At 43.8% G+C, this 72,089-nt stretch overlaps 2 protein-coding genes, 1 non-coding gene and 1 pseudogene across 3 annotated transcripts; 3 read left to right on the top strand and 1 right to left on the bottom strand.

Moving 5' to 3' along the window:
* The first annotated feature begins 11,540 nt into the window (after positions 1-11,540).
* LOC123092552 (uncharacterized) lies at positions 11,541-18,555 on the top strand. Its single transcript, XM_044514353.1, has 5 exons — positions 11,541-11,921; positions 13,949-14,004; positions 15,029-17,005; positions 17,237-17,501; positions 17,585-18,555. The coding sequence occupies exons 1-5, from the start codon at positions 11,819-11,821 to the stop codon at positions 18,217-18,219; spliced, it is 3,036 nt and encodes a 1,011-aa protein (XP_044370288.1). The 5' UTR covers positions 11,541-11,818; the 3' UTR covers positions 18,220-18,555.
* Positions 18,556-18,675: 120 nt separating this feature from the next.
* Positions 18,676-20,154, top strand: LOC123092555 (dirigent protein 9-like; annotated as a pseudogene).
* A 109-nt stretch (positions 20,155-20,263) lies between these two features.
* LOC123092554 (UDP-glucuronic acid decarboxylase 1) lies at positions 20,264-23,326 on the bottom strand. The gene is made up of 7 exons (XM_044514354.1): positions 22,649-23,326; positions 22,285-22,432; positions 22,065-22,144; positions 21,292-21,375; positions 21,130-21,204; positions 20,911-21,003; positions 20,264-20,795 (listed from the first exon to the last, which is right to left on the bottom strand). Exons 1-7 carry the CDS (start codon positions 23,216-23,218, stop codon positions 20,604-20,606), a joined length of 1,242 nt encoding a protein of 413 aa, XP_044370289.1. The 5' UTR covers positions 23,219-23,326; the 3' UTR covers positions 20,264-20,603.
* A 136-nt stretch (positions 23,327-23,462) lies between these two features.
* On the top strand, positions 23,463-23,536 carry TRNAR-UCG (transfer RNA arginine (anticodon UCG)). The gene has a single exon. It is a non-coding gene; the product is annotated as a tRNA-Arg (tRNA).
* The last annotated feature ends 48,553 nt before the right edge of the window (positions 23,537-72,089 follow it).

Genomic DNA, 72,089 nt, shown 5'->3' with positions numbered 1-72,089 from the left:
TTAATTAATTAATCACATATGTAAGCAAGCAAGCAATCAACATTGTACTCTTTCGTAGGAGTAATTCTTATTCTACTGTACACTAACAGCAGGAGCAGTACAAGTATGAAGCAACAAAATAGTATTATATGGACAAAAAATACTAAACTAATCCAACCACTAAAGCAAATTAATTTTTATTTCGGTTGAGAATCGGGCACCTTCTAGGTCAAGAAAATTGGGCATGACCTTTGCTAATTTTCTTGACCTTGGAGTGCCCCATTTCTCAACCGAAACGGAAATTAATCAACGTTTCAGGAGAAAGGGGTCATTTTAGAAGATCACAAGTAGCAGCAGCATCACTTGACAAAATCACAACTAGCAGCAGCTCGCAGATAGCAGCAGCAGCATCACTTGACAAGTAGTACAGCAGCAGCAGCAGCATGCATGCACTGGTCCATGGCACAAAGTCCATGACCCAGAACAGAGCACTTTACTAAAAATGAAGAAGAAAAAAGGCATGCATGCACTGGTTGTAGCAAATCATCATTTCTGAATCAAAACAACAATTAGGACAGGGAAATTATGACACACTTCTGAAGAAAAAATGATTTGTGTAATCTGGTTGGTACTCTTACAGTTGCATAAATGATTTTTGCATGCCTACACATCATGGTGCATGGTCTAGCACTGCAAACTCAGTCCTCAGGATTACTGCCTTTGTAAACATGATGTTTTGCTCTTGCCCTAGCTTTGTTATGTCTAGTGGAATGGAGATGAAAATGATGAAATGTGACAGGTACTTATGATGAGGCTTTTACATGGGTACTCATGGTGCAGCTTTGTTTAGTTGTGCCGAGAAGCTGGTCTAGGCCTCTGTGAATATTACATATACTTTGTTCTGATTCACTCCATTCTGTTCAAACAAGTAGAGATCATGGCTAGTGTCTTGTGAAATAACTATTGAGCTTCATTGTTTATTTCTGTTTCTTTAAGATCTATGCATAGCATCTTGTCAGTTCCCTTTTGGTGGTTTCTGTTAATTTTGCCTTGCTTTTGGTTTGATTTGGGAGTTTGGGACCATGAAGATAAATACATCCGATCCCTTGGTTGACAGATGTTGCCTGGTCTTCCACCATGGCAGCTCTGTCAAGATTATCTCCCCAGGAATATGATATGTACCTTACTCATCTGAGTTGTCCCTTAGCCTACAATGAAGCAGATTTTTGACCTAGGTCTGGCATGTCTGGGCCCAGTGCACGCAGGAACGAAATTTTGTACTAATCAAAATATAGCTCCATAATTTTGTTAAGATGGATTGATTTTTTTTCTTTTATTTGTATTGTTCTGTGTGTGAAGATGACCGAGTCGCATTTTCAAATTTCACATGAAGCAATATAAGGTGAACGGTAAATAAAATATCTTACTCCCTTAAACATAAATAAGTAAATGAAGATCGTACAACATACAAGAAAATAGGCAATTTGCGTAGGCATAATTTGTGGAATATTATGATGTGAGGACTGAACCAAATAGTTCCTTTGAAATGAAATATGAAAACATATGTGATCTCTACTTACAAAGTACCAAACAGAATGGCAGAAATACTGCACTTTCTTTTGCAAGGCAGGGAGTTCCTTTCATTTTTAGACAGATACATCATATATGTTTGATATTTGCTGGAACATGATATATCATATATCTATGATATTTGCTGGAATTTTGTATGCACACACTATACTAAATAACACTTATGAAGTAGCCTAAAGCCCTAAACAGCATTCCATCAAGCCCTAAGCTAACTCTTGTCTGCAGAAGTAATAAGTTGTTTGCTTGGTATTTCATGTAATTTACTTCTTCAGAGAGAATCAAACAGTAGCATTTTACTTAAGCCTTAGGCTAGTTCAGCTATAAATTGGTAGAAACCGATCAAATCTAACAGCAGAATATTCTAACTCCCCTTAACTTCTCTAATGCAGAACAGTAGCTTACCTTGGAGGAGCGGGCCGGGGTGGAGGAGGCGGTCGGAGAGGATAAGGATGCTCCGGCGACGGGTGGTGGTGGTGGTGCTCCGGCGACGGTGGTGTGGACGGGGCGGCGTCCGAGCGGCGGGGTCGCGTTGAGGCGGCGGGGCAGCGTCGAGGTGGCGGGGCAGCGGCGTCGGGGCGGGGTCGAGGCGGCGTCGGGGTGGCGTCGGGGCGGCGGGGCAGCGTCGAGGCGGCGTGGCCGCGGCGTCGGGAGAGGAGAGGGGAAGGGGATCTAGGGCGAGGGAGAGGGCGAGGGAGAGGGAAGGCGAGGAGAGGGCGAGGGAGGGAGAGGGCGAGGGCGAGGGCGAGGGGGAGGGTCAGGGCAGCAGCGGCGGCGTCGGTGGATCGAGAGGGAGAGGGAACTGGCGAGGGGGAGAGGTAAAGGGGGGATCGGGCGAAGGGGGAGAGGGAAGGGGGATCGGGCGAAGGGGCACAATACTAATGGCGCACCTCACCGTGGTGCGCCATTAGTATTTTTTTTTATTTCAACTCGAGCCAACAGGTTATGTACCACCAGAACTGATCCACATAAAGTCCCCTCTACTAGCTCGACTGGTCAGCAGCCAGTTCTCACACCAAGAGGTCCTGGGTTCGACTCCTAGGCTCCACAATTTTTTTTAGCATTTAAAAAGCTGTTTCATACTTATTTGTGTTTAAATATGTTCAAACTTGTTTAAATAATAACAGTAATATTTTTTTATAAGACAGTAGCATTTAAAAAGCTGTTTGATACTTATTTTTTTATAAGACGGTGCGCGGGGTGCGGGGGGTCGGCGGCGGCGGTTGAGTAGGGGAATCGAGGGTGCGGGGGGTCGGCGGCGGCGGCCGGTGGACGGGGGGGGTGCTCGGCGGCGAGGGGGACCGGATCTGGCGAGGTGGGATAGCGATCGAGATGGAGGGGGCCGGGATCGAGATCGAGTGTCCATGAAATTTAAAAATATTCATGATAGTTCAAAAAGTACCCATGAAATACAATAGAGAAATGAAGGCTACGATTTAAATACAATCGATCTTAGCTAGCTATCTGTTCACAATCTTCTTGCCCTTCTTTTTCGCATATGGAGTTCTTCTGTGGAACGGACGTCCTTTAGGTAGGGTGGTCCTGCTTCTTCTTGTGGTGTATGCTGCTACTTCATCATCGTCGTCATGTTCGATCCTCGGGTCGCCGTACTTGTCGAAGTCTTGCTCATTGGCTACTCCATCCATTCCAATGATCTTCCTTTTGCCTCTCCTCACGACAACACGACTGGGCTTTGGCGGGTCGGTAATGAAGAAGCATTGGTCCACTTGGGAAGCCAGTACCCATGGCTCATTTTTCGCGGTGACGTTTGCGCCCGCGGTCTTGGATTTGGCTTCGGGTATAACCATGGTGGTGAAATACCGGTCTTCTTTTATGACATTTTTGGCCCATCTAACACGGAACATCAGGACCTTCTCTCCAGCGTAGCTCAGCTCCCAGATCTCCTCGATCCTTCCGTAGTATCTGTCCTTGTCGTTACCGGTGTAGGATTCCATCGTTACCCCGGAGTTCTGATAACCATCGCTCTTCATGTCCTTGGCCTTGGTGTAGAATGTGTAGCCGTTGATATCGTACGCCTCATAGGTCATCAGGTTGTGCTCGGCGCCCTGTGACAAGGCGAATATGAGTTGTTCTTCCGCGGAAGAATCCTCATGTAAAGGGTACGACAGAAGCTTCTGCTTGAACCAACGCGTGAAACATGAGTTGTGCTCTTTGAGTATATCTCCGTCCGTCCTCTGTTGGCCTCGGTCATTGTACGTCTTCTTAATAAAGGTTTTGTGCTCTACCACCCAAGGATCGACCACGTCTATGTGTTGTAGCGCGACTAGGTTTGCTCTTTCAAAGTCGGTGAGTCGACCCTCGAAGTCGACATGCATTTCGCGGCGACCCTCACGGTGACCCCATCCAGCGAGCCTGCCGAGGTGCCTGTTGACAGGCAGACCAACGGGGTTCTCGATGCCTAGATAATTTGTGCAGTAGGAGATGCACTCTTCGGTCAGAAAGCCCCTGGCTATGCTTCCTTCTGGACGTGACATGTTGCGAACGTATCCTTTGATGACACCATTCATCCTTTCAAACGGCATCATGCTGTGCAGGAACGTCGGCCCGAGTTGGATGATATCCTCCACTATATGGACCAGCAGATGCACCATAACGTCGAAGAATGCAGGCGGGAAGTACATTTCAAGCTCGCATAGTATCACCACGATCTCTTCCTGTAGCCTTCTGAGTTGCCTCACGCCAATCGACTTCTGAGAGATGACGTCGAAGAAGTTGCATAGGCCAAATAGCGTTTCACGGACGTGCGCGTCCATGATCCCACGGATTGCAACTGGAAGTATCTGCGTCATCAGCACGTGACAGTCGTGAGACTTCATCCCGTTGAACTTCTGCTTCGCTGGGTCTAGGTATCTGCTTATCTTCCCCGCGTAACCGTAAGGAAGTTTTACTCCTAGGAGGCAGGTGAAAAACTGCTCGATCTCCTCCTGACTTAGAGTGAAGCACGCGGGAGGGTAGTCATTTCCGGTCTTCCTGGCCTTTTTGCCTTTGCGACGACTTTCTGTGTCCTGCTTCGCCTCATCAACATCATCATCATCATCATCATCATCATCATCATCATCATCATCATATATAGCGTGAAGCTCCTGCCTGATGCCCATTGATTTCAAGTCTGCCCTTGCTTTCGGCCCATCTTTGGTCCTCTCTGGCATGTTGAGCAGGGTACCAAGCAGACTCTCGCACACGTTCTTCGTGATATGCATGACATCAAGGCTGTGAGGCACACGGTGGATCTTCCAGTACGGCAAGTCCCAGAAAACAGACCTCGTTTTCCATACCTTCAGCAGCGGCTCTGGCGCCTTTCGCTTCTTTCCCGGCTCTGGCGCCTTTTGCTTCTTTCCCGGCAGTGGGCAGTCTTTCCAATTTTTCAACAGCTTGTCTATTTCCTCGCCGCTCCTCGTACACGGGCGTTTTCGGGGTTCGGTTTCACCATCGAACAGATCCTTGCGTTTCCTCCACGGGTCATCGTCGCGAAGCCACCTTCGATGTCCCATGAACACGGTTTTCGAAGACCCGGGATCTCTATCTAGCTGGCGATACGTTGTGTCATCCATGCACCTTACGCATCCAGAAAATCCGTGGACTACCTGCCCCGCAAGATATCCGTAACCGAGATAGTCGTGCACCGTCGTGAGCAGTGCGGCTCTCATAGGGAAATATTCTTTCTCTGCGGCGTCCCACGTATTGGCTGGCGTTTTCCACAGCGTGTCAAGCTCCTCTTTCAGCAGCCCCAGATACAGATTGATGTCGTTCCCTGGTTGTTTCGGCCCTTCAATTAGCATACTCATGTGAATGTACTTCCTCTTCATGCACAACCAGGGGGGAAGGTTGTACATCCACACAAACACAGGCCAGGTGCTATGTGTGCTTCTCTGGCTGCCAAACGGATTGACTCCATCGGTGCTCGCGCCCAGCACGATGTTCCTTGGATCGTTCCCAAATTCTGGGTATTCGAAGTTCAATGCTTGCCACTGGCTCGCATCCTTAGGGTGACTCAGCATCTTGTCTTTTTTATCTATCTCCGGATCATTTGCGTCATCTTCTCGCTTCTTCTCCTCCCTATCCGCGTGCCAACGCAGGAGCTTTGCTACCTTAGGATCCGCGAAATACCGCTGCAGACGAGGAGTGATCGGAAAGTACCACACCACTTTTCGAGGAGCTTTCTTCCTCTTCTTGTATCGAGTGACACCGCACACCGGACATATTGTAGACTCCGCGTGCTCGTCCCGATAAATGATGCAATTGTTCATGCACACATGGTATTTCACGTGCGGTAAATCCAGAGGACACACGATTTTCTTCGCCTCCTCCAAACTGGTCGGGCACTTGTTCCCCTTGGGAAGACGTTCGTGCCAGAATGACATGTTCTCGTCGAAGCATGCGTCGGTCATTTTGTGTTTTACCTTCATCTCCAGAGCCATGAGCGTTACTTTCAGGCGGGTATCCTCGGGCCTGCATCCTTCATACAACGGAGTAACCGCGTCTAACTCAAGTTGATCCATCTTGGCTTTCTCTCGGGCGGCAGCTCTTGCGTTATCCGTCTGCTTGAGAAGCAGCTCTTGAATATGAGGGTCCTGCACCCAGCCCATCGATGGTCCAACGTCGTCTGCTCCGCCGGCATCATCATCATGTCCTGCATCTTCTACATGATGACTGTGTACAGCATCACCGTCGTGATCATCTCCTGGGGATTCTTCGTCTTCTCGCCCCCCCGAGCCGCGGTGGTTGTCTTGCTGCCCTTCCTCATTTCTTGCCCGGCCCCCATGGACGACTTCGTAGTCATCTTCATCACCTTGCCACCGATAGCCATCCATGAAACCACGCAAGAGCAGGTGGTCCCGCACCTGCCCGGAATCCGGGTCCGCAATAAGGCTATTCAGCTTGCATCTTCGACACGGACATCTTATCTCCGTCTCGTTCTTTTGAAGCATCTCGGCCTTCGCGGACCTCAAAAACCTATTCACGATGCCTTCGGTCATCGTGCGGACCATGGTCGCCTGCGGGGTAGAGCAAAACGATATTTTAGAACCAAGAAAAAATTTGGCATGACTTTCCCTAAAAATAGGACCAAAAAGAATGCTTAATGCCAAAATTCTCGCCGAAACGGAAATGAATCAACATTCCGGCAAAATATTGGCAACTATCGCATTTCAAATACCGGTACACCTCCAAACACAAACACATATGCAACACCACAAACATATGCAACACCACGAACATACATAGATCTAGCTAGGCCATAAAAAGTGCATGTGCACATTGTTTGTAGGGAGAACAACATAAATATAGCTTCCCCCCTTACTTACCTAGCAAAACAAGGTAACTTAACCACTTAATTTGAATGAATCTATGGTGGAAATGAGGTGAAAAAGAGGAGGCACCCGAGACAAGGAGGAGGCGGTGGAGAGAATGAAGTGGGGAGAAAGTGAGTGTGGGAGGAGAGGCTGTCCAAAATATCTTGTTGCTGCCCACTTACTAATGGCGCACCAGCAACAAATGCGCCATTAGTAATCCAGGTTACTAATGGCGCACCCCCTGGCGGTGCGCCATTAGAACTTTTGCAAAAAAAGGAATAAAAGCAATAATAAAAAAAATAACATTAGTGGCGCACCTTCTGGATGGTGCGCCATTACTAGTTACAACTAGTAATGGCGCACCACCAGGGGATGCGCCATTAGTATGTTTGGACATGCGCACTAGTTAAAAAAAAATTGGTACTAATGGCGCACCGTGGTCAGGGTGCGCCATTAGTAGTTTCAACACTAATGGCGCATCAGAGGGTGGTGCGCCATTAGTATATACTAATGGCGCACCACTTGTCTGGTGCGCCATTAGTGTCATTTCCATCTATAGCCCTTTTCCTAGTAGTGCCACAATCTTGTCGGAGGCTCCAAAGTGACACCTAACCAATCTAGGAGACACCACTCTCCAAAAGGTAATAGATGGTGTGTTGATGATGAACTCCTTGCTCTTGTGCTTCAAATGATAGTCTCCCCAACACTCAATTCACTCTCATAGGATTGGATTTGGTGGAAAGATCATTTGAGTGGAAAGCAACTTGGGGAAGGCTAGAGATCAAGATTCATATGGTTGGATTGGAATGTCTTGGTCTGAACACATGTGTAGGTGGCTCTCTCTCAGAAAATGGGTAGTGGAAGTGTAGGCACGGTCTGATGGCTTTCCTCACGAATGAGGAGAGGGTGGAGGGGTATATATAGCCTCCACACAAAATCTAATCGTTACACACATTATACCAAACTCGGTGGGACCGAATCAGAAAACTCGGTCGGACCGCTTCAGTACATATGTGACCATTAGGCAATTTCGGTGGGACCGACATGTCATCTTGGTGGGACCGATATCATTAGGGTTAGGGCAGAACGTAATCTCGGTTGGACCGATTACTCAAACTCGGTTGGACCGACTTTGGTAATAAGCTAACAGAGAGTTGATCAGGCAAACTCGATGGGACCGATTCGCTCGTCTCAGTGGGATCGAAGCGTTATGAAAAGGAAGCGGGGAGTTTGCATTGCAGCCTCGGTGGGACCGATCGCTCATCTCAGTTTGACCGAAACGTTACGAAGGGAAACAGAGAGTTTGCAACCCCATCTCGGTGAGACCGAGATCCCTATCTGTGAGACCAAAAAGACTAGGGTTTCTGGCAGTGGCTATATCAAATGAACTCGGTGGCGCCGGATGGATCAAATCGATGGGGCCGAGTTTGACTTTTGGTTTGGGACAAATGTGGATATCAGAAAGTGGTTGAGGGCTTTGGAGAATATCACTAAGCACTTTGAGCAAGCAAGCCATTAAGCAACACCTCTTCCCCTTTTAATAGCATTGGCTTTCCTATAGACTCAATGTGATATTGGATCACTAAAATAGAAAATGTAGAGTCTTGGACTTTAAAGCTTGAGCCAATCTTTTGTCCTTAGCATTTTGAGGGGTCCACATTCCTTATCCATGCCATGCCAATCATTGAACTTTCTTGAAATATTTATCTTGTAATGGCATTAGTTCAATGAGCTATATGTTGTTAATCATTACCAAAACCACCCAGGGATAGCTGCACTTTCAATAAGGTACCATGTTGGATGGCAGAATGGGTTTAGACAACTCTGTAGGGACAAATGCAGGCGGTTTAAGGGTCAACGTATGCCCTTACACACATTTTTGTTTATATAATAGTGTATTATAAAAATTTAGAAAACCCAAAGATTACTCAAACTTCAAAATATTTTTTTCGCCTATCAACTTTTTTGTTTTCTTTCTCATTTGTCGTTTATGTACCGTTCTCTATAAAAGGAATGATGACATATCAGGTTATAACTCTATTGAAGCATTTTTAGTTAGTGATAATGTTACGTAGGCAGCGGCTTCCCGACATATTAAAGTACTTTGACGTCATTATTAGAAATCTAGAAAGAAACCCACGGATCATATGGAGTAACGGATCATATGGAGTAACAGTGAAACCCTATACGTGATATTAAATATTTTTTCAATTAAAGCAATTCGTTATCATGTCCTTTCTCGAGCGGCATTTTGGTGGAAATTCAAAGTGGAGTAATATAACATCGTAGGACTATCATCAAACACTCTCTAAGAATCTTAACAACTTCATTTATTGCGGAACTATGATTATGAATGTGCATGCACATACATGTCCCTCTGGGAGGACGTTCTCCCTACCAATGACTGACGCTGACACGATCTCGACGGTGGGAGAAGGGTATCTGGCTGCGGATGGATCCTGGATGGACGGCGATGTAGTCCAAGAAGGGAAGGCGCATTGTAGCGGTTACCGACGTCCTATGATGTCTGGGCGGCGGCCGAAGAGGTATAGCGGTGGACGATGAGGGTAGGAATGTAAAGTAAGGAGGGGAACGGAGGCGGAAGCGAAGAAAAATAGACTGGGTGGGGATTTGGGTGGGTCGGAGGTTTCAGAGTCCTACATGTCGGCGATCCGGACACCCGCGAAGCCTCCCCAATTTGCTTTCAATTTGTGGGAGAATGGACATCCGGACCGCTCCGCGGACTGATAGGGTACCGTGTTTGATGGCAAAATGGCTCTAAAACGGGTGCTTTACTCAGACATCAAAAACTCATCCTTTCGCCTAGCCATCTTTCTTGTATTTCTTTCACATTTGTTGTTTATACCATTTCTATAAAGAGAATGACGATGTATCATGTTATAAATCTACTGCAACATTTTACATTAGGGGTATATTACGTAGGCAATGACTTCCCGACAAATTAAAGTACTTTAACAACATTATTATAAGAAAGCTAGAAAGAAGCGCAAGGATTATATGGAGTAATGGTGAAACCCTATATGTGATATTAAATATTTAGTGATTAAAGCAAATCGTTATTATGTTGTTTCTCAAGCGACATTTTGGCAGCAATTCAAAGCTGAGTAATATAACATCGTATAACTATCTATCATCAACAACCGCTAATAATTTTAACAAAATCATTTATTGCGCAACTATGATTATGAATGTGCATGCACTTATTGGCCCTCGGGAGGCCATCCTCCCTGGCAGCGAGTGACCTTGATGCAGCCTCGGCCGGCCATAGGTTTGCTTGCATCGACTATGTGTGCGCCACCGCCACGAATACTTGGAAAAGTTGGAATGTCGAGGTTTTCACTAAAGACATGTTGTTGTGAACGCCTATCACCCTAATATCGATGTCGATGTTCTCCTCCGGCACATGTGTTCTCACACTCCTTTCGTAAGACAATCCTCGAGGTCTTCGTGCAATTTTTCGGCTTTGTCTAGGGTTACATCGCATGACGTTGGCCTTGTCACAGTTTTTCTGGTTTTACACCAACATCTCCTCGCATTTTCTGTCTGCCAAAGTCGTAAGCATATACCCCCTATAATATGATATGATACTATCGTACCACTTTGTTAAGGTGGGCTTTTTTCGCCATAGATCTTTAAAAAAAGATATGAATGCATATAGAGTCTTCTAATTATTTTCAAGAATGAAGTTCATCACATCCAGGTATCCAATGAAAATATGTAAATAGCAACAAACTTACATATCTATATACGATAAGATGATGGTGGAGAGGCGGGTAATTGAAGGTCGATCGCCGTCTAAGATGCAGCTATTCTGGTGTTCCCAGAGCCATCGGGTGATGAGGATGATGAGGGAGGCCAACCCTCTATGAGCGGGAGCGGGTGCTTGGTCACAGGACGTAGCCCACCAGGATTGGAAATCCATGCCGTCAATGGGTAGTTTGGCCATGAAGCGAACCCATCCTAGGATCTCGAGCCAAATTCTTGCAAGAAATAGTAGCCCACCAGCAAGTGTTGTATCGTTCCTTCTTCCTGATCACAAAACGTGCACATAGGCTCGGGGGAGGGGGGGGGGGAGGAGGGGGCGTGACGGGCTAGGCGATCAGCCATCTAGCATCAGTCTTGCATCGCTAGCCACATGAAGAACTTGATCCGTAGCGGCGCCCGAGGCGCGCCTTTGGGTTAGGGCGGGCACCACCGGGATCAAGAATATCATCCGAGAGAGTTAGCTAAAGTTAGTTGGGGATGAGAAACCCATTTGTTTGCTCCGCACTCTCTACCTTGCCTTAACGTGCACATGGTTAGCGAGTGTATGTAATCTCATGCTGTAAAAATCTCCTTTATATCAATGAAAAGATACACAATCTTTGCGTATACACGAAAAAAAAAATACAATAAGAAGGGTTCAACAGATAAAACCAAAGATACACAAATATCGCAAAAGGGGAAGATATACGATAATTAATACGGGGCAAATATTGTGTAAAGGGGAAGATATACGATAATTAATACGGGGCAAATATCTCAAAAGGGCGAAAATATGCAGAAATTAATTCTGGGAGATGGATAGAGATAGAACTGCCGTGACGAGAGAGAGAGAGAGAGAGAGAGGAGGCGGGTGAGAGCTGTAGCAGAAACTGAAACCGCAAGATACAAACAACAACCAGTGGAACAGGTCGCGTGGTTAGACTCCAGCTAGCGAGCAGCGGCGGCACAGAGCAAAAACAAAAACAGGGAAGCCCGTTGCGTTTCCCCCCACACCTCGCCCTCCCTCCCTCCCACGCGCACGAGCACGCAGATCGATTCGCCGGCGTGGCTCCGGCGCTCCGTGCCTCCGCGCCCCTCGCTGCGGTGGATGAGCGGCTGCCCCGTCGCCGACACCGCCGCACCGTCCGAGTCCGGGCTCCAGGGCCGCGCCGACCATGGCGAGCGTCGGGCGCAGCAGATCGAGGCGCAGAGGAGAGGTCGGCGGGCCGTTCGAGTGGGACGCGGCCCCTTCGGGGGACTACTCCGCCGATCACCATGGTCCGTGCTTGCCTGGTCCAGTCTCGTTCTGCACCAGTAGTAGTTTCTAGTAATCGTTCCTCCATTTTTCATTCTTTTTTTCTGGGTGCGTAATTCCTTGGCCCTTTCTTTTCGTTTGGAGGCCATACGATAGAGATCCCTTGCTTGATTTCGTTCAGGGCGTCCCTTGTTTGATCCTTGACGGTGAAGGTTTTTGAGGGGGTTTTGGTTCTCTCTCGTGTGTTATCGCGTCCAGAGATTGGGGATTGCTTTACTTCTTTCGTGCTTCCGTCCGCACCTTTGGGCTTGCTTGCACATTTAGCACCATCCTCCATTTCCTTTAGGTTTTGCTTATATTTCGGAAGTAAATTCCCTGTTTTTACCCACTTTTTTCTTGTTTTATTTAAAAGGATTCCACGGATTAATCATTACTGAAAATGACGTTTCTTTGGCTGCGCTCGCTGTCTAATCGGAAGAATTTATAATTAAGAGTAAGTTCCCATTAGAGAGATATTAAAGCAATCAGTAAAATAGTGTGCACTTTTCTTTTTTACATACATTCCTGTTGTTTTAAGCAAACGGACGGGGACATAATAACTTTCTCATGTACTTTAGGTCTTAGTCAAGCCTTTATCGGGAGAGAGAAGATTCTCGTTTCGAATTTCAAATGGCTGTAGCGGACAGATCTTTCCTTGCTTCCTTTCTTCTTCTTTAATTTGAAGTTACACTGAAGTTCCGTGGGAGTTCTAGGACAAAAGCTACCCCCTAAACCAGACGTGTGATAAATGCAGTTTCCCCCGTCCTTCACTGTTTTGGGATGAACTGTAGTAGACTGCGTGGGTCCTAAAGATCCTACACCCTAGCCTAGAGGCATGTAGAGGAAATGTGAGATTTTGTCAACTTGACAATTCCCACAAGATCACGCAAAGAAACCCCTCACTTGCCCGTAATTTGCTGGATATTTATTGTAAGCAAAAGCATTAAATTATGGTCTTTTGTGTCCCCATGTCAGCTGGACGGACGCCGTGCAGGTTCATGGCCAAGTGGCCTTCTTATTCTAACCACTGGCCTTCTTATTCTAATCACCAGGAGAATCTTTGTTTGAATTTGTCTGAGTCTGTACAAGAGCCGTAGCTTATTCTGTATTGGTTACCCGATGCTGAATGAATTGACCGTTTGTTCTAAAAAAAGTAGTAGTGGTACAAATTCAATCTGCTACTCTTGAATCAAAGTAATTATTGTGTGCTCCATACGATGAAACACTAATTTTTACTCCCTCCGTCCCATAATATAAGAGCGTCTTTTACACTAGTGTAGTGTCAAAAAACACTAGTGTAAATAACGCTCTTATATTATGGGACGGTGGGAGTACATTTTTAAGGCACTAATTGTTACACCTTCTGTTTCCTAATGTAAGACGTTTTGACAGTTCAATTACATTTAGAAACAGAGGTAGTACTTCATAGTACTAGCTATTCAGCACAGTTACACGGTATGTAACCCCCAGGTTTCACCAGTAGACACTGAATCCTACATAGTCCAAACACAATCATTTTATTTAATTTGAAGGTAATCAGAAAACTCCATGCTATGTTTCTTCATTGAGTCCTGATCGACTCCCATCACACATAGACATTTTTACTCAGGGTTCAACACTTACTACGATGATGTTTCTACACAAGCAGGTTCTTCTGATTTTTTATTTTCTTATACTTCAAAAAATTAAACTGCATGAAGCTATTCGAAGAAATGACATCATGGTGAAGCTCTTTGTACTTTTCTTTTAAGAGCTGTTGTTCTACCAGATATTTTCTTGTAATTTTGTGCTAGGTATATTTCCATCCTACTATGCCATCGTTTCCCGGATCTAGTAAAACAGTGAACTGGAGATGAAGACTCCTCTCTATGTGGCCTTTGTTTTTCCCTTTCCTCACAGAAAATTTAGTTTGGCATGAAGTTTCTTCTTCTTGCCATGATATCATATTGCTTCTTCTGCCAATTTTCGTTGCTATACAAATTGTTTACTGTCTCTTTTCTCTTTAAACCAGGGGCTGGGTCATCGAGGAAACAAGCAAGTAACTCTGGGATACTCTCCCACACTCTGGTGAGTGACCCGTGTTTAGCTAAAGAGCTATATCATATGATACGTATGTTCGCAACTTAACCTAGAAAGCTTAAAACATGCACACTTTTCTCTTCTGTGATACTAACTATAACCCGCTGATATGAAACTGGAGAGCTTAAATTGGTTTACGTGTGTTGCTCTAATATCAACAATTGATGTGCGCTCTGCAGTATCGAGTTTACTTCAAATGTGTGCATGTTATTCTGTTGGCCATAGCAGGATTATTCTGTTGTAGTAGTGACGGGCGCTATGGCTGCAAATGGACTCCTTATTTGCCTTAGCTTATAGCTAGCGATAGCTCTGCTATTCCATGTAGGTATACTTGTGACAAAATAGTATGGTAAGTTAGAAATTCAACTGTTCTAGAAAGCCAAGATGCACGATTTATAACGTTTAACTATGAGAAATCCCTACCAAGAGACTTAATCTTTCTCCTTTTTAATACCCCAACATTCATATTTCTCAAGGATTAAGTACTTGATTTTGTGAAAATTACTAAACCTATCATTTTATGATCCTTTCAACCTGTATTAGTATTTTTTTTGTCCAGAGAAAAATGCTTGTGCCTTGCAATGTAAGGGACTGATGGAGCAATCATTTAAACAACTGTTGCAATATAACAAAACATAACTTACAACCTCTACTTAATGGATGACAACTGTGATAATTTTCAAATGAATTAAGAGGTAATGCCAGTGAATGTGAATGGATCTCTACGAACTCAGATGTTTATAAGAGTAAAGATAAAGATAAATATGCTTACCTTATGTGACCTATCTTGGGTGCATATTTTGTTCCTTTTCTATTTTTACCATATGTGACTTATCTTGGAATAGCTTGGAGATAGCTAGCCGTAACTTTCTATAACTCTTATTTCGGATATCACTGCAAAAGAAGTGGCTTAACTCCTTAGAAATCCACTAAAATTTTGTAGTTATCCTCTGCTATCAAACTTTTTTGCCCCAGTTATTTGATTGTTGAACTAATGGATTGGTATTTTCAGTTTGACGAGGAAATCAGGAAAAGTAAACCAAGACAGTCCAGCTGTGTACCGATGAAAAAGCTAATAGATGAAGAGTTCTCGAAAGATGTCAATGCCAGGCATACTTCACCAGGTGCTGTAGGAAGACTAATGGGTCTTGATTCACTCCCTACCTCGTCTGGGACCCATAGCCAGCACAGAAGTAGCAGAAGTCATGCACACAAGACGCCATCTTTTATTTCTCATGATAGGTATGTTCCACAGAGGAGAAAGAATGATGAGATGCCAGAGGTCAAAGATGTTTTTGAGGTTATGGATGTGATGGGAGTAAAGGCACACCGAAGCCCAAGAGGTAGAAATGGAAATACAACTTCCAGATTTGATGCAGCTGAGAAGGCTAATCTAGATTTCATAAGGCACAAATTTATGGATGCAAAACGTCTTTCTACAGATGAATCCCTTCAGATGTCAGAAGAGTTGAATGAGACACTTGATGCATTGGTATCTAATAAGGATCTTCTTTTGGAATTTCTTGAAAAACGCGATCTGGGTTCTGCCTCCTCTAATGGAAACTGCATTACAATATTGAAGCCATCTAAAAGAAACCAATTTATTGATGCAGACAACATCTGTTCACATGATAATGATACAGAAAGCTTTTTCCGCAAGCAAAATGAAGTGAAATACCCCACGAGGAAACCACATACTAAGTTATCCAGTCAATCCCCAAGAGAAGACTCTGGTTCATCGAGGCAGAAACTATCAAGGTCAAGTCATCAGGAAACCAGTGATAAACGAGCTTGTCCCACACGGATTGTTGTCCTGAAGCCATGCTTTGAGAAAGCTCAGGACCTTGAAGGATCCTTCGGCCTACCACATGAAATCCCTCATTCTGATTACAGAAGGCACACAGCATGCCAGTGTGCTGGCATGTGGAGTCCATATACTGATGAGTCCATGTGTCAAGTATCCCCTGGCGATCCTGAAACGTCAGGCCATATAAAAAAGGGATCTAGAGAAATTGCTAGAGAGGTTGCAAAACAAATGAGAGCTGCTAGGGGCCGTGTTCTCCAACCAGACACCAGCACAATTTTGTCAGATGAAAGCTCACAGTTTGTGTCATCTCTTGCTAAGGTCAAGAATTCGGAGAGAGTCCATAGGTCTTCTGAATTATGTGACGGTTGGGCTTCTCCCACCTTCAACACTTCGCCAGCATATTCAAATGACACATCAGTCATAAATGAAGCAAAGAAACAGCTCTCTAGCAGATGGAAGATAGCGCATCAATTTCAGCATCAAGAACCTGAGAATAATGGCTTCGGCGTGCTTGGAGACATGTTTGTTCTCTCTGACGAGGAAACATCAGAAGTTGCTACCCAAACAATGTCATACCAGAAATGTCCAAAGGGAGAACTGCAGCGAAACAGAGTGCCAGTCTCGTGTAGCAATCCTCTTGGCATCAGCAGCAAGGATGGTTGGAGAGGTGTAGCTCCAAGCAATTCAGCAAGGTCTAAATCTCTTCCATCATTCTCTAACCATGGAGTTCAAAAGTCGAGCAATAGAAAAAGAACGGGTAGGCAAAATGAGTTTTCTATGCTTAAAGATGTTCTCAAAATAGGACCCCATGATTCTGAATACGCATGTCATAGTAGACAAAGAAAATCCCTGGTTGGAGGTTCACCTTTTCGTGGTGATGAAGATCAAGTGGCCCCAGATGATGAGGGAAGAGCGATGATTGACCATGAGATACATGTGAGTTCTCAGGAAGCACCAGATGTTATTGACATGCCAGATTCATCTGGACAGACACTTGCACATACCGTGAATTCTGGCCATGAATTAGATGGAGTGTGTCATCTGGATACCAGTTCTGCAGTTTTTCAACAGAATAAAGAACCACTTTCTCCTGCTAAACTGAATCAGCACATGCATCAACAGCCATCGACAGCATTTGATTTCTGCCTTCATGTTCCTAATTTTGACAATCTGCTGGCTCAGGTATATCGCATGTACCGTCTAATTTTAGCTTATTATGCAGTTTTTTTTCTTGTATCCTTAATAAATTCCTGTGGATATACATTAATTTATATGGTTCTGTAATACATGTACATCCCATTTTTTCCCCTCTTGTTTCCCTCAACCAGGTCTTTCAGCTCTTTGATAAATCTGGAAGGTCAATTGATTTATCGATTGCCATGTTTACCAACTTCTGATTGTATTCTATTGCAGCCCGAGGGGATTGAAAATCATGTGGATGATGTTTACGCAGCTCTGTTTAATCCGCCAACAGAAACAGAATCTCCTGTGGGGATTGACCACCATCATGGTGTTGACAATGACAATCAAGCCTCGTGGATTCACCCGACAGGATCAGAATCTCCGGTGAGCTCCAACAATGAGGAGCAGCCAAGTCCAGTGTCTGTTCTTGAATCTTCCTTGGATGCTGAAGAAGTTTACTCAGGAGATTTCGAGAAAATTAGTGCCGATCTTCAAGGCAAGTGGTCGAGTTTTTCTTTGCCCATTCACCTTCCCTTTAAATTCTCAGCTCTTGAGTTTGACTTTTCTGTAATATTACAGGACTGCGAATGCAACTTCAGCTTCTCAAGACAGAGACCACAGACGATGCAGACGACACCGATCATCTTACAGCGAGTGATGACGAGGTTGCCTCGACAGATGAGCCACTTGCTGAAATGGAGATACTACCCCATGCTTTTGTGGATGAAGAAGAACGGGATTTCTCGTATGTGCTTGATATGCTCACCTTATTGGGCATTGATGGTGCTTTCCAGGATGGGCTGCTCGACGTGCGCTGCTTTTCCGAATATCCTGCTGGTCCTGATATATACGATATACTTGAGAACAAGTTCAGCAGCCTCATTCTATGGCCGGCGTCTGAGAGGATGCTCCTGTTTGAGCTCACAAACACCGTCATTGCAGATCTGATAGCCTCTCTGGTGCATCATGGGTCAAAGGGGTTGCTGCGAAGGTTCTCGTCGAGGTGGGATCAGGAGGGGTTTGTCGTTGATGTGTGGCAGAGGGTGTTCGAGATACGGCAAGAGATGGACGGTAACCAGGGCGACCCGCTGATGATGGACTTCGAGCGGCATGGCTCCGAGGATGGCATCGATCTTGTTGGGGGCGAGATAGAGAGGATGTTGCTTAAGGATCTTGTGGGGGAAACCATTGCCGAGTTCCTGGGGATAACATAATCTGGTATATCTTTTGTGGCTAGAATATTCCATGGGTTGGCACCAATTGCCGTTTGCGGTGGTTGGTGTTTTACTGATGAAAGATGGCAAGGATTTGGAAATGAACTCCGGGAAATTTCTCATGCCTAGAGCAACTGATGTGGCTGTAGGTTTGTAGCGAATCGTCCTACAAGTGAAGGGATCTTCTGGTTGTAAGTATTAGCTGTAATAACTGTGGCCTAGGGTTTTCCCCCTATTTCCCTCCCAACTGGAGAAAACCAGTGGATTTTCGGCGGTGGAGTATACATGTGAAATTTTGGTATGCAGTGATCATGGATTATCCTTCCTTGTTTGGTACTAGTATGTTTTAACTGCGTGTTACATGAAATGATGCCTTTGTTAGTTGCAAAAAAAGAGAGCCCCATTTGCTTTGGTGCCTCTTGTGGGTGATGCTAGCTGTGGTTGCTGCTTCTTGGGCAAATTTCAACCTCAGCTTGGACGTGAACCCTTGCAGCCGTGCCGATTTGCTTCAACAGATCACTGCCCCGTCGCCGGTTCTGCCACCAACTCCTCGGATCAATGCCTCGCCGGTTGCCCATGTGTGTGTGTGTGTGTGATCCGACTCTCCAACTGTTCCTCGTTTCTCCATTAGATTAGATTCCTTGGGCACGCTACCTGATGCAACTACTGCAACACCACAAGGGCGCCCAGCAGCAACAACTCCACCCGTGCCGCGGCCTGCACCTGTAACAGCATCGCTGCTTTGCACATCCGAAATCCCTATATAAATCTAGGAGTATCTAGCATGCATCCATGCAACAAACACCACACCAGCAGCAGTCACCGCTACGAGTAATCCACTGGTGAGTGTATAGCTGCCCTCCCAACAGAGTTCTTGCTCTCCTCCGCTCACGCACCAAGATGTCCAAGGCGGCGCTCTGCATGATGGTCGCGCTTGCTCTGACGAGCTGCGCATTCGCCGGCCGCGTCCTCAACGAGCATCCCGCCGCGCCTCCGGTACAGGCCGATCCATTGCCGGGGCCGACCGAGCCGCCTGTCGACCCAGTGGTAGTGCCGGTGCCCACGCCCGCGCCCGCGTCGTCGTCTTTGCCATCCGATGCCGCGGGCGCCGCAGGAGTAGCTCCGGCCACGGGTGTAGGTGCAACCGCCAACGTAGGAGCCGGTGTGGCTGCAGGCGCCGGCGACAGCCCGCTGACGTTCTTCATGCACGACATCCTCGGCGGCTCGTCGCAGCCGTCGGCGCTCATGGCGACCGGGGTGGTGGCGAGCGCCACCGACCTGGCCAGCAGCAACAGCGTCGTCCCCTACGACAGCCTCGTCCAGAGCAACGGCGGCTACAAGAACACCATCCCCTCCGTCAACGCTGGCGGTGGCGCCACGCCCCAGAACCTCCTCCTCGGCATGACCACCGTCGTGACGAGGAGCTCGCCGGGGGCCACGAGCTCGGCGCCGCGGCCGTCGGCAGGGCGCAGGGGTTCTACGTCGCGAGCTCGCAGGACGGAAGCAGCAAGACGGTCGTGCTGACGGCCATGTTCGGCGGCGAAGTGCACGGCGACACGCTCAGCTTCTTCGGGGTGCACCGGACGGCGGCGCAACAGTCCCGCATCGCCGTCATCGGCGGCACAGGGAAGTATGAGACCGCCAAGGGCTTCGCCGCCATCCGCACGCTGCACCCCGGCGACCAGCACACCACCGACGGCGTCGAGGGCCTCCTCCAGTTCGACATTCACCTCTCCTGAACTGCTTCCCTAACTAGTGCTTTACAAGTGTTATATGATGCTCTGCCGCGCTCAACATTTGTAATCCAAATTTCACGGCCTATGCATTTTACTCCTGTATGTAATGCAAACTAAGTATATTTATGCATATTTGTGAAGAAAACTAAGTATATTTATGCATATTTATGCATACTTATGATGTCACATGAAATGAAATCCTGAAAAACTGAACTGTTCGGATGAGTTACAGAACACAAACCATACCAAAAGCAGAGTATCATGAACTCCTATAAACACAAAACAAATGGGTGCCAGAATACTACTCCCTGTAGTGTCAAAAACGCTCTTATATTATGGGATGGAGGCGGTAGAATTTAAGCAAAAATGAAAAAAAACTCTGTATTTATGTAAATTCCTACCACTGTTCTCTGAAAGCCTAAGGAGTTGACAAGAACATGATCACGTGATTCTGATTTCCGAGACAAAACTTATGTATCAACGAAACTAAAATCAAGTAACGCATGTCATGTCACTAAAGAGTTGCCTGGAAGAAGAATCCTGGGTAAGCTATCTGTAATGTATACGCCTGCAGCCGAGCTTGCCAAGGCACTAAAAAACGCTCCGTGTGAAGTATAATACAGATCCGACTTCGGTAACTCCTGCCCCTCATTTCTCATCCAAGATGCGTTTCTGGAAGTCCGAAACCATACGTGGCAGGCCTTGCTTCAGAGAGACTTTTGGCTCCCAATTGAGAAGAGATTTGGCCTTTGAGATGTCAGGTTTTCTCATGTGCGGATCATCGGCGGTGTTGGGTTTAAATTCAACACGCGCACTTGGGTCAATTGTCTCTTTCACTACCTGTGGAATATAGTGCGGAAACGTTATTCCTAACAGGCAAAAATATATATTAAAAAATCCACTTTATGTTCAGACAAGAAGTGGAGGTCACTCAGTTTCAGTATCAAGGTCAGACCTGAGCAAGCTCCAACATGGTAAACTCCCCAGGGTTTCCCAAGTTGAAAGGTCCAATGTACTTATTTTCCATCAGAGTTATCAACCCATCAACCTACAAATTAACAGATAGTTAAAGATTTTAAGATTCGAATGCATAAGGCATTGATGCAGTTTTGAACAACAAAATAGAAGTTGCTGCTTCCACATTTAGACAAGGAAAAATGAACAAGTCAAGTACCAAATCCGAAACATATTGAAAGCTTCTTGTTTGCTTTCCATCACCATAAACCGTCATTGGTTGTTTCCGCAAAGTCTGGAAATGAGAGACAATGGATATTGAGTAATGCCAAATTTCTATGGTAGTCCTCCTTTTGAATAAGAGCTATGAATTAAGACAAACCTGTGCAACAAAGTTGCTAACAACCCGGCCATCATCTAAACACATACGAGGGCCGTACGTGTTGAATATGCGAGCAATTCTAACCTGAAGAAAGTTCCCTTGTCAAATTTGATCTTTAAGATATGTAAGACAATAATAGAACAGAGATAAAGCAGCTCATAAGCAGAATCTTGCCAAATGTACTGTCCCTCTTTGATTCACTCCGTACAGTTAAAAATATGTAAGCAATACCTTGAATATTCATTTAAAAAACTCAAGAGAAGACCTTCTACTCAAACTCAAGAGCAGTCAATTTTATGCTCATTACTGTATGTTTTTACTTCAAAACAGCAACATGTAATGAGTTCCCAACATCACAAAGGTACTTTTTTCTGGCAATAAATATCATTTGAGACAAACACATGGCACAATCTCTCTTGCTCATGATTGCCCAAAATATAGTACATATAAACATACACAGACAGCATGAAGCACATGGGTCCAATATTTGGCATTTGGGCCCTCTCAAGTTCACTTACTCAAAAAGGAAATTACTGAAACATCACCTATAAATACCATCTCAGATACATAATGAATTTTTTTTGCGGGTAGATACATAATGATTTTTTGCCCGGTTTAATTGCACATCTTACCAGATCATAAAACAAGCTTTGAGCTACACAATTAATATATGCTGAGGGGCACTGTGCAGTTAATTTTAGGCAACACATGGCATTGCCAACAAGGAAGTCTATAGTTTGACTGAGACCACAATTCAGCAACTGCAGCTTTACCTCAACACCAGCACTACGATGGTAATCCATGGCCAGAGTTTCTGCTGTTCTCTTTCCCTCGTCATAACAACTCCTTACACCTGCACAATGCCACAAGATGACACATATCAAAACGCAGTGGAGTGGGCAGACAGAAACGTGCGGTGGTTGAAATATAGTACTATTTGGCTTGTTGCGCATGAGAAATGTTATATCTCCTCCACAGATAAAATGAGCACACCTATGGGATTGACATGGCCCCAGTAACTCTCCTTCTGAGGGTGCTCTAGAGGATCACCGTACACCTCACTGGTACTGGTGAGCAAGAACCGGGCACCGACCCTCTTCGCCAGTCCCAGCATGTTCAACGTCCCCATCACATTTGTCTTGTGCATTACCAGTTAAGGAACCTACCTATTAGCAACAGTATCGAAACAAAAAGTACAGAAAGCTCTTATGTTTTTTGGGCAATGCAGGCACAACATTTCAATTTTCCCAGGCCATTGTTGACCTAGTATTTAAGCAATCCTTTCTATATACGCAACTGAACACATAAAAGCAAACAAACTCGAACATTTACAGTGGAAATGAAAAAAAAAGGATATGATGGTCTTGATTGGGTTGAATTTGTAGTGGACGGGGGAGGCGGGGCAGGCGAGGTGGTAGATCTGGTCGACCTCGAGGAGGATGGGCTCGACGACATCGTGGCGGATGAGCTCGAAGCGAGGGTTAGCGAGGTGGTGCGCGACGTTTTCCTTGCGGCCCGTGAAGAAGTTGTCGATGACGATGACGCTGTCCCCGCGGGCGAGGAGCTTGTCGACGAGGTGGCTGCCGACGAAGCCGGCGCCCCCGGTGACGACCACCCGCAGGGGCTTCTTGCGGACGCCGACGGGGAGGCGGCGCGGCGACGCGTTGGCGGTGGAGAAGGAGAAGACGCGGGGGTTTCTGATGGCAGAAGTGGTGGTGGCGGCGTAGGCGGAGGAGGAGAGAGAGATGGGGTGCGGGGCGAGGGCGGGGTAGAGGAGGAAGAAGGAGGAGGCGAGGAGGAAGCCGAGGAGGACGAAGAGGAGGCGGTGCTCGCGGAGGAGGTAGGAGGCAAGGGAGCGGGAGAGAGAGGAGCGGTGGTGCGGGCGGTGCTGCTTGCTGAGGCTGGACTGGCGGTGGAGCTGCTTCATGGTCAGACGGCGGCGGCGGCGGATCCGCTCGCCGGCGGGCGCGGAGGGAGTAGGCGAGAGTGAGGGGGGCGGACTGAGGAGGCGGCACGTGTGATGTGGGCGTGGAACGCTGTGGTGGCCTCCTCCCCGCAGATGCCGCACGTGCGTGGAAACGTTCTTTGCCCTTTCTCCTGTGCAAGATTAACAACCTCGGTTTATATTCATCATTGTTTTACAAAGTTTCTGTGTTGAAAGTATCACTCAAGACCGCATAGCGCAGTGGATTAGCGCGTCTGACTTCGGATCAGAAGGTCGTGGGTTCGACTCCCACTGTGGTCGCTATATGTTTTGAAATGAGATTGATTTTGATTTTCATGGTTAGTTAATTCTATTCAGTTTTGTCCCACCAATTTAAGGTTCCTCATTTCTTTTCTATCCTCTCATGATGGTTAGTTAATTCTATTCAGTTTTGTCCCGCCAATTTAAGGTTCCTCATTTCTTTTCTATCTTCTCATGATCCCAGCTTCGTAAATGCCCAAATGCAGGGTCAAAGCCCATTTATCGTTACTTGGATGATGTCCTGACGAGTGGGACCACCTCAAAAGTGCTCCATCGACGTCGCTATATGTTTTCAAATGAGATTTCTATTTTCATGGTTAGTTAATTCTATTCAGTTTTGCCCCGCCAATTTAAGGTTCCTCATTCTATCCTCTCATGATCCCAGCCTCGCAAACGCCCGAATGCGGGGTCAAAGCCCATTTATCGTTACTTGGATGATGTCCTGACGAATGGGACCACCTCAAAAGTGCTCCATCGACTTTGAAATGGGATTTCTATTTTCGTGGTTACTTAGTTCTACTCAGTTTTGCCCCTGCCACTTTAACGTTTCTTTTTTTTCTATCCTCTCATGATCCCAGCCTCGCAAATGCCCGAATGCGGGGTCAAAGCCCATTTATTGTTACTTGAATGACATCCTGACAAGTGGGACCACCTCAAAAGTGCTCCATCGACATCGCATCCCAGCCCATGGACACGAAGTTGGGATTTCTATTTTCGTGGTTACTTAGTTCTATTCAGTTTTGCCCCGCCAACTTAAGGTTCCTCATTTATTTTCTATCCTCTCATGATCTCAGCTTCGCAAGTGCCCGAATGCAAGGTCAAAGCCCATTCGTCGTTACTTGGATGATGTCCTGACGAGTGGGACCACCTCAAAAGTGCTCCATCGACGTCGCTATTTTTTGAAATGGGATTTCTATTTTCATGGTTACTTAGTTCTACTCAGTTTTGCCCTGCCACCTTAACGTTCTTTATTTTTTTTTCTATCCTCTCATGGTCGCAGCCTCGCAAATGCCTGAATGCGGGGTCAAAGCCCATTTATCGTTACTTGGACGACGTTGATGACCCACAAGTATATGGGATCAATTGTAGCCTTTTCGATAAGTAAGAATGTCGAACCCAACCAGGAGCAAAAGGAAATGACAAGTGGTTTTCAGCAAGGTAATGTCTGCAAGTGCTGAAATTGTAAGTAACAAAGTAGTTTGATAGCAAGATAATTTGTAAGTAGCAATTAACAGTAGTAGTAACAAAAATGCAGCAAGGTAGCCCAATCCTTTTGGGCCAAAGGACAGGCCAAAACGGTCTCTTATGATAAGCAAAGTGTTCTTGAGGGTACACAGAAATTTCATCTAGTCACTTTCATCATGTTGGTTCGATTCGTGTTCGCTAGTTTGATAGTTTGGTATGTGGGTGGACCAGTGCTTTGGTGTTGTTCTTACTTGAACAAACCTCCTACTTACGATTAACCCCCTCGCAAGCATCCGCAACTACGAGAAAAGTATTAAGAATAAATTCTAACCATAGCGTTAAATTTTTGGATTCAATCGGTCCCTTATGGAATAGCGCATAAACTAAGGTTTAAGCTTCTATCACTCTCGCAACCCATCATCTAATAACTACTCCACAATGCATTCCCTTAGGCCCAAATATGGTGAAGTGTCATGTAGTCGAATCTCACATGACACCACCAAGGGAATCACAACATACATATCATCAAAATATCGAACACATATCAAGTTCACATGATTACTTGCAACATGATTTCTCCTGTGACCTCAAGAACAGAAGTAACTACTCACAAATGATAATCATGCTCAAATCAGAGGGGTATTAAATAGCATAATGGACTTGAACATACAATCTTCCACCAAATAAACCATATAGTAATCAACTACAAGATGTAATCAACACTACTAGTCACCCACAAGCACCAATCTATAGTTCCGGTACAAAGATTGAACACAAGAGATGAACTAGGGTTTGAGAGGAGATGGTGTTGTTGAATATGTTGATGGAGATTGCCCTCCCCAAGATGGGAGAGTTGTTGGTGATGATGATGACGATGGTTCCCCCCTCCGGGAGGGAAGTTCCCCCGGCGGAATCACTCCGCCAGAGGGCAAAAGTGCTCCTATCCAAGTTCCGCCTCGAGACGGCGGCGCTTCGTCCCGAAAGTCCTCTCCTTATTTTTTCTAGGTGAAAATGACTTATGTACCAGAAGGGGGGCACTGGAGGTGGGCCAAGGGGAGCACAACCCACCAGGGCGCGCCTGGGCTCCCTGGCGCGCCCAGGTGGGTTGTGCCCACCTGGTGAGCCCCCTCTGGTACTTATTTTCTCCAATAATTCTCATTTATTCCATAAAAATTCCTCGTGAAGTTTCAGCTCATTTGGAGTTGTGCAGAATAGGTAGCCTGACGTAGATTTTTCAGGTCTAGATTTCCAGCTGCCAGAATTCTCCCTACTTGTGTAAACCTTGCAAATTATGAGAAAAAAGGCATTAGAATTACTCCAAAAATCATTATTATGGATAAAAACAATATAAATAACAGTGGGTAAACATGATGCAAAATGGACGTATCAACTCCCCCAAGCTTAGACCTCGCTTGTCCTCAAGCGAAAACCGAAATCGAAAAACATGTCCACATGCTTAGAGAGAGAGAGAGGTGTCGATAAAAACGAAATACAGACATAGAAGCATCATGTAACTTATTATGACAACAACAAACTTTAACATAAAACTTTTGTCATAGAACTTTTATCATGGACTTCTCATGAACAAGTAACAATTCATCACAACATCGAAGTATAAAGTATAAACTCTATTGGAAACCAACAAACTATGTTCTCAGTCAACTTTGCAACTACAATTCATCATCTTTTCAGGAAGGGTCACGTACCGGAGCCTTTAGGCAAGTCCACATACTCAACCATCATATAGTCTTCTATGATTGCTAACACTCACCACATAACATGAGCAAAACGTTTCAACTGGACACATAGAAAGATAGGGGCTTATAGTTTTGCCTCCCAACATACTCACCTCGAGGGTGATGTCAACAATAATAACTCATGCTACCCTTATCCAACTGGATATATGTGCCTAGATCTTTCCTCACAACATGATGTTTGCCAAAAGAGAAAATAAAAAGGAATAGAGCGAAAACTTTGACAATTGCATGAAAGCAAATACATAAAAGTAAAAGATAGGCCCTTCGCAGAGGGAAGCAGAGGTTGCCATGTGATTTTTGTTTGTATGATCAATCCCTTAGTGCAAGAGAACATCACGTTATATTGCCCCATATGATGGCAACCTTTATTATGCAGTCTTTCGCTTTTATTCTTCGCCATCATAAGTTCGTACAACGCTCAATGTTCTCTTACACTAAATGATCTAACACTTTTAGAAGCAATTTTTATTGCCTTATTGCACTGATGACAACTTACTTGAAGGATCATACTCAATCCATAGGTAGGTATGGTGGACTCTCAAAACAAGATTTGGGTTAAAGGGTTTTTGGATGCACAAGTAGTATATCTACTTGGTGCAGAATTTTTGGCTAGCAAAGATAGGGGGCAAACACCACATGTTGAAGGATCTATGACAATATAGCTTCTATGTGAATATGAACAAACACAAATCATTATGTTGTCTTCCTTGTGCAATGTCAACAATTTTGGCATATAATATTTTGATGGGTGCTCACAATCACAAAAGATTTCCTGGATAGTGTATTTGGATGAGACTTGCCTGCTCCCTGCGCGTGCTCCCATTCATGCTCCCGCGTACGTGCCTTGATTTGATTGGAACAAAATAAGGCCCGGCCCCACCCCCTTAAAATCAAGGGGGGAGATGATTAGATTAGAAAGGAAAAAGAAAGAAGGACAACCGTAGGATGAAGTGGGAGCATGGATGGGAGTATGGGGAGGGAGCAGGCAAGCCGGATCCAGTGTATTTGCATGTGAATCTTCTCTTCCCTTATTAATTCTTTCATGAATTGCATCATTGACCAATGCTATGTTTGTCAATCTACAATAAAAATTTCTACTTATACTTTTCCTTGTGTGATGTCATTACTTACCATAAGATTAGCATATGATCTTTTTAATTTATTTCCTTTCTTTGTATTTGAACATGGAAGTAAAGAAAGCAAAACTCAAACTAAACTTTATTATAAATCTCGCACGAGATTACAAGGATAGATCACTAAGCAAACTCTCAAAAAAAGGATCGAACAAAACTTTTATTCATCTAAAGCAAAAGATGGTGGAGGAGATACGATACCGCGGCACCTCCCCCAAGCTTGGTGAAAGGCAAGGTGAGTGCCCATACCCGATACTCAATTTTCTTTTGGTGGTGAAGAAGGAGGTGGTGGTGATGAAGCGGTAGCGATCCTGTCCTTCATGATCAAGAGATTCTCCAATCTACGAAAGACGCTCCAGAGGAAGATGATGTGCTCTTGATGCAGAATATTTTCACGAGTGAAATATTTATTTTGCACACGAACTGTTTCAATAATCCGAAAGGCTTCAATTTCAGTGGGGGTAAGATGAGCATAGTAAGGTTTAAGGATATCTTCTTCTTCCTCCTCGGCAGGCAGTGCTTGCTCGATCATCGGCATTTGATCTCTGGTAGCCTCCTTGCCCTTGTCCTCCTGGGCGGCTCCAACGGGCTCTTCCCTCTTCAGCTCGATCTTCATCAACCAAGCATCCTCTTCCACATTATTGGAGGAAGAAGAAGACATGATGCCTGGCTTAACAGATCTGACAGAAAACAACAAGGAAAAGAAAACAGGATATTTCTCCGTGATACGGAGGTCAATAGGTTCGGGGGGTATATAAAGTTTTTTTATCCTGGGAAACAAGCAAACAGAAGAAAAACAGAGTCCGGGAGGTATCCGAGGTGGGCACAAACCACCTGGGCGCGCCTTGCCAGGCGCGTCCTGGTGTCTTGTGCCCACCAGGGTCACCTTCCTGGTAGTTTCTTATTTTCCTAATTTTCTAAATATTCCAAAACTGACAAAAAATATTTTTGTGGATTTTTCGGAGTCCGTATCACGTACCTCCTTTTTTCACGATTCTGGAGCATTCCGGAAGGTTTTCTTTTATGTGTTCTTCCGATGTCATAGTTTGGATAACATTGCTTTCAACATTAATGGGCATACCCAAGATATAATGTTTTATGCGCTGCCCATTAACAACCTTCGGGTTAGTACCTTCGGCATTATTTATTTTGATAGCTCCAGATCGATAAACCTCCTGGATAACATAGGGTCCTTCCCATTTGGAGAGGAGTTTTCCTGCAAAGAATCTGAAACGAGAGTTGTACAAAAGAACATATTCTCCAACTTTGAACTCACGCTTTTGGATTCTTTTATCATGCCATCTTTGAACTTTTTCTTTAAATAACTTGGCATTTTCATAAGCTTGGGTTCTCCATTCATCGAATGAGCTAATATCAAATAACCTCTTCTCACCAGCAAGTTTGAAATCATAGTTGAGTTCTTGAATTGCCCAATATGCTTTATGTTCTAACTCAAGAGGCAAATGACAATCTTTTCCATAAACCATTTTATAAGGAGACATACCCATAGGATTTTTATATGTTGTTCTATAAGCCCAAAGTGCATCATCTAATTTCTTAGACTAGTTCTTCCGGGACCTATTGACAATCTTTTGTAAAATTAATTTTATTTCTCTATTGCTAAGTTCAACTTGACCACTAGACTGAGGATGATAGGGTGATGCAATTCTATGGTTAACATCATACTTGTCAAGCATTTTACGGAAAGCACCATGAATAAAGTGTGAACCACCACCAGTCAATAAATATCTAGGGGCTCCAAACCTTGGGAAAATAACTTCCTTAAGCATTTTAATAGAGGTGTTGTGATCAACACTACTGGTTGGAATATCTTCTACACATTTAGTAACATAATCAACAATAACCAAAATATGAGTATACCCATTAGAGGAAGGAAAAGGTCCCATGTAATCAAATCCCCAAACATCAAATGGTTCAACAGCAAGAGAATAATTCACAGGCATTTCTTGACGCTTACCGATATTACCTATTCTTTGACATTCATCACAAGATAAGACGAACTTACGAGCATCCTTGAAGAGAGTAGGCCAATAAAAACCAGATTGCAATACCTTATGAGCAGTTCTGTCTCCCGCATGATGTCTTCAATAAGCTTCAGAGTGACATTTCCATAGGATTTGTTCCTGTTCATGCTCAGGTACACAACGTCTAATAATACCATCTACTCCTTGTTTATAAAGATGCGGGTCATCCCAAAAGTAATGTCTTAAATCATAGAAGAATTTTTTTCTTTTGTCGGTAAGTGAAGCTAGGTGGTATGCATTTAGCAACAATATAATTAGCATAGTCAGCATACCAAGGAGTGCTATGAGAAACATTTATTGCAGCTCACTATTCATCGGGAAAGCTATCATTAATAGGTTGTGGGTCATCAAGAATATTTTCTAGCCTAGACAGGTTATCAGCCACAGGGTTCTCCGCTCTTTTTTCTATCAGTGATATTCAAATCAAATTCTTGTAGTAGAAGAACCCACCTAATGAGTCTAGGTTTAGCATCTTTCTTTTCCATAAGATATTTTATAGCAGCATGATCGGTGTGAACTATCACTTTGGAATCAACAACGTAGGATCTAAATTTACCACAAGCAAACACCACTGCTAAGAATTCTTTTTTAGTAGTAGCATAATTTCGTTGAGCATTGTCTAAAGTTTTACTAGCATAGTGGATAACATTTAGTTTCTTATCAACTCCGTCTCCCAGAACAGCACCAATTGCATAATCACTAGCATCACACATAATTTCAAAAGGCAAGTTCCAATTAGGTGGTTGAACAATAGGTCCAGAAATTAAGGCTTTCTTGAGTGTTTCGAGGGCTCCCAAACAATCATCATAAAAAACAAAAGGAATATCCTTTTGCAAAAGATTTCTAAGAGGCTTAGAAATTTTAGAAAAGTCTTTGATAAATCTCCTATAGAAACCATCATGACTAAGGAAACTACGAATACCTTTGATATCTTTAGGACATGGCATTTTCTCAATTGCATCAACCTTAGCTTTGTCCACCTCAATAGCTCTTTCGGAAAGTTTATGGCCCAAAACAATACCTTCGTTAACCATAAAGTGGCACTTCTCCCAATTCAAGACAAGATTTGTTTGCTCACATCTCTGCAAAACTCGATCAAGATTGCTTAAACAATCATCAAAAGACTTCCCATAAACAAAAAAGTCATCCATGAAAACCTCAACAATCTTTTCACAAAATAAGAGAATATAGCAGTCATACATCTTTGAAAGGTAGCAGGTGCATTGCATAAACCAAAAGGCATACATCTATAAGCATAAGTTCCAAAAGGACAAGTAAAAGTGGTCTTTTCTTGATCAGGTTGAGAAACAGGTATTTGTGAAAAACCAGAATATCCATCAAGGAAGAAAAAATGTGTGTGCTTAGATAATCTTTCTAGCATTTGATCAATAAAAGGCAGAGGGTAATGATCTTTTCTAGTTGCTTTGTTTAATTTTCTAAAATCAATAACCATTCTATAGCCTGTGACAATTCTCTACGGAATAAGTTCATTCTTATCATTAGAAACAACAGTGGTACCTCCCTTCTTAGGGACACAGTGAACATGACTTACCCATCTACTATCAGCTATAGGATAGATTATACCTGCTTCCAAGAGTTTCAATATTTTCGTTCTTACCACTTCTTTCATCTTTAGATTTAACCGACGTTGGTGATCAACAATGGGTTTAGCATTAGGTTCCATACTAATCTCGTGCTGGCATAGAGTGGGACTAATGCCCTTAAGATCATCAAGAGTATATCCAATAGCAGCTCGGCGCTTCCTTAGAACTTTCAATAATCTTTCTTCTTCATGTTTTGAAAGGTTAGCACTAATAATAGCAGGATATATCTTTTTCTCATCAAGATAAGCATATTTCAAAGTGTCTGGCAGTTGTTTTAATTCAAACACAGGATCACCTTTAGGTGGAGGAGGACCTCCTAGAGTTTCAATAGGAAGATTGTGTTTAAGCAGAGGTTGTTGTTCGAACAAGATTCTATCTATTTCATTTCTTTCATGCATATGCAAATCATTTTCATGGTCTAGCAAATATTGTTATAAAGGATTAGTAGAAGGTACAACAATAGAAGCAAGACCAATATTTTCATCCTTACTAGGCAAATCTTGTTGGAAATATGCCCTAGAGGCAATAATAAATTAGTTATTATTATTATATTTCCTTGTTCATGATAATCGTTTGTTATCCATGCTATAATTGTATTGATAGGAAACTCAGATACATGTGTGGATACATAGACAACACCATGTCCCTAGTAAGCCTCTAGTTGACTAGCTCGTTGATTAATAGATGGTTACGATTTCCTGACCATGGACATTGGATGTCGTTGATAACGGGATCGCATCATTAGGAGAATGATGTGATGGATAGGACCCAATCCTAAGCCTAGCAGAAAGATCGTTTAGTTCGTATGGTATAGCTTTTCTAATGTCAAGTATCATTTCCTTAGACCATGAGATTGTGTAACTCCCGGATACCGTAGGGATGCTTTGGGTGTACCAAATGTCACAACGTAACTGGGTGGCTATAAAGGTGCACTACGGGTATCTCCGAAAGTGTCTGTTGGGTTGGCATGAATCGAGACTGGGATTTGTCACTCCGTGTGACGGAGAGGTATCTCTGGGCCCACTCGGTAGGACATCATCATAATGTGCACAATGTGACCAAGGGGTTGATCATGGGATGATGTGTTACGGAACGAGTAAAGAGACTTGCCGGTAACGAGATTGAACAAGGTATTGGGATACCGACGATCGAATCTCGGGCAAGTACTATACCGCTAGACAAAGGGAATTGAATACGGGATTGATTGAATCCTCGACATCGTGGTTCATCCGATGAGATCATCGTGGAACATGTGGGATCCAACATGGGTATCCAGATCCCGCTGTTGGTTACTGGCCAGAGAGTTGTCTCGGTCATGTCTACGTGTGTCCCGAACCCGTAGGGTCTACACACTTAAGGTTCGATGACGCTAGGGTTATAGGGAATAGATGTACATGGTTACCGAATGTTGTTCGGAGTCCCGGATGAGAACCCGTACGTCACGAGGAGTTCCGGAATGGTCCGTAGGTAAAGATTTATATATGGGAAGTCCTGTTTTGGTCACCTGAAAAGTTTTGGGTGCTATCGATAATGTACCGGGACCACCGGGAGGGTCCCGGGGGTCCACCAGGTGGGGCCACCGGCCCCAGAGGGCTGCGTGGGCCAAGTGTGGGAGGGGACCAGCCCCAGGTGGGCTGGTGCGCCCCCACCAGGGCCCAAGGTGCCTAGGGTTTGGGGAAACCCTAAAAGGGGGCGCCCCCCCTTGCCTTGGGGGGCAAGGCAACCCCCTGGCCGCCGCCCCTCCTCAGATTGGATCTGAGGGGGGCGGCCCCCTCTCCCTTGCCCCTATATATATGTGGGGGGTGGGAGGGCAGCCGCACCTAAGTTCTGGCGCCGCCCTCCCCCTCTCCCAAGTTCTCCTCCTCTCCCGCGGTGCTTGGCGAAGCCCTGCAGGATTGCCACGCTCCTCCTTCACCACCACGCCGTCGTGCTGCTGCTGGACGGAGTCTTCCCCAACCTCTCCCTCTCTCCTTTCTGGATCAAGGCATGGGAGACGTCACCGGGCTGCATGTGTGTTGAACGCGGAGGTGCCGTCCGTTCGGCACTAGGATCATCGGTGATTTGGATCACGACGTGTATGACTCCATCAACCCCGTTCACTTGAACGCTTCCGCTTTGCGATCTACAAGGGTATGTAGATGCACTCTCCTTCCCTTCGTTGCTAGATTACTCCATAGATTGATCTTGGTGATGCATAGAAAATTTTGAATTTCTACTACGTTCCCCAATAGTGGCATCATGAGCTAGGTCTATGCGTAGTTTCTATGCACGAGTAGAACACAAACTTGTTATGGGCGTAGATGTTGTCAATTTTCTTGCCACTACTAGTCTTATCTTGCTTTGGCGACATCGTGGGATGAAGCGGCCCAGACCGACCTTACACGTACGCTTACGTGAGACAGGTTCCACCGACTGACATGCACTAGTTGCATAAGGTGGCTAGCGGGTGTCTGTCTCTCCCACTTTAATTGGAGCAGATTCGATGAAAAGGGTCCTTATGAAGGGTAAATAGAAATTGGCATATCACGTTGTGGTTTTACATAGGTAAGAAATGTTCTTGCTAGAAACCTATAGAAGCCACGTAAAAACATGCAACAACAATTAGAGGACATCTAACTTGTTTTTGCAGCATGTGCCGTGTGATGTGATATGGCCAAAAGGATGTGATGAATGATATATGTGATGTATGAGATTGATCATGTTCTTGTAATAGGAATCACGACTTGCATGTCGATGAGTATGACAACCGGCAGGAGCCATAGGAGTTGTCTTTATTTTTTTGTATGACCCGCGTGTCATTGAATAACACCATGTAAATTACTTTACTTTATTGCTAAACGGGTTAGCCATAGAAGTAGAAGTAATCGTTGGCGTGACAACTTCATGAAGACATGATGATGGAGATCATGATGATGGATATCATGGTGTCATGCCGGTGACGAAGATGATCATGGCGCCACGAAGATGGAGATCAAAGGAGCAATATGATATTGGCCATATCATGTCACTATTTGATTGCATGTGATGTTTATCATGTTTTACATCTTATTTGCTTAGAACAACGATAGCTTAAATAAGATGATCCCTCGCAATAATTTCAAGAAAGTGTTCCCCCTAACTGTGCACCGCTGCGAAGGTTCGCTGTTTTGAAGCACCACGTGATGATCGGGTGTGATAGATCCTAACGTTCGAATACAACGGGTGTAAGCCAGATTTACATACGCAATACACTTAGGTTGACTTGACGAGCCTAGCATGTACAGACATGGCCTCGGAACATGGAAGACCGAAAGGTCGAGCATGAGTCATATAGAAGATACGATCAACATGAAGATGTTCACCGATGTTGACTAGTCCGTCTCACGTGATGATCGGACACGGCCTAGTTGACTCGGATCATGTAATCACTTAGATGACTAGATGGATGTCTATCTGAGTGGGAGTTCATGAGATGAACTTAATTATCCTGAACATAGTCAAAAGGTTTTTGCAAATTACGTCGTAGCTCGCGCTTTAGTTCTACTGTTTTAGATATGTTCCTAGAGAAAATTTAGTTGAAAGTTGATAGTAGCGATTATGCGGACTAGGTCCATAAACTGAGGATTGTCCTTGTTGCTTCATAGAAGGCTTATGTCCTTAATGCACCGTTCAGTGTGTTGAACCTCGAACGTCGTCTATGGATGTTGCGAACATCTGACATACACGTTTTGATAACTACGTGATAGTTCAGTTAAACGGTTTAGAGTTGAGGCACCAAAGACGATTTTGAAATGTCGCGGAACATATGAGATGTTTCGAGGGCTGAAATTGGGATTTCAGGCTCGTGCCCACGTCAAGAGGTATAAGACCTCCGACGAGTTTCTTATCCTGCAAACTAAGGGAGAAAATCTCAACCATTGAGCTTGTGCTCAGATTGTCTGAGTACCACAATCACTTGAATCGAGTGGGAGTTAATCTCCCAGATGAGATAGTGATGTTTCTCCAAAGTCATTGCCACCAAGCTACTAGAGCTTCGTGATGAACTATAACATATCAGGGATAGATATGATGATCCTTGAAATATTCGCGATGTTTGACACCACGAAAGTAGAAATCAAGAAGGAGCATCAATTGTTGATGGTTAGTGAAACCACTAGTTTCAAGAAGGGCAAGGGCAAGAAGGGATACTTCATGAAACGGCAAATCAGATGCTGCTCTAGTGAAGAAACCCAAGGTTGAACCCAAACCCAAGACTAAGTGCTTATGTAACAAGGGGAACAGTCACTGGAGCAGAATTACCCTAGATACTTGGTAGACGAGAAGGCTGGCAAGGTCGATAGAAGTATATTGGATATACATTATGTTAATGTGTAATTTACTAGTACTCCAAGTAGCACCAGGGTATTAGATACCGGTTCGGTTGCTAAGTGTTAGTAACTCGAAATAAAAGGCTACAGAATAAACAGAGACTAGCTAAAGGTGAGCTGACGATATGTGTTGGAAGTGTTTTCCAAGCTTGATGTGATCAAGCATCGCACGCTCCCTCTACCATCGAGATTGGTGTTAAACCTAAATAATTGTCATTTGGTGTTTGCGTTGAGCATAGACATGATTGGATTATGTCTATCGCAATACGGTTATTCATTTAAGGAGAATAATGGTTACTCTGTTTATTTGAATAATACCTTCAATGGTCTTGCACCCAAAATGAATGGTTTATTGAATCTCGATCGTAGTGATACACATGTTCATGCCAAAAGATATAAGATAGTACCACCTACTTGTGGCACTACCATGTAAGTCATATTGGTATAAAACGCATGAAGAAGCTCCATGTTGATGGATCTTTGGACTCACTCGTTTTTGAAAAGTTTGAGACATGCGAACCATGTCTATTGGTATGTACGCATGAAGAAACTCCATGCAGATGGATCGTTTGGACTCACTTGATTTTGAATCACTTGAGACATGCAAATCGTACCACATGGGCAAGATGACTGAAAGCCTCGTTTTCAGTAAAATGGAACAAGAAAGCAACTTGTTGGAAGTAATACATTTTGATGTGTGCAGTCCAATGAGTGCTGAGGCACGCAGTGGATATCGTTATGTTCTTACTTCACAGATGATTTGAGTAGATACTGAGTATATTTACTTGATGAAACACAAGTCTGAATTATTGAATGGTTCAAGTAATTTCAGAGTGAAGTTGAAGATTGTCGTGACAAGAGGATAAAATGTCTATGATATGATCATAGAGATGAGTATCTGAGTTACGAGTTTTGGCACGCAATTAAGACATTATGGAAATTGTTTCACAATTAATACCGCCTGGAACACCATAGTGTGATGGTGTGTCCGAACATCATAGATGCACCCCATTGGATATGGGGCATACCATGATGTCTCTTATTGAATTACCACTATCGTTCATGGGTTAGGCATTAGAGACAACCACATTCACTTTAAATAGGGCACCACGTAACTCCGTTGAGACGACACCGTATGAACTATGGTTTGGAGAAACCTAAGCTGTCGTTCCTTAAAAATTTGGGGCTGCGACGCTTATGTGAAAAAGTTTCAGGTTGATAAGCTCGAACCCAAAGCGGATAAATGCATCTTCATAGGACACCCCAAAACAGTTGGGTATACCTCCTATCTCAGTTCCGGAAGCAAAAGGGATTGTTTCTAGAATCGGGTCCTTTCTCAAGGAAAAGTTTCTCTTGAAAGAATTGAGTGGGGGGATGGTGGAGACTTGATGAGGTTATTGAACCATTACTTCAACTAGTTTGTCGCAGGGCACAAGAAGTTGTTCCTGTGACGCCTGCACCAATTTAAGAGGAAGCTTATGATAGTAATCATGAAACTTCGGATCAAGTCACTACCAAACCTCGTAGGTCGACAAGGATGCGTACTACTTCAGAGTGGTACTTAATCCTGTCTTGGAGGTCATGTTGCTAGACAACAATGAACCTACGAGCTATGGAGAAGCGATGGTGGTCCCGGATTCCGGCAAATGGCTCGAGGCCATAAAATTCGAGAGAGGATCCATGTATGAAAACAAAGTGTAGACTTTGGAAGAACTACTTGATGGTCGTAAGGCTGTTGGGTGCAGATGGATTCTAAGAGGGAAGACAGACAATGATGGTATGTGTCACCATTAAGAAAGCTCGACTTGTCGTTAAGATGTTTTCCGACAAGTTCAAGGAGTTGACTACGATGAGACTTTCTCACTCGTAGCGATGCTAAGGGTCTGTTGGAATTATATTAACAATTACTGCATTATTTATGAAATCTTGCAGATAGGATGTCAAAACATTGTTTCCTCGACAATTTTCTTGAGGAAAGGTTGTATGTGATACAACCAGAAGGTTTTGTCAATCCTGAAAGATGCTAACAAGTATGCAAAGCTCCAGCAATCCTTCTAAGGACTGGAGTAAGCATCTCGGAGTTGGAATGTACGCTTTGATGAGATGATCAAAGATTTTGGGTTTATACAAAGTTTATGAGAAACTTGTATTTCCAAAAAAGTGAGTGGGAGCACTATAGAATTTCCGATGAGTATATGTTGCTAACATATTGTTGATCAGAAATGTTGTGGGTTTTCTGGAAAGCATATAGGGTTATTTGAAATGTGTTTTTCATTAGAAAACCTGGATTAAGCTGCTTGAACATTGAGCATCAAGATCTATGAGAATAGATCAAAACGCTTAATGGTACTTTCAAATGAGCACATACCTTGACATGATCTTGAAGGTGTTCAAGATGGATCAGTCAAATAAGGAGTTCTTGCCTGAGTTGTAAGGTATGAAGTTAAGACTTAAAGCTCGACCACGACAGAAGAAAGAGAAAGGACGAAGGTCGTCCCCTATGCTTAGACGTAGGCTCCATACTATGCTATGCTGTGTACCGCACCTGATGTGTGCCTTGCCACATGTCTGGCAAGAGGGTACAATGGTGATCAAGGAGTGGATCACCAGATAGCGGTCAAAATTATCCTTAGAGGAATAAGGATATGTTTCTTGGTTATGGAGGTGATAAAGAGTTCGACGTAAAGAGTTGCGTCGATGCAAGCTTAACACCTATCCGGATAGCTCTGAGTAGAGATACCGGATACGTATAATGGAGCAACAATTTGGAATAGCTCCAAGTGGAACGTGGTAGCAGCATCTACGACATGACATAAAGTTTTGCGAATTACATAGGGATCTGAATATTGCAGACCCCTTGACTACAACCTCTCTCACAAGCAAAACATGATCAAACCCCAGAACTCATTGAGTCTTAATCACATGATGATGTGAACTAGTTTAGTGACACTAGTAAACTCTTTGGATGTTGGTCACATGGCGATGTGACCTATGAGTGTTAATCACATGGCGATGTGAACTAGATTATTGACTCTAGTGCAAGTGGGAGACTATTGGAAATATGCCCTAGAGGCAATAATAAATTTGTTATTATTATTATATTTCCTTGTTCATGATAATCGTTTATTATCCATGCTATAATTGTATTGATAGGAAACTCAGATACATGTGTGGATACATAGACAACACCATGTCCCTAGTAAGCCTCTAGTTGACTAGCTCGTTGATCAATAGATGGTTACGGTTTCCTGACCATGGATATTGGATGTCGTTGATAACGGGATCACATCATTAGGAGAATGATGTGATGGATAGGACCCAATCCTAAGCCTAGCACAAAGATCGTGTAGTTCGTATGTTATAGCTTTTCTAATGTCAAGTATCATTTCCTTAGACCATGAGATTGTGCAACTCCCGGATACCGTAGGAATGCTTTGGGTGTACCAAACGTCACAACATAACTGGGTGGCTATAAAGGTGCACTACGGGTATCTCCAAAAGTGTCTGTTGGGTTGGCACGAATCGAGACTGGGATTTGTCACTCCGTGTGACGGAGAGGTATCTGGGCCCACTTGGTAGGACATCATCATAATGTGCACAATGTGACCGAGGGGTTGATCACGGGATGATGTGTTACGCAACGAGTAAAGAGACTTGCCGGTAACGAGATTGAACAAGGTATCGGGATACCGACGATCGAATCTCGGGCAAGTACTATACCGCTAGACAAAGGGAATTGAATACGGGATTGATTGAATCCTCGACATCGTGGTTCATCCGATGAGATCATCGTGGAACATGTGGGAGCCAACATGGGTATCCAGATCCCGTAGTTGGTTATTGGCCGGAGAGTTATCTCGGCCATGTCTATGTGTCTCCTGAACCCGTAGGGTCTACACACTTAAGGTTCGATGATGCTAGGGTTATAGGGAATATATGTATGTGGTTACCGAATGTTTTTAGGAGTCCTGGATGAGATCCCGGACGTCACGAGGAGTTCCAGAATGGCCCGGAGGTAAAGATTTATATATGGGAAGTCCTGTTTTGGTCACCGGAAAAGTTTCAGGTGCTATCGGTAATGTATCGGGACCACCGGGAGGGTCCCGGGGGTCCACCAGGTGGGGCCACCGGCCCCAGAGGGCTGCGTGGGCCAAGTGTGGGAGGGGACCAGCCCCAGGTGGGCTGGTGCGACCCCCACCAGGGCCCAAGGCGCCTAGAGTTTGGGGGAACCCTAAAAGGGGGCGCCCCCCTTGCCTTGGGGGGCAAGGCAACCCCCCTGGCCGCTGCCCCTCCTCAGATTGGATCTGAGGGGGCCGTCCCCCTCTCCCTTGCCCCTACATATATGTGGGGTGTGGGAGAGCAGCCGCGCCTAAGTTCTGGCGCAGCCCTCCCCCTCTCCCAAGTCCTCCTCCTCTCCCGCGGTGCTTGGCGAAGCCCTGCAGGATTGCCACGCTCCTCCTTCACCACCACGCCGTCGTGCTGCTGCTGGACGGAGTCTTCCCCAACCTCTCCCTCTCTCCTTGCTGGATCAAGGCATGGGAGACGTCACCGGGCTGCATGTGTGTTGAACGCGGAGGTGCCGTCCGTTCGGCACTTGGATCATCGGTGATTTGGATCACGACGTGTACGACTCCATCAACCCCGTTCACTTGAATGCTTCCGCTTTGCGATCTACAAGGGTATGTAGATGCACTCTCCTTCCCTTCGTTGCTAGATTACTCCATAGATTGATCTTGGTGATGCGTAGAAAATTTTGAATTTCTGCTACGTTCCCCAACAAATCTTTCTTATGAGGTTTCCTACTAAACTTAAAAAAATTAAACTCATGAGATTCATCACCAAAACTAACACCGACAATTTGTTTCTCTCAATCTATTTTAGCATTAACAGTGGTCAAGAAAGGTCTACCAACGATAATGGGATAAAAGTCATCTTGTGGGGAACCAAGAACAAGAAAATCAGTAGGATATTTTATTTTCCCACACAAGACTTCAACATCTCTAACAATCCCAATTGGTGATATAGTATCTCTATTGGCAAGCTTAATAGTAACATATATGTCTTCTATTTCAGCGGGTGCTATATCATTCATAATTTCTTGATATAAGGTAAAAGGAATAACACTCACGCTAGCACCTATGTCACATAAACCATGATAACGGTGATCTCCTATCTTAATTGAAACAACAGGCATGCCAACAACAGGTCTATGTTTATCTTTTTCATCGGGTTTGGCAATTCTAGCGGCTTCATCACAGAAGTAAATAACATGCCCATCAATATTATCGACCAAGAGATCTTTAACCATAGCAACACTAGGTTCTACTTTGATTTGTTCAGCTGGTTTAGGTGTTCTAATATAAGTTTTGTTGACCATAGTTGAAACTTTGGCATGTTCCTTCATCATAGCAGGGAAAGGTGGTTTTTCAATATGAGTAGTGGGAACAACTAGATTAACATTATAAACGATAGTTTCATCTTTAGCTTTTACTGGTTCTTTAATTTCTTCTTTAACTGAAGGGTGGTATTTGAACCACTTATCTTTAGGAAGATCAACATGAGTAGCAAAAGATTCACAAAAGGAAGCTACTATCTCAGAGTCAAGTCCATATTTAGTGCTAAACTTTTGAAAAGCATCGGTATTCATAAAAAGATTTAACACAATCAAACTTAAGCTCAATACCTGACTCTTTACCTTCATCGAGTTCCCAATCTTCAGAGTTGCGTTTAATTCTTCCTAAAAGATCCCACCAGAATTCAATAGTCTTCTTCATGGAAGAACCAGTACAAGAAGTATCAAGCATGGATTGATCATTACGAGAAAGCCGAGCATAAAAATTCTGAATAATAATTTCTCTTGAGAGCTCATGATTGGGGCATGAATATAAAATTGACTTAAGCCTCCCCCAAGATAGAGCGATACTTTCTCCTTCACGAGGCCAAAAATTATATATATAATTTCGATCACGATGAACTAGATGCATAGGATGATTTTTTTGATGGAATTCCAATTTCAACCGATTCCAATTCCAAGATCCAATATCATCGCATTGCCTATACCACGTCAATGCCTTTCCCTTCAAATATAAAGGGAAAACCTTCTTCTTAGCTTCATCTCTGGGTAAACCTGCAAGCTTAAACAATCCACAAATTTCATCCACATATATCAAGTGCTTATCAGGATGTTCGGTTCCATCTCCTGCATAAGGATTAGCTAGTAGTTGTTCTACCATACCCGAAGGAATTTCATATTCAATATTTTCAGTAGGTGTAGTACGTTGAGGGGTAACTAAGTGGTTCCAGTCGAGGTGAAGATACCCTGAACAAACCCCTCAAAGGATTGTTTTCCATAGTAACAAGTGACAATAAATTTTAGCACATAGTAATAATTTTTCCTTACCAATTTGCACTTACCAAGAGCGCTTCACTCCCCGGCAACGACGCCAGAAAAGAGCCTTGATGACCCACAAGTATATGGGATCGATTGTAGCCTTTTCGATAACTAACAGTGTCAAACCCAACGAGGAGCAGAAGGAAATGACAAGTGGTTTTCAGCAAGGTAATGTCTGCAAGTGCTGAAATTGTAAGTAACAGAGTAGTTTGATAGCAAGATAATTTGTAATGAGCAATTAATGGTAGTAGTAACAAAAGTGCAACAAGGTAGCCCAATCCTTTTGAGGCAAAGGACAGGCCAAAACGGTCTCTTATGATAAGCAAAGTGTTCTTGAGGGTACACGAGAATTTCATCTAGTCACTTTTATCATGTTGGTTCAATTCGTGTTCACTACTTTGATAATTTGGTATGTGGGTGGACCGGTGCCGAGGTGTTGTTCTTACTTGAAAAAACCTCCTACTTATGATTAACCCCCTCGCAAGCATCCGCAACTACGAGAAAAGTATTAAGAATAAATTCTAACCATAACATTAAACTTTTGGATCCAATCAGTCCCTTACGGAATAGCGCATAAACTAGGGTTTAAGCTTCTGTCACTCTCGCAACCCATCATATAATAACTACTCCACAATGCATTCCCTTAGGCTGAAATATGGTGAAGTGTCATGTAGTCGACGTTCACATGACACCACTAAGGGAATCACAACATACATATCATCAAAATATCGAACACATATCAAGTTCACATGATTACTTGCAACAAGATTTCTCCCGTGACCTCAAGAACATAAGTAACTACTCACAAATGATAATCATGCTCAAGATCATAGGGGTATTAAATAGCATAATGGAGCTGGACATATAATCTTCCACCAAATAAACCATATAGTAATTAACTACAAGATGTAATCAACACTACTAGTCACCCCCAAGCAGCAATTTATAGTTCCGGTAGAAAGATTGAATACAAGAGATGAACTAGGGTTTGAGAGGAGATGGTGCTATTGAAGATGTTGATGGAGATTTCCCTCCCCAATATGGGAGAGTTGTTGGTGATGATGATGACGATGATTCCCCCCTCCGGGAGGGAAGTTCCCCCGGCTGAATCGCTCCGCCGGAGGGCAAAAGTGCTCCTGCCCAAGTTCCGCCTCGAGACGGCGGCGCTTCATCCCGAAAGTCCTCTCCTTATTTTTTCTAGATCAAAATGACTTATGTACCAGAAGAGGGGCAACGGAGGTGGGCCGAGGGGAGCACAACCCACCAGAGCGTGCCTGGGCTCCCTAGCGCACCCAGGTGGGTTGTGCCCACCTGGTGAGCCCCCTCGGGTACTTATTTGCTCCAATAATTCTCATTTATTCTATAAAAATTCCTCGTGAAGTTTCAGCTCATTTGGAGTTGTGCAGAATAGGTAGCCTGGCATAGGTTTCCCAAGTCCAGATTTTCAGCTGCCGGAATTCTCCCTCCTTGTGTAAACCTTGCAAATTATGAGATAAAAGGCATTAGAATTACTCCAAAAAGCATTATTATGCATAAAACAATATAAATAACAGTGGGTAAACCTGATGCAAAATGGACGTATCATACGTCCTGACGATTGGGACCACCTCAAAAGTGCTCCATCGATGTCGCATCCCAGGCCATGGTCACGAGAATTCTATTTTCATGGTTACTTAATTATACCCAGTTTTGCCCCGCCCCCTTAACGTTTCTCTTTTTTTTCTATCCTCTCATGGTCCCAGCCTCGCAAATGCCCGAATGCGGGGTCAAAGCCCATTTATCATTACTTGGATGACATCCTGACAAGTGGGACCACCTCAATAGTGCTCCATCAACATCGCATCCCAGCCTATGGACACGAAGCTGGGCCCAGCCAATGCGGCATGTGTGCGTATGTGCTTAAGGGCCGCTCGATGGGTGTTTTAAGTAATTGGGTCGGCCTTTTCAGCCTGCCTGAACAGTGTCGAATAACCTTCTTTCATTTCTATTCAATTTTAGGAATTCATATAACATTCATTTCAAATCTAGTTGAGTTGATTCAAGTTCCTAAATTCATCATATCTTCACGAACATCCATTTTTGATGCTAGACTCATAAAATCACAAAAAATACTAAAAGATTCAGAATTTCTGTTTTTTTTTGTGCATGCAAGATAATTTGGTGCTCCATCAACGTCACATCCCAGCCCGTGGACATGAAGTTGGGCCCAGCCAGTGCGACCTATGTGCGTATCTGCTTAAGCGACACTCAATGGGTGTTTTAACTAATTTGGTCGGCCTGTTCAGTTGTCTAAATTGACTAACTCTTTTTATTTCTAGTCAATTTTAGGAATTCATATAACATTCTCTGGTCGAGTTGATTCAATTTCCTAAATTCATCATATTTTCATGAATATCCAATTTTGAGCCTAGGCTCATGTGCACCCGGCGAAGAGAAAATTCACAAAAAAATACTAAAAGATTCAAAAAATATGTTCTTTTGCCTGCAAGATAATTTGATGTGTGAGGTGCGCTACAAATTTCATATCATTTTTCGAAATGCGATTTCTATTCTGTGCCTTGGTTCCTTAGTTCTACCCAGTTTTGCCCCGCAACCTTAACGTTCCTCATTTTTTCTATCCTCGCATGGCCCCAGCCTCTCAAACATGTCCAAATGGAGCATTCGGTTGGGTCAAAACCCATTTACCTCCACGTGGATGACATGTTGACGAGTGCCCAAATGGAGCATTTCGTGGGGTCAAAACCCATTTATCATTATTTGGATGACGTCTGATACATCTCCAACATACATATAGTTTTTTTATTGTTCCATGCTATTATAATATCAATCTTGGATGTTTTATATACACTTACAAGCGATTATATATCGTTTTTTTGGACTAACCTATCCTATATACTTAAGAAGTTCATCCCCACTAACTCAATTATCTTGACATGCAACCTATCCACCTCGTCACGCATGCCCCACACATCACCTTCTATTATTTTTCACATGCAACCATCCCACCTCGCTGCATGTGCCGCATCAGTAACCCGTTCAATGAATGACTATTTGCAACAAACAACTGAAGAGTCAAGCTTTAGACTGCAATTGTTGTACAAGGTCGTAGTTTTGTATGACGTACATGGCTTGGTCAACTTTTTTTTGTGAGACGCTGTAGCCCATGCAACTAATGCAATTATTTGGTCCTAGCGTTGCCCCGTGTAATTAACGAGTAGGTACCCCTAAAAACGAGTATGTCGGCCGGCTCATCTTCCCTGGTGCGAGTCTCATCGCCGCTGCTCTCTCTTCCGCATGCCACGGTCTCCACTCATGGGCATGGAACCGCAATCACAGACGCATGAGGCATTCAGCGCCATCATTATCTCACCCTTATTACCCTGCAGAATACAATATATAATTAACGTTCTCCATGCCAACTCCCCATCTTCTCTACAACAATTAACCTTCCACAGTTCCACCTCCACCAATCCCCCCTCTCCCTCTTCACTTTTTCCCCAAATCTTACTCCTGAACCTGCCATTGCAGGAGTAACAGATGTAGCTGCTCCCTTATTTAGTGTCGACAGCTTGATGGTTCAAGAAGGTGCCTAAAAGGAGTAGGTATGGATTCGAGGTGACTGATTTTTACTACTACTGTGTACGATCTATCGGTCGCCTTCTCCATGTAGCAGGGAGGAGACTGAAGGGTGGGATTTTGTTTTACGACCCTAACACAAACATAACATATTTGTTTTTTTTACAACAGATCTTCTTGCATTATCCTTGGGGAGATCATGGATGGACAAAGATGCCAGTGAGCAACTTCCGGAATGCAAAGGAAGAGCAAGCCAACAATCCAAAGAGGGCTAATGGCAAGGAACCAATTGAACAGGTTCCATGAATTTACCATATATACTAGCTTAATTTGTCCTCTTTTGTCTAGAGTTAGACCATTGGGTTACCTTGCTGAACCCTTCTATTTATAAGATTGAGAAAAATTGATCATCATCACATATTATAATCCCTTGACTAACCCTCTTCGCTGCTGCTGAGAACCACCTCAGGAATGTGCAAATCAACGAAGGTTAGGAAGGTTCATGGAGTCTCCTGAAATCTTTAGTCAACGGTATTATATCTATTGATTTAATCATTTGACCATTCTATTAAAACTTCGTTGTAGTTAGTAATAACAAGTCCATTAGTTTATGAAGTGGTTCATATTTTGCAATTTTTGAACAGGAGTTAAATTAGTTTATGAACCGTACCAACCCTCTTTGCTGTTGTTGACAACCACCTCAGAAATATGCAACTCAACAAAGGTTAGTAAGGTTCATGGAGTCTCCTGAAATCTTCAGTTCATCGGTATTATATCTACTTATTTAATCATTTGACCATTCTATTAAAACTTCATCGTAGTTAGTAATAACAAGCCCATCAGTCTATGTAGCGGTTCATAATTTGCAATTTTTGAACAGGAGTTAAATTATTTATGATCCGTATTCTATCCTATGGATTCTAGCTATCTATCTAGCGGTGACAAAATAATGTTTCGTTTCTCTTCTTGGTAGGTACTCCCTCCATCCCAAAATTCTTGTCTTAAATTCGTCTAGCAATATAAAGGCTTAAAATTTGGTATCCAATAACATCGCACTGCGGTCCTCTATCCTTTACCTCAACATTCCTGTCAGGGAGGTAAATGCGATCCCAAATTCATGACCTCTCTTTATTTTTGAATTCTTGATCCTTTTTTCACCTTACTGAGACTCGTGGTCATTTTGATTATTGATGAATTTATGTTTGATTTAAAAAAAACCCACTATCCATTAGAGATTTCTGCCATTGTTCCTTATCTGTGCAATTACTGATTTTGTTGGGAGAAACTTTGATATGTACTTCTATTAATGATTCACATGTCCTCTTTACATATTTCAAAAGTTTTTTCCTCCCAGTACTGAATGTCTACCGCCATACTACCAAGTGTCTTATTAGTGAAATCTATGGTTATCTGTTGTCTTACGTTTTTTCTATGATCATCTCTCTTTTGTATGAGCTACTTTTATATCCTAAATAGTACTCCCTCCGTTCCAAAATAGATGACCCAACTTTGTACTAAAGTTAGTATAAAGTTGGGTCATCTATTTTGGAACGGAGGGAGTAACAAATATGTGTCAAATCGTTGCAAACAAAGATTGAATGGTGCATACAGATTTTCCAAACATGGTGATTTTTTTGGGTATGTTCAAGGAGTCTTTTTGGCCAGTAAAATGATTTTTGTGGTTCTGGCCGTTTGTGGTACATCTAAACAAATAATTATATTCCAAGGTCTGGAGCGGTCTCTCTGCCACAACAACTTAGCATAGTAAAATGATTTCTATGTATGAAATTTGGTTACTTTGTAGTATAATAAACTTTGGATCTATTCAAGAGAAGTGAATTTTCTTCTTATGGGTCTGCGTATATATCTGCATAATACACCAATCTTGCTTAAACCGATTACATTCATATTTGTATTTTTAAAGTTAGCCAGAATTTTCCACATGTCATGTTGTACGCGTGCTTACTGTTGACATTTGTTTATTGTTGAAACATTGTAATGTGACTTTGCAGAATTATTGCCTTACTACAATTGTTTCCTTGGTCTGACAAGCTTCATGTAATTTGCAGGATCGAAAAAGTATAGAATAATTTTTTTGTATGATAGTCATTTTTTTATATTTTGCAACTGTGGTTTGTGTGACCTAAAATTCATTATATTTTTTTATCTATTATCTTCCCTCTAAGAATTCACTTCATGAATCTTTACAACATTACATACTAATATACCGAAGCAACGCGCGGGGTATCATCTAGTTAACTTATTGCCCAGTAACAGTTTTTTGTGTGCCTATTTTTGGTTTTTGAGAATATCAGTACCAAACAAAGTCCAAATGCCACAAAACTTTTTGGAGATTTTTTCTTTACATAAGAGACCCTGGAAGCTTCGAGAGGGGACGAGAAGATGGAGCCATGGTCCACAAGGCACCAGGGCGCGCCCTAGTGGCTTGTGGGGGCCACATGGCTCCGTTTGACCTAACTCCGCCTCTAAAAAATTCTCTAAAATAGGAAACCAGCAGAGGAGTCCATGAAATACTTTTTTCGCCGTCGCAAGTTCCTGTTATCCCATCTGGAGGCCTTTTCCGAGACTCTGCCGGAGGGGGATTCGATCACGGTGGGCTCTACATCATCCTTGCCACCCTTCCGATGATACGTGAGTCATAGACCTATGGGTCCATATTTAGTACCTAGATGGATTCTTCTCTCTATTTGATCTTCAATATAATGTTCTCCTCGATGTTTTTGGAGTTCTATCTGACGTAATCACTTTTTGCGGGTGTTTGTCGGGATCCGATGAATTGTGAGTTATGATCAGATCTATCCATGGATATTATCTGAGTTTTCTCTAAACTCTTTTACGCATGATTGTTATAGTTTCCTATTTCTCTCTGATCTATTGATTTGGTTTGACCAACTAGATTGATTTATCTTGCAATATGAGAGGTGCTTTGTAATGGGTTCGATCTTGCGGTGCTCAATTCCAATGACCGAAGGGGACGTGAAACGTATGTATCGTTGCTATTAAGGGTAAAAAGATGGGGTTTATTCTTGCGAGTTTGCTTTGTCTACATCATGTCATCTTGCTTAAGGCATTACTTCGTTTTTTATGAACTCAATATTCTAGATGCATGCTAGATAGCGGTTGATGTGGGGGGTAATAGTAGTAGATGCAGAATCGTTTTGGTCTACTTGTCTCGGACGTGATGCCTATATACATGATCATTGCCTTGGATATCATCAATGGTTATTTGCTTTTTTGTCAATTACCCAATAGTAATTTGTTTACCCACCGTCTAGTGAAAACTATGCCCCCCGTGTGTACCTCTATCATATATTAAAAATCCTAAAATTACCTTGCTGCATCTTTACTTTATTTATTTTATTTTTTATTTTTGTTCGATCTATCTATCTATCTATCTATCTATCTATCTATCTATCTATCTATCTATCACCATACAATTTAATCTTACAAATAACCGCCAAGGGATTGACAACCCCTTGTTCGCGTTGGGTGCGAGGATTTGTTATTTTGTGTGCAGGCTGCTAACAAGTTGTTGCGTGCCCCACAAAAAAACGAGTTGTTGCATGATTCTCCTACTGGATTGATAACCTTGGTTTCATAATTGATGGAAATACATATATCTACTGCACTGCATCACCCCTCCTCTTCTAGGATTCCCAACGCAGCTCCCAAGTAGTAGGAAGAATGTTTGGCGCCGTTGCCGGGGAGATATCATCAACATCTATCAATTACCTATGCATAAAATTTCATCTCCTTACATTTACTTTATTTGTCTTTGCCTTTCGTTTTCATCTCCCCCACTTCTAAAAAGTTTTTACAAAAATATTTTCCGTTCGCCTTTTTATTGTTTGCTTCTTTGTCTGCTTGTTAATTTTCTTGTTTGCATAGTCACAATGTCTCAAGAAAATACAAAAATGTGTGATTTTTCTAACACTAATAATAATGATTTTATTAGTACTCTGATTGCTCCTCCAGCCGCTAGTGCGGAGACTTGTGAATTAATGTCACTTTGTTAAATCTTGTTATGAAGGAAAAAAAATCTGGTAGTCCTAGCGAAGATGTTGCATACCATCTTATCACTTTCGAAGAATTGAGTGATATGCAAAAGAAAAAAGGTGTGGATAATGATATTAAGAAACTAAAATTATTCCGATTCTCATTGCAGGATCGTGCAAAAAATTGGTTTTTTTATCTTTGCCACAAAATAGTATCGATTCTTGGGATAGGTGTAAAGATGCTTTTATTACCAAGTATTTTCCTCCCGTGAAAATTATTTCCCCTAGAAATCAAATTATGAATTTGAAGCAACTTGAGAACGAAGATGTTGCCCAATCTAAGGAAAAGATGAAATTAATGATAAGACATTTTCCTACTCATGGTTTAAATTTGTGGATGATCATAATTTTTTTTATGCGGGATTAAACTTTGTTTCTAGAAATCTTTTAGATTCCGCCGCGGGTGGTACCTTTATGGAGATTACGTTGGGTGAAGCTACTAAATTGCTTCATAATATTATGGCAATTTATTCATAATGGCATACTGAAAGAGCTCCTACTAGTAAAAAGTTGAATTATGTTGAAGAAATTAGTACTTTGAGTGAAAAAGCTGATGCGCTTATGAAATTGGTTGCTTGAATGTTCCTATTGATCCTAATGATGTGCCTTTGTCTACTTTGATTGAGCAAATAATGATCCCGTAGATGTGAATTTTGTCCCGCGGAACAATTTTAATAGTAATGCTTATAGAGGTAATTTTAATCCTAGACCGCTTCCTGAAAATTCCTCTAATAATTATGGCAATCCCTATGGTAATTCTTATAATATTAATAGGATGCCCTCTGATCTTGAAAGTAATATTAAAGAATTTATTAATGCTCAAAAAGTTTTCAACACTACGATAGAAGGAAAATTGAGTAAACTTGATGATATGTCTAGGAGTATTGATAGAATTATTCAAGATGTGGAAAATCTTAAGACTAAAATTTTGTCACCCAAGATTGATATTAGTGAATCAATTAAAGCTTTATATGTCTGCATGGATGAGAGTAATAAAAGAACCGCTATGCTAAGAGCTAAACGAGAATTTTTAGAAAAAATAATTCTTACCATTTTTTATCGTAGTAATGATGAGGATATTAAAATTATTGGTGTTTCATCTGTTGATTCCTTGTTTAGCAATATAAAACTTGATGAAAAGGGACTGAAAAAGAGTCAACTTTAGCTAGAAGGCGTCTTAATGCTTGGAAATAAGGCTAGGGTTCATACTTTCACTAGTGCAATCTCTCAACATCATTAACATAATTGAATATCATGATAATCCCTCAAAGTGTAGCAACGAATCACTCGAAAGTTTCTATTCTATCGGAGAAAGTAGGATGAAATCGCGTAGGTAGCAAACCACGTCAAAGTTGTGTCTCCAGTTAATCTATCGAACCACCCCAAAGTGTCACGAATAGTCCTAGAGACCATACCACGACAACACAATATGATACATATTGTCAACCTTTATGCCTAGCTTACCCCAATGTCACCATGATATCTGCAAGTTAATTACTAGAGATGCATCAAGTGATCTCAAATACAAAGTATTTAATCCAACATAAAGAAACTTCAAAGAGCAAGAATCAATTCACCACGAAAAGAATATGGGGATATGAATTTCATAATTGATGGAAATACTTATCTCTACTGCACTGCATCACCCCTCCTCTTCTGGGAAATCCCAACGCAGATCACAAGTAGTAGGAAGAATTTTTGGCGCCATTGTTGGGGAGACATCATCAACATCTATCAATTACCTATGCATAAATTTCATCTCCTTGCATTTACTTTATTTGTCTTTGCCTTCCGTTTTCATCTCCCCCACTTCTAAAAAGTTTTTACAAAAATATTTTCCGTTCACCTTTTTATTGTTTGCTTCTTTGTCTGCTTGTTAATTTTCTTGTTTGCATAGTCACAATGTCTCAAGAAAATACAAAAATGTGTGATTTTTCTAATACTAATAATAATGATTTTATTAGTACTCTGATTGCTCCTCCAGCCGCTAGTGCGGAGACTTGTGAATTAATGTCGCTTTGTTAAATCTTGTTATGAAGGAAAAAAATCTGGTAGTCCTAGCGAAGATGTTGCATACCATCTTAACACTTTCGAAGAATTGAGTGATATGCAAAAGAAAAAAGGTGTGGATAATGATATTAAGAAACTAAAATTATTCCGATTCTCATTGCAGGATCGTGCAAAAAATTGGTTTTTTTATCTTTGCCACAAAATAGTATCGATTCTTGGGATAGGTGTAAAGATGCTTTTATTACCAAGTATTTTCCTCCCGTGAAAATTATTTCCCCTAGAAATCAAATTATGAATTTGAAGCAACTTGAGAACGAAGATGTTGCCCAATCTAAGGAAAAGATGAAATTAATGATAAGACATTTTCCTACTCATGGTTTAAATTTGTGGATGATCATAATTTTTTTTATGCGGGATTAAACTTTGTTTCTAGAAATCTTTTAGATTCCGCCGCGGGTGGTACCTTTATGGATATTACGTTGGGTGAAGCTACTAAATTGCTTCATAATATTATGGCAATTTATTCATAATGGCATACTGAAAGAGCTCCTACTAGTAAAAAGTTGAATTATGTTGAAGAAATTAGTACTTTGAGTGAAAAAGCTGATGCGCTTATGAAATTGGTTGCTTGAATGTTCCTATTGATCCTAATGATGTGCCTTTGTCTACTTTGATTGAGCAAATAATGATCCCGTAGATGTGAATTTTGTCCCGCAGAACAATTTTAATAGTAATGCTTATAGAGGTAATTTTAATCCTAGACCGCTTCCTGAAAATTCCTCTAATAATTATGGCAATCCCTATGGTAATTCTTATAATATTAACAACAACAACAACAACAACAACAACAACAACAACAATAATAATAATAGGATGCCCTCTGATCTTGAAAGTAATATTAAAGAATTTATTAATGCTCTAAAAGTTTTCAACACTACGATAGAAGGAAAATTGAGTAAACTTGATGATATGTCTAGGAGTATTGATAGAATTATTCAAGATGTGGAAAATCTTAAGACTAAAATTTTGTCACCCAAGATTGATATTAGTGAATCAATTAAAGCTTTATATGTCTGCATGGATGAGAGTAATAAAAGAACCGCTATGCTAAGAGCTAAACGAGAATTTTTAGAAAAAGTAATTCTTACCATTTTTTATCGTAGTAATGATGAGGATATTAAAATTATTGGTGTTTCATCTGTCGATTCCTTGTTTAGCAATATAAAACTTGATGAAAAGGGGACTGAAAAAGAGTCAACTTTAGCTAGAAGGCGTCTTAATGCTTGGAAATAAGGCTAGGGTTCATACTTTCACTAGTGCAATCTCTCAACATCATTAACATAATTGAATATCATGATAATCCCTCAAAGTGTAGCAAAGAATCACTCGAAAGTTTCTATTCTACCGGAGAAAGTAGGATGAAATCGCGTAGGTAGCAAACCACCTCAAAGTTGTGTCTCTAGTTAATCTATCGAACCACCCCAAAGTGTCACGAATAGTCCTAGAGACCATACTACGACAACACAATATGATACATATTGTCAACCTTTATGCCTAGCTTACCCCAATGTCACCATGATATCTGCAAGTTAATTACTAGATATGCATCAAGTGATCTCAAATACAAAGTATTTAATCCAACATAAAGAAACTTCAAAGAGCAAGAATCAATTCACCACGAAAAGAATATGGGGAGATGAACATTATAGGGTCCAACTTGAAGATCGGAATCCATCAAGAACATGGGAGAGAGAGAGAGAGAGTGAGAGAGGGAGAGAGGGAGAGGGAGAGAGGGAGAGGGAGAGGGAGAGAGAGGGAGAGAGAGAAGAGAGAAGAGAGAGAGAGAGAGAGAGAGAGAGAGAGAAGAGATCAAACACATAGCTACTGGTACAAACCCTTAGCCCTGAAGATGAATTACTCACACATCACCCTGGAGGCAACAAGGTTGATGAAGAGGCCTATGTGGATGGTTTCCCCCTCAAAGGGAGTGCCAGAAAAGGGCTCCAGACTGGATCACTTCAGAACAGAGGCTTGCGGAGGTGATAAAATTGTTTCGGGTCTTGCTTCGAGGATTTTGGAATATATGTGAATTTATAGGCCAGTAATTAGGTCAAACCGAGTTGCAGGGCCCCACAAGCCTGGGCGATCAGGGGGTAGGCCGTGCCCTGGGCTTATGGGCCCCACATCCATCTTCTTGTCCTCCCCCGAAGCTCTCCAAGGTTTCTTATTTCCATTAAAAACATTTTACTAGATATGGATTTCCTGTGAAACCAAAAACATGCAAAAAAAACTAGAACTGGCACTGGGCACTAGATTAATAAGTTAGTCCATAAAAATAATATAGAAGTGCACCAAACCATATATAATTGGTGTAAATAGCATCAATACTTCATAATTATAAATACATTAGAGACGTATCAGCGTCCTTAAAGCTTAATTCCTGCTTGTCCTCGAATAGGTAAATGATAAAAGAAATAATTTATGAAATGTGAATGATAGAATAGTGCATAAGTTTGATCACCGATAATTCTAATAACTTTTTATAGCATCATTATATATCATAGACAACAACTCTTTCAGTCATCAAACGATTACAGTTCATCTTATTTTCCAGAAGAGTCTATGTAAGAGATTTTGTTTAGCAAACTTCACATGCTCAACTATCATATACTCCCTCCGCCCCATAATATAAGACATTTTTTGACACTAGTGTAGTGCTACACTGGTGTCAAAAAATGTCCTACATTATGGGACGGAGGGAGTAGTTTTCTAATGATTGTCGGCACTCAAAGCATATTTTAGAGCAAACTGCTTCCATTGGACACAACAGAAGATGGGGATTTAGTGTTTCATCTCCCAATTTACTTACCACAAAGATAATTATCAACGATAATAACTCATTATCATATATACTCAATTGGATATATTTGTCTGTATCTTTCCCCGCCATATGATATTTGCCAAGTGGAAAACTAATGAAGTTGGAATAAGAAGTTGACTCAACATAAAAGTAAATTTAACATGAATAAAAGATAGGCCCTCTGTCGGTGTCAAAACCGGCGGATCTCGGGTAGGGGGTCCCGAACTGTGCGTCTAGGCGGATGGTAACAGGAGACAAGGGACACGATGTTTTTACCCAGGTTCGGGCCCTCTCGATGGAGGTAAAACCCTACTCCTGCTTGATTAATATTGATGATATGGGTAGTACAAGAGTAGATCTACCACAAGATCGGAGTGGCCAAACCCTAGAATCTAGCCTATGGTATGATTGTTTTTCGTCCTACGGACTAAAACTCTTCGGTTTATATAGACACCGGAGAGGGCTAGGGTTACACAGAGTCGGTTACAATGGGAGGAGATCTTCATATCGTATCGCCAAGCTTGCCTTCCACGCCAAGGAAAGTCCCATCCGGACACGGGACGGAGTCTTCAATCTTGTATCTTCGTAGTCTGGGAGTCCGGCCAAAGGTCTTAGTACGGCCATCCGGACACCCCCTAATCCAGGACTCCCTCACCCTCCATGGAGGGAAGCAGAGATTAACATGTGCCAGAGCTCAAGCGGCTAAAACAGAGATACATTTATTTTGAGAGGTGTACTTTTTCTATCAATAGTTTAACGATAGAGGTTTCCAATATCTTCCATGCTAAACACATTAATAATCGTTCCCCTACTTCTACACTCCCACTCCACCATACTAACACAAGCCATGGCAAGCCGAATCCACAGTTGCGTGCCAACTTTCAACTTTTTTGGGGAGTGTCCTTTTTTTTGGGTCTAGGCATCCCTATTACCAGTCTCTCATAAATTTGACAAGCGAACAAATTCTCTTTGTGAGTATAGAACATTAGAATGGAAGATATTAACTACCCACACCGATCCATGAGTTGTACGCACTGGTACAATGAGGTGCTATACAAACGTTTTTTAACCCCTTTCCACGACAGCATTTGGAACCGTCGCCAAGTGAGTGTGTGTGACGCCCCCAATTCAATCGTACGCTAATCATACACGCAAACATGTATGATCAAGATCAGGGACTCACGGGAAGATATCACAACACAACTCTAAAAATAAAATAAGTCATACAAGCATCATAATACAAGCCAGGGGCCTCGAGGGCTCGAATACAAGTGCTCGATCATAGACGAGTCGGCGGAAGCAACAATATCTGAGTACAGACATAAGTTAAACAAGTTGCCATAAGATGGCTAGCACAAACTGGGATACAGATCGAAAGAGGCGCAGACCTCCTGCCTGGGATCCTCCTAACTACTCCTGGTCGTCGTCAGCAGCCTGCACGTAGTAGTATGCACCTCCAGTGTAGTAGGAGTCGTTGTCGACGATGGCGTCTGGCTCCTGGGCTCCAGCATCTGGTTGCGACAACCAGGTAGAAAGAAAAGGGGAAGGGGGGGGGGAAAGCAACCGTGAGTACTCATCCAAAGTACTCGCAAGCAAGGAGCTACACTACATATGCATGGGTGTATGTGTAAGGAGGCCATATCAGTGGACTGAACTGTAGAATGCCAGAATAAGAGGGGGATAGCTAGTCGTATCGAAGACTACGCTTCTGGCAGCCTCCGTCTTGCAGCATGTAGAAGAGAGTAGATTGAAGTCCTCCAAGTAGCATCGCATAGCATAATCCTACCCGGCGATCCTCCCCTCGTCACCCTGTGGAAAAGCGATCACCGGGTTGTCTGTGGAACTTGTCTGGGTGTGTCTTATTAAGTATCCAGTTCTAGTTGTCATAAGGTCAAGGTACAACTCCGGGTCGTCCTTTTACCGAGGGACACGACTATTAAAATAGATAAACTTCCCTGCATGGGTGCACCACATAACCCAACACGCTTGATCCCATTTGGCCGGACACACTTTTCTGAGTCATGCCCGGCCGCGGAAGATCAACATGTCGCAGCCCCACCTAGGCACAACAGAGAGGTCAGCACGCCGGTCTAAACCTAAGCGCACAGGGGTCTGGTCCCATCGCCCGTAGCACACCTGCATGTTGCGAGGGCGGCCGGAAGCAGACCTAGCCTAGCAGGCGTTCCAGTCCAATCCGGCGCGCGCCGCTCCGTCGCCGACGTCACAAAGTGCTTCGGCTGATACCACGACGCCGGGATACCCATAACTACTCCCGCGTAGATGGTTAGTGCGTATAGACCAAATGGCAAGACTCAGATCAAATGCCTAGATCTCGTTAAATGTGTTAAGTATCCGCGAATGCCGACCAGGGCCAGGCCCACCTCTCTCCTAGGTGGTCTCAACCTGCCCTGCCGCTATGCCACAAAGTAACAGTCGGGGGCCGTCGGGAACCCAGGCCCACCTCTACCGGGATGGAGCCACCTGTCCTTTCAGCCCCCATCTCCGAACAATATCACAGGTAATGTAATAGTGTAAAGTATATAGTATATGCCCGTGATCACCTCCCGAAGTGATCACAGCCCAGTAGTATAGCATGGCAGACGGACAAGAGTGTAGGGCCACTGATGGAACACTAGCGTCCTATACTAAGCAGTAGGATAGCAGGTAAAGGTAACAACAGTAGTAGCTAGGACAGGCTATGCAGCATTATAGGATTAACTGAAAGCAGTAACATGCTACACTACTCTAATGCAAGCAGTATAGAGAAGAGTAGGCGATATCTGGTGATCAAAGGGGGGGCTTGCCTGGTTGCTCTGGCAAGGAGGGGTCGTCGGTGACGTAGTCGACCACAGGGGCATCAGCATCGTCACAGGGTCTACCGGAGAGAAGAGGGGGAAGAAGCAGTAAATACATAGCAAGCAAGTGCATAACGATGCATGACAAAGCAATGCGTGATGCTAGGCGTGCCCTAACGCGGTATGAGGTAATACCGGTGAAGGGGGGAAACATCCGGGAAAGTATCCTCGGTGTTTCGCGTTTTCGGGCAGAGGTACCGGAGGGGGAAAGTTGTGTGTTCGGTATGCTAAGGGTGTGTGGCGGACGAACGGGATGCGTATCCGGATTCGTCTCGTCGTTCTTAGCAACTTTCATGTAGAAAGTTTTTCCATCTGAGCTATGGTTTATTTTATATTAATTTTTAAGTTTTAAATCACTTTTAGGATTAATTTAAATATTTTAATTCAACATTATCCAGAACAGTGCACGCTGACGTCAGTATGACGTCAGCAGTCAACACATGCGTTGACTGGTCAACTGACATGTGGGACCCGATCGTCATTGATTGTTTAGTCTAATTAGGGTTTAAGTAATCTAATTACTGTTTAATTAAACTAACTAGTTAATTAGGTTAATTAAACAAGATTAATTTAGTTAATTAATTTAATTAATTAATTAATTAAATTTGTTATTATTATTATTTTTAATTCTCTTTTTTTATAAAACCATTCTGGGGCGGGCCCATATGTCATAGGCCCTGGGGCATAACGGGCGACGGGTGCGGGGTGGCCCGAACGGGCGCTACGGGCACCCGACCGCAGGCAGAGGCCATGGCCCGACGCGGCTGGGCGCCGGCGGCCAAGGCACCGGCCAAGGGAGGCAGCGGAGGTGGCCGCGGGGCGCGGCGATGAGGAGTAGTGCGGGGAGGAGGAGGCCGCGGGTGGTGGCCGGGGTGGGGACCGGACCGGCGAGCGGGAGGCACGGGTAGCAGGGGGCTTCGGCGGTGGCCGTGGCCGGTGACGGCAAGCGCGGGTGCCGGCGCGCTCCAGGGAAGCGCGGGTGTGGACAGAGCTCAGGGGAGGTGGTTCGTAGTGGGCGTCGCCCGAAGCGAGCGGGCGCGCGAGAGAGAAGTCGGGGACGGGCGCGTGCGGTGCGCACGCGCTGGAGCTAAGAGGGGCGGTGACCACGACGGGACAGTGCGGGCACGTGGCCACGCACGGGCGAGGGGCGACGGCGAGTGAGCGTGTGCTCGTGCGGAGAACGGCAACCGCGACGACGGGGAGAGAGGGAGATGGGGATGGCGCTCACGGAGGGATGTAGGGTCCAGAGCAGTGGTGCTCGTGGTGGAGGCCGAGGACGACGATGGCGTGGAGGAGGCAGTCCGGTGGGGAGGCGGTCGGGGAGGTCCAGCGAGGAGCGAAGCTCCGGGCGGCGATGGTGCGGCGCACGGCGTCGGGGGCACTTCTCGGTCCAGGAACAGGGAGGAGGTGGAGGACGGCGGTGAGCGGCGTGTGGCGTCGGGGCGCCGGCGTGAGGCGAGACAGCACCGGGCCGCGTCGGCGTCGAGCCTCCGATCTCGATCCAGATCGGGGGGGGGGAGGAGTAGGCGATGTGGGAGGGGGTGAGTGGGGTAGTGCGGTTAGGGTTTCGGGGCGTGGCCTATAGGCCAGGCGGTGTGCGGGGAGTGTGCCGGCCTGACGGGCTGAATGGCCAGTTGGGCTATGAAGCCCACTGGGGGAGGGGGGTTCTGTTTTTCTGTTTTTAACCCTTTGATGTTTTGCCTTTATCTTTTCTTATTTTTATTTGTTATTTTTGCTTTCTTTTAGTTTCCTTTTATTTTAGTTTTAGTAAATTATCAAATTGGCACCTAACTAGATTTTACAAATTATGCCACTGCCACAATAGTTTAATACTTATAACAATTTAGTTCGGAAAATGTTCATCATTTCTAAAGCATTAAATAATTGTATTTGCTATTGTTTTATTCATTTTAGAGTATTTAAACATTTTATAAAAGTGTGGTTTCTCCATCATAATTACCTATGCATTATTTGGCTCACTCCGAACATTTTAGTTTTAACATTTGAATTTTTTTATTGTTTGCTTGATTTTGAATTTGAATTCGAATCGGTTTCGAACAAACGCGAGATTAGCATCAGTAATCGAGGTGACGTGGCATCATTAGCGTGGAACTACTGTAGCCTAATTATCCGGGCGTCACAATTCTCCTCCGCTACAAGAAATCTCGTCCCGAGATTTATGTGGTAGTGTAAGGGGGAAAGATTTGATTACGAAATTCTAACGAGTCTTCTCGGTCTTGGCTGTCCTTTCGATGAGGTTGATCCCTTTCATTGATGTCTTCATTTCTCTGCTTCAAGTCACCATGATCAAGTCGTCATCCTTTCTTCGGGATCTCCATCATCCTACGAACGCGACCAAGGGGAAAAACTCCGGAAGAACGCATCTCCACAAAGCTGGGCATCTGGCGGTGAACTCAATGGGAAATACACAAGGTACCTCGCGAGTTGTATTTCAGTGAATTCGTTGAGTGCAATAGACGATGGTACCAAAGTTTTAAACGGGTAGTCAATCATTCGATGACTAGGCAGAAGGTGGAATGGGGATTTGAACAACGAGAATAACATGGTGTTTGATTCCAGGATGAACAATGGTATAGTATTTAGCTCGTGAATCACATACGAAGCCAGGTGCACAGGATACATTAGAATCCGGGTTGTAAAGAAGAGTCAGGTTTCGATCCAGTGGACCTGTGGGTTATGGGCCCACCATGTGGGTTGAAAGTAGGAAGGGTGGTGACATCTTGCACAACCGCGACAGGGAGGCATGTCAATGCATAACTTGTCAGCTATGCTGGGAACAATGTCGATACCAAGGACGGGGAACGAAGAGAGCAATTTTCCTGCTTGTTGAACAAGGCGAACCAATTGGCAAAGTTATTGTCCATCGGTGGCTACCAGAATGTCATTGATAATAGTAACAGGGTCTTTCTGGCAGAATTGTACACCGAGGTGTTTACAAAAGCAGGAGAACATTACTGCTTAGATCCTATAGATCACAAGAAAGGTTAAACCAAACATTGGAAAGGAAAAGGTGATCTTCATATTAAACATAACAATGGAAAGGAAACTGTGTTTAATCACATATTTCAAGGGTATATCCTTCCCAAGGACAAGCAGAGCATGATATCCATGACAGGATATAATGTAGAAAACTCTTTAGATAAGGTGAGAGAAATTTCATGACATTACCCATACAACGGTGTTAGGGTAATTGATAAGGAAAATTTAGCATTTGTGCTTCAAATGTTCTTACTGAAAATCAGAGTGCCACAGACATGCTTTGAGATAGCATTGACATGGTCTTCAAGCAAGGGTCAGACTTTGGATACACAAAGGATCCATCAGGAACAACTCATAGAATAAGTCTTATAATTTCCTCATGGAAGAATGGTTAACCTTGCCAAAATTGAACTATAACAATAGGTCCTTCGGCCAGGTGTGCTAGGCATGACATCACCTTACCGGGTCATATAAAGGCCAATGTTATATCTCTTGGAAATAAGTTCAAACCATCATATCTGACGCGAGATTTGGATCTGATTGGTGTCAGGATACCTCAGACTCATGACGCTTGAGAAGGAAGGGTGCAACTCAATTTGACGTGATGGAGTTGCAAGATTCTCGGGAAGTAAACTATGGAAGCAAGTTCTGAATCATGAGTTCATCATTAAACCAAGGAGAGGGTGAGGAGGTGGCAGGATGAACTCAGCGACAATTCATTGGGATTTCCAAGAGATGGATTTCCATAATTTCATGAACAAGGAGATAACATATGTCAGATCAATGATATAATGATGTATGCTCAAGGAAAAACATCCACAATTAAACATCGATCGAAAGTGTACCTAGAAGTATTGACTAAGTAGCACGATCAATGTTAGAATGGTGATTTGATAACCAAAAGACTTAAGAATGAAACTATCAGCCATTGACTTTAAAGCAACAGGGTTGCTAGAAGTTTTGAAATCGCACATCATAGTTCAATTGTCAGTTCTCCAGTTAGAAACAACATGGGGACCAAGGAATGAACAGATATGGCAAGAAGTATCATTATAGCAAGAATTCTGAAGAGGTGGAGCAATCCTCACAACATTCTTGACATCAAAGATGGTAATGCTCCGCGGTAGAATCATAACATAAGTTGGATAGAAAGGAACTCAAGTTACAATGCAAAACTAGAACAAGTTTTGTGTTGCGGAAATGCAAGAATGTCGTCGATGATAACACAAATCATCGAGGGCAAGGATGGTATTTCTCATCATGACTTCCATTGGGAACCTAGGAGGAGTCAAAATGTTGATGATGATCACGACAATTTGTCGAGAGAATTCATGAAGATGTAATCAATTGGCGATGACATCAAGTCAAAGGAATGATGAAGCAAAAGGTTATTGAAACCATGGGTACGACACAAACTCGAAATCAAGTTTGTTGGTCAAGGAGAAATGGTATGACGAGGAAGATCGATGTAATCTTAGCTCATCGTCGAAACTGGTGCTCCCGGAATAAGGACCAGGTAGCATAGTTTGAAATCATCAAGACAATGATATAGCCAAACAGGATAGGAATGGCATGATCGGGTACAAACTCGTACTTATAGAAGCTTACTGGAGAGTTGTTGAACCGTAGTGCAGACTCGGTTCAGTTATCAGTGTCTTTGAGTCTTTAATAACTCAGAGCCCGTGAAAAATTGGAATCAGTGGGAAGGTAGCACTTGATGAAGAACTCATAAGAAGTTATGCAGTTCCATGATAATCTCGAGATACCAGGGGGTAATACTCAACGATAGATCAAAGTAGAGGTTGGACTGGGGTAATGCTCTGCAGAAGACAAGTACTCTAACTTGTCTAAGAAATAGAATCAAGGGAGAACAAACATGGTCGGAACCACGGTTGCGAAGGATCAATTCACAGATACCAGATGATATTTATCAAGAAAATAATTATTAACACAAGAAGCTTCTATGGTAGGATCTACATCGTGTCCATGGGCATGAACACAAAGTTCAAGGTCGACTCCCACTTCCTCAATGCATAATCTTCATTCACCTCTCGTATTTTGAAAATGCATTAGTTGTTGAAAGTTTTACCTGGTGCAATACCAGATAAGTATGACCCATGAAATCTTTTGGGTTCACACCGATGAGGGAAGGCGTTGGTTCAATCCCATCGGGGCTTCTTACGAACATATACCATAAGCTTCAAGAGTAAATATCACCAGCTCGAAAGCAGAGCATGGTTGACAAAAGGAGAGGATACAATTTACCAAAGGCATTATGTATCAGAGAAAGAACTCACAAGGTGATTAATTATGAAGGACACTGTTGGATATAATAATCCAACAGTGGATATGGCGATCCACAGTGGAGCTGATGTGAGTATCGATACCCAATCAGAGGAAGAAAGAATGCAAACGCATCAGCTTATAGAACATCTGAATAATTCAATGTTTAAATAGCAAAGGAATTATGATTTTCAAATCAAGGGATTAGGAGAAAATGCTCGGATCAAGGATGGATAAGTTGAATAGACTTAGGGGTACAGTCGATGACAATCTGATTGGCCGAGAACCAGCTCATGTTCGAAAGTAGCCGGAAATATAATTTATAAGGATCAACTGATGATTGCGTGCATTCGCACACATATAGAATCAACGGACACAAAATGATAGTGACAAAGGATTCCAATAAGATTGCTAGACTTATGGGATTAACCATAATGAAAGCAAGCAAGAATTTCAAGAGCAAATGGCTGCAGAAGATTTTCGGAAGATCGAATGGTATTTTCAAGACTATTGTGAAACACATGATCAACTGGGGATGAACGAATGCTCGATAAGTGAGAGGAATTATCCGTAGGGGTATTCATGTGGTATAGAACTGCAAGGCAGTGAGCTCAAAATATTCTTAAAAGTCGAAGAACAACTTGATGCATCTTGTTATAACAAGAGCAGCTAGGGATGAATGTAAGAAATGGCAAGGGTAATAAGTTATCCATAAGGATTTATCGGTGGTAGGGAATTGCAAAAGAAGTGGACACAAAGTCTCGAGAGAACTTCGGAGAGTATCTTCGGAATCTTCTGGTGCAGCAAGCGATCAACTGGAGTGAGGGGCTCTCCGGGAGAAAGTATTTTCGAGAACCTAAAGTTAGTCTTTTTAGCAAAATCATTTAACCCGAATATAGGAGACATTAGAGTCCCAGAGTATAGGTCGAGGAATAAAAGATCCTAATACCACCCAATTGGCGACATGGGCCCATGGGCCGCACAGCCAAGTTTGTAAAACAATTTTCACTGACTAGACTCAACTTCGACCAAGGAGTTGGAAAGGGGGATTCCTACAGGCAATCGGCTCTAATACCAACTTGTGACGCCCCCAATTCAATCGTACACTAATCATACACGCAAACGTGTACGATCAAGATCAAGGACTCACGGGAAGATATCACAACACAACTCTAAAAATAAAATAAGTCATACAAGCATCATAATACAAGCCAGGGGCCTCGAGGGCTCGAATACAAGTGCTCGATCATAGACGAGTCAGCGGAAGCAACAATATCTGAGTACAAACATAAGTTAGACAAGTTGCCATAAGATGGCTAGCACAAACTGGGATACAGATCGAAAGAGGCGCAGGCCTCCTGCCTGGGATCCTCCTAACTACTCCTGGTCGTCGTCAGCAGCCTGCACGTAGTAGTAGGCACCTCCAGTGTAGTAGGAGTCGTTGTCGATGATGGCATCTGGCTCCTGGGCTCCAGCATCTGGTTGCGACAACCAGGTAGAAAGAAAAGGGGAAAAGGGGGGGGGGAGAAAAGCAACCGTGAGTACTCATCCAAAGTACTCGCAAGCAAGGAGCTACACTACATATGCATGGGTGTATGTGTAAGGAGGCCATATCAGTGGACTGAACTGCAGAATGCCAGAATAAGAGGGGGATAGCTAGTCATATCGAAGACTACGCTTCTGGCAGCCTCCGTCTTGCAGCATGTAGAAGAGAGTAGATTGAAGTCCTCCAAGTAGCATCGCATAGCATAATCCTACCCGGCGATCCTCCCCTCGTCACCCTGTGGAAAAGCGATCACCAGGTTGTCTGTGGAACTTGTCTGGGTGTGTTTTATTAAGTATCCAGTTCTAGTTGTCATAAGGTCAAGGTACAACTCCGGGTCGTCCTTTTACCGAGGGACACGGCTATTCGAATAGATAAACTTCCCTGCAGGGGTGCACCACATAACCCAACACGCTTGATCCCATTTGGCCGGACACACTTTTCTGGGTCATGCCCGGCCCGGAAGATCAACACGCCGCAGCCCCACCTAGGCACAACAGAGAGGTCACCACGCCGGTCTAAACCTAAGCGCACAGGGGTCTGGGCCCATCGCCCATAGCACACATGCACGTTGCGAGGGCGGCCAGAAGCAGACCTAGCCTAGCAGGCGTTCCAGTCCAATCCGGCGCGCGCCGCTCCGTCGCCGACGTCACGAAGTGCTTCGGCTGATACCACGACGCCGGGATACTCATAACTACTCCCGCGTAGATGGTTAGTGCGTATAGACCAAATGGCCAGACTCAGATCAAATGCCCAGATCTCGTTAAACGTGTTAAGTATCCGCGAACGCCGACCAGGCCCAGGCCCACCTCTCTCCTAGGTGGTCTCAACCTGCCCTGCCGCTCCGCCACAAAGTAATAGTCCGGGGCCGTCGGGAACCCAGGCCCACCTCTACCGGGATGGAGCCACCTGTCCTTTCAGCCCCCATCTCCGAACAGTATCACAGGTAATGTAATAGTGTAAAGTATATAGTATATGCCCGTGATCACCTCCCGAAGTGATCACAGCCCAGTAGTATAGCATGGCAGACGAACAAGAGTGTAGGGCCACTGATGGAACACTAGCATCCTATACTAAGCAGTAGGATAGCAGGTAAAGGTAACAACAGTAGTAGCAAGGACAGGCTATGCAGCAGTATAGGATTAACTGAAAGCAGTAACATGCTACACTACTCTAATGCAAGCAGTATAGAGAAGAGTAGGCGATATCTGGTGATCAAAGGGGGGGCTTGCCTGGTTGCTCTGGCAAGGAGGGGTCGTCGGTGACGTAGTCGACCACAGGGGCATCAGCATCGTCACAGGGTCTACCGGAGAGAAGAGGGGGAAGAAGCAGTAAATACATAGCAAGCAAGTGCATAACGATGCATGACAAAGCAATACGTGTTGCTAGGCGTGCCCTAACGTGGTATGAGGTAATACCGATGAAGGGGGGAAACATCCGGGAAAGTATCCCCGATGTTTCGCGTTTTCGGGCAGAGGTACCAGAGGTGGAAAGTTGTGTGTGCGGTATGCTAAGGGTGTGTGGCGGACGAACGGGATGTGTATCCGGATTCGTCTCGTCGTCTTAGCAACTTTCATGTAGAAAGTTTTTCCATCTGAGCTACGGTTTATTTTATATTATTTTTTTAAGTTTTAAATCACTTTTAGGATTAATTTAAATATTTTAATTCAACATTATCCAGAACAGTGCACGCTGACGTCAGTATGACGTCAGCAGTCAACAGAGGCGTTGACTGGTCAACTGACATGTGGGACTCGATCGTTATTGATTGTTTAGTCTAATTAGGGTTTAAGTAATCTAATTACTGTTTAATTAAACTAACTAGTTAATTAGGTTAACTAAACATGATTAATTTAGTTAATTAATTTAAATAATTAAATAACTAAATTTATTATTATTATTATTTTTAATTCTCTTTTTTTTATAAAACCGTTCTAGGGCGGGCCCATATGTCATTGGCCCTGGGGCATAACGGGCGACGGGTGCGGGGTGGCCCGAACGGGTGCTACGGGCACCCGACCGCAGGCAGAGGCCATGGCCCGATGCGGCTGGGCGCCGGCGGCCAAGGCGCCGGCCAAGGGAGGCAGCGGAGGTGGCCGCGGGGCGCGGCGATGAGGAGTAGCGCGGGGAGGAGGAGGCCGTGGGTGGTGGCCGGAGTGGGGACCAGACCGGCGAGCGGGAGGCACGGGTAGCAGGGGGCTTCGGCGGTGGCCGTGGCCGGTGACGGCAAGCGCGGGTGCCGGCGCGCTCCAGGGAAGCGCGGGCATGGATAGAGCTCAGGGGGGGTGGTTCGCAGCGGGCGTCGCCCGAAGCGAGCAGGCGCGCGAGGGAGAAGTCGGGGACGGGCGCGTGCGGTGCGCATGCGCTGGAGCCAAGAGGGGCGGTGACCACGATGGGACAGCGTGGGCGCGTGGCCACGCACGGGCGAGGGGCGACGGCGAGTGAGCGTGTGCTCATGCGGAGAACGGCAACCGCGACGACGGGGAGAGAGGGAGATGGGGATGGCGCTCACGGAGGGATGTAGGGTCCAGGGCAGTGGTGCTCGTGGTGGAGGCCGAGGACGACGACGGCGTGGAGGAGGCAGTCCGGTGGGGAGGCGGTCGGGGAGGTCTAGCGAGGAGCGAAGCTCCGGGCGGCGATGGTGCGGCGCACGGCGTTGGGGGCACTTCCCGGTCCAGGAACGGGGAGGAGGTGGAGGACGGCAGTGAGCGACGTGTGGCGGCGGGGCGCCGGCGTGAGGCGGGACAACACCGGGCGGCGTCAGCGTCGAGCCCCCGATCTCGATCCAGATCGGGGGGGGGGGGGAGGAGTGGGCGATGTGGGAGGGGTGAGTGGGGGTAGTGCGGTTAGGGTTTCGGGGCGTGGCCTATAGGCCAGGCGGTGTGCGGGGAGTGTGCCGGCCTGATGGGCTGAATGGCCAGTTGGGCCATGAAGCCCACTGGGGGAGGGGGGTTCTGTTTTTCTGTTTTTAACCCTTTGATGTTTTGCCTTTATCTTTTCTTATTTTTATTTGTTATTTTTGCTTTCTTTTAGTTTCCTTTTATTTTAGTTTTAGTAAATTATCAAATTGGCACCTAACTAGATTTTGCAAATTATGCCACTGCCACAATAGTTTAATACTTATAACAATTTAGTTCGGAAAATGTTCATCATTTCTAAAGCATTAAATAATTGTATTTGCTATTGTTTTATTCATTTTAGAGTATTTAAACATTTTATAAAAGTGTGGTTTCTCCATCATAATTACCTATGCATTATTTGGGTCACTCCGAACATTTTAGTTTTAACATTTGAAATTTTTTATTGTTTGCTTGATTTTGAATTTGAATTCGAATCGGTTTCGAACAAACGCGAGATTAGCATCAGTAATCGAGGTGACATGGCATCATTAGCGTGGAATTATTGTAGCCTAATTATCCGGGCGTCATAGTGTGGGCGATAGGGGGGTCCTTCCCACACGACCTTGAAACTGTTGGGGATAGGCCCTCTGGCCACAGATGCTCGGCAAAATGAGGTCGTGTGTGACGGGCGAGTGATCAAATACGATAATACATACAGTTGTATTAAGAAAATACAATAGGCCAAATTGTTTCCAGTCGTAAGTATATCCCACACATTTAGTCCCAGCTAAATGTTTCTGTTTGTATGTACATTCCACACAGTCAATCCAAGGAATACATTTTCGTTAGTATGTACATCCCACATAGTCAATCCAAGAAGTACGTTTCCATTCATATGTACATCCCACATAGTCAATCCAAGAAGTACGTTTCCATTCGTATATACATCCCACATAGTCATTCCAAGGAAAACGTTTCCGTTCGCATGTACATCATAAACAATTTTCCCCATTAAATCGTTTGTGATAGTGTTGCCATTGTAGACGACATTAACAATTTTACCGTTTGCGTTACTGAATGCAACACACACGGTGCATAGAAAAAAACTGTGTGGCATAGGCTGTCCATCACACATAATTTTTATGTGGTAAACGTTTGCGCAATGTGACCTAAGGCAAACAGTTTTCAAGAGGAAGTCGTGTGTGATTGTTCATTGATCCAACACGATTTATTCGTAGAGAAATTGTGTGCGTTGCCTAAGGTCATCACCCACGTTGTTTTCTCAATAACCGTTTGCAATAGAGAAACCCAATTAGCTGGCTAATCAGCCATTAGTAGGCTAATTGTCCTATTATTAATATTCCATTTATTACTCTAATTGACATTTCATATTAAGCACACAATATATTCCATTTTTGTATTAAAGAAGCAAGATTTCATAATTGAAATACATCAGAGTACAACATCATATAGCTTCAACACTCAGCTACCCCATAACACAATTGCACCAGCACCAAGTTTCACATGAAACATCTATAAACTTTCAAAATTAGCATCATAGAAGGTACATAGGCAGATGAATCTCATCTGGAAAACTGCTGAAGCGGAAGGCGAATATTGAGCCTTCGTTGATGTTGAAGGTCTTTGCAACTTTAGGCCAGTGTCTGTGGATGATTTATCGTCCATCCTTCATCCTCTTCAGGAACACTTCAATATTGAACCGTGGGTGTTGTATGAATACCTTCCTCGCCTCCTGACCATATATGTGATTTTAGAGATAACCATCAGTGAACTGCTTTGGAAAGGCTTGAAAACAAGGATATGCATAAATATCTTCTCTAGATTTGAAATGGCGCAAGGGAATTAAAAAGACAAGGTATAACAGTTAGTACTAGACAAAGATCTTGTTGTTTTTTGTCCCTAATTTCTTTATCCTAACAATCTTTATGAGTTCTATTGACTTGACTGATATTCATGGACAACTCATTTCCCCATATGCAAAAAGGGTCGAACAGTGGGTCAAAACCTCTGACAGCAGGACCTACATGTGCAACACCAAATTTTTAAAAACCTAAATATTAGAATGGTTCATGCAATTGCACAATAATGTGCTATTAGATAAATGACCATGCATGTGCAAACCTCAATTTTAAACCTCAGTGCTTCCCATTGTTTCCCTGCAACACATATAAGGTAGTTAGTGATCAGGTTAAGTGAGGTTCACATGCTATCAGTAAAATATGTTAATGAAAATTAAGCACATTGCGGATTCATTAGATTAATTCGAGCCACATGGAAAACCATTAATCCAAACCAAGCATGATTAAGAACTAGGAAATATAGCAATTGTTCATGTTTCTCATGTATTAAGTGCAGCCAAATTCATTTTATTCCTCACATGCACAACAATACAGAATTCTACCCACGACAACTGGACATCGCATTGCAGAATTGAACCAAGCAGTTAACTAAACACCACAACAAATGAACCAAACATTAACTGAGCACCACATTGCACAATATAACATACTCCTAATAGAAGATGAAAGTGCAACTTATCCCCGGGTGGTTTTGGTAATTCATACCAACATATAGGTCACTGAACTAATAGCCATTCAAGTTAAATGTTTCAAAAAGTGCAATGTTTGGCATGGCATGGACTAGAGATGTGGACCCCTCAAAATGCTAAGGACACATATTGGCAAAAGCTCAAGACTCTTCATTTCCATTTTAGTGATCCAAGATCACATTGAGTCCATAGGAAAATACAATACTATTAAAAGGGGATGAGGTGTTGCTTAATGATCCACTTGCTCAAAATGCTTAGTTATATGCGCCAAAGCCCTCAACCACTTTCTCATATCCAAATTTTCCTAAACCTAAAGACAAACTCGGCCCCACCTATTTGATTTATCCGGCACCACCGAGTTCACTTGACATAGCCATAGCCAGAAATCCTAATCAGTCTGGTCTCACCGATAGGGATCTCGGTCTCACCAAGATGGGATTGCAAACTCTCTATTTCCCTTCGTAACATTTTGGTCATATCGAGATGAGCGGTCGGTCCCATCGAGTTCGCAATGCAAACTCTTTGTTTCCTTTTCGTAATGTTTCGGTATCACCGAGATGAGCGATCAGTCTCACCGAGATGAGGTTTTGCCCTAACCCTTGCGCATCGGTCCCACCGAGTTGATCTCGTCGGTCCCACCGAAAATCCTAACGTTCACATTTTGAACTAGATCGGTCCCATCGAGTCTATGCATCGGCCTCACCAAGTTTGGTAAAATGTGTGTAACGGTTAGATTTTGTGTGGAGGCTATATATACCCCTCCACCCCTTCTCCACTTGAGAGAGAGCCATCAGAACATGTGTCGGTGTCAAAACTGGCGGATCTCGGGTAGGGGGTCCCTATCTGTGCGTCTAAGGCTGATGGTAACAGGAGGCAAGGGACACAATGTTTACCCAGGTTCGGGCCCTCTCGATGGAGGTAAAATCCTACTTCCTGCTTGATTGATATTGATGATATGAGTAGTACAAGAGTTGATCTACCACGAGATCATAGAGGCTAAACCCTAGAAGCTAGCCTATGATGATTATGATTCTGATCGTGTCTCTAAGGACTAAACTCTCTGGTTTATATAGATATCAGAGAGGGCTAGGGTTTACATGGAGTCGGTTACAAAGAAGGAAATATATTATCCGGATCGCCAAGCTTGTCTTCCACGCAAAGGAGAGTCCCATCCGGACACGGGACGGAGTCTTGAATCTTGTATCTTCATGCTCCAGTAGTCCGGACAAAGTATATAGTCCGGCTGTCCGGATACCCCCTAATCCAGGACTCCCTCAGTAGCCCCTGAACCAGGCTTCAATGACGATGAGTCCGGCGCGCAGTTCGTCTTCGGCATTGCAAGGCGGGTTCCATCTCCGAATACTCCAAAGTAATCATCGAACACTTACACCGTGTCTGGATCTGCAAGATGATCTTCACATACCACCATAGAGAGAATGATATTTCACAAATGTAATCTGCTGACAACTTTAGACAACGTGACATGACACTATGGTCGGGTCATTATTCAGACCGATTTCCCATAACCAGCCACATCGCATATTGCGAGGCGGTTTCCTCTGCACGTCTTGCCGAAGCAGAGATCGTGTCCCCTTATCACGGGATTCTCATCAATACGGGTGTGGGTAGCCCAACCGTACCGCTAATTGCGGCGAGTGGGGAACAAGCGGGTTCCACGGATAAGTGGGGAGGCGCAAAAGCTTTTACCGCCTCTATAAAGAGATAAGGTCTCCTCCTTTTTACCCACACCTTTTCCTTCCGCTAGTCCATTCCCCTCTGTTCGAGCCATAGCGCCCAAGCACTCTTCTTCTCCACCAAAGAGAGGTTCCCCGAAGATGACCGGATCTGGAGCGGGAGGCAAATGGATGGCCTCTTTCGTCTAGGAGAAGGATATCAAAAGGCTCCGAGAGGCCGGGTACCTGGACAAGAAGATCGGCCACCGTCTTCCGCCGGCGGGACAGATCGTCCCTACTCCGAAGCCCCACGAGAGGGTCGTGTTTCTTCCTCATTTTGTCCGCGGGCTCGGGTTTCCCCTTCACCCATTCGTTCGCGGTATCATGTATTATTATGGGATTGATTTTCATGATCTGTCCCCCAATTCTTTCCTTAATATCTCGACGTTCATCGTCGTGTGTGAGGCTTTTCTCCGAATTTCGCCTCACTTCGGCCTATGGCTGAAGATTTTCAATGTGAAGCCCAAGGTGGTGAGTGGCGAGCACGCCGAGTGCGGTGGTGCCATGGTGAGCAAGATGCCCAAGGTTGTATGGCCGACGAGGGACCTCAATGACTCCGTCAAGGAGTGCAAGCAGCAGTGGTTCTATATCACCGAACCGCACCGCAAAAGGTGGGCCGCTGCTCCTGAGTTCAGATCCGGAGCCCCACTGCGACTCACATCTTGGCCCGAGAAGGGCCTGAACTGGTCCTCGTCCGATGAGCTGTCACTGCTCCAAACGCGCGTCCAGAGTGTGGTCGACAAGGAT

This window comes from Triticum aestivum, chromosome 4B, assembly GCF_018294505.1.
Source record: "Triticum aestivum cultivar Chinese Spring chromosome 4B, IWGSC CS RefSeq v2.1, whole genome shotgun sequence".
Classification (NCBI taxonomy): Eukaryota; Viridiplantae; Streptophyta; class Magnoliopsida; order Poales; family Poaceae; genus Triticum; species Triticum aestivum.
Note: the sequence above shows the minus strand (reverse complement) of the source record. Positions and strands in the feature narration are given on the sequence as shown.

Coding starts and splice junctions, on each gene's coding strand:
- LOC123092552 (XM_044514353.1), top strand. CDS start 11,819: ATGGCGAGCGTCGGGCGCAGCAGATCGAGGCGCAGAGGAGAGGTCGGC. Junction 14,005..15,028: donor GGATACTCTCCCACACTCTG/GTGAGTGACCCG, acceptor TGGTATTTTCAG/TTTGACGAGGAAATCAGGAA. Junction 17,006..17,236: donor TTGACAATCTGCTGGCTCAG/GTATATCGCATG, acceptor ATTCTATTGCAG/CCCGAGGGGATTGAAAATCA.
- LOC123092554 (XM_044514354.1), bottom strand. CDS start 23,218: ATGAAGCAGCTCCACCGCCAGTCCAGCCTCAGCAAGCAGCACCGCCCG. Junction 22,145..22,284: donor GGGCCATGTCAATCCCATAG/GTGTGCTCATTT, acceptor GGCATTGTGCAG/GTGTAAGGAGTTGTTATGAC. Junction 21,004..21,129: donor TTCAATATGTTTCGGATTTG/GTACTTGACTTG, acceptor GTTAATTTGTAG/GTTGATGGGTTGATAACTCT.